Source organism: Lolium perenne, chromosome 3, assembly GCF_019359855.2.
Source record: "Lolium perenne isolate Kyuss_39 chromosome 3, Kyuss_2.0, whole genome shotgun sequence".
Classification (NCBI taxonomy): domain Eukaryota; kingdom Viridiplantae; phylum Streptophyta; class Magnoliopsida; order Poales; family Poaceae; genus Lolium; species Lolium perenne.
Genome location: NC_067246.2, coordinates 339,887,500 through 339,959,588, shown reverse-complemented (window position 1 = coordinate 339,959,588; position 72,089 = coordinate 339,887,500). Strand labels below are relative to the sequence as shown.

The following is a 72,089-nucleotide window of genomic DNA, read 5'->3' as shown; positions in this document are numbered from 1 at the left end:
TAGAGTGATACCGAAGATCAAACCTCGGACAAGTAAAATATCGCGAGACAAAGGGAATTGGTAATATATGTGTATGGTTCATTCGATCACTAAAGTCATCGTTGAATATGTGGGAGCCATTATGGATCTCCAGATCCCGCTATTGGTTATTGGTCGGAGTGAGTACTCAACCATGTCCGCATAGTTCTCGAACCGTAGGGTGACACACTTAAAGTTGGATGTTGAAATGGTAGCACTTGAATTATGGAATGGAGTTCGAATATTTGTTCGGATTCCCGGATGAGATCCCGGACATCACGAGGAGTTCCGGAATGGTCCGGAGAATAGGATTCATATATAGGATGTCATTTTATGTGAAATAAAATGTCGCGGAAGGTTCTATGGAAGGTTCTAGAAGGTTCTAGAAAAGTCCGGAAGAAACCACCAAGGAAGGTGGAGTCCACAAGGGACTCCACCTCCATGGCCGGCCAGCCCTAGATGGGGTGGAGTCCCAAGTGGACTCCACCATAGGGGGCCGGCCACCCCCCACATGGGAGGTGGGAATCCCACCTTTGGGTGGGAGTCCTAGTTGGGCTAGGTTTCCCCCCTCCTATGGAAGGTTTTGGTTTCGGGTCTTATTCGAAGACTTGGACACCAACACTTGGGATCCACCTATATAATGAGGGGCCAAGGGAGGGGGCCGGCCACCCCAAGACCATAAGCTGGCCGCCCCCCCTTGAGTGGCCGGCCACCCCCTCCCAAACCCTAGCTTTGCTCCTCCACTCCATATTGCCCGCGTAGCTTAGCGAAGCTCCGCCGGACTTCTACACCGCCACCGACACCACGCCGTCGTGCTGTCGGATTCAAGAGGAGCTACTACTTCCGCTGCCCGCTGGAACGGGGAGGTGGACGTCGTCTTCATCAACAACCGAACGTGTGACCGAGTACGGAGGTGCTGCCCGTTCGTGGCGCCGGAACCGATCGTGATCAAGATCTTCTACGCGCTTTTGCAAGTGGCAAGTGATCGTCTACCGCAGCAACAAGAGCCTCATCTTGTAGGCTTTGGAATCTCTTCAAGGGTGAGACTCGATACCCCCTCGTTGCTACCGTCTTCTAGATTGCATCTTGGCTTGGATTGCGTGTTCGTCGTAGGAAAATTTTTGTTTTCTATGCAACGTTATCCTACAGATACATCGGCTGGCACAAACATGGTGCTCATCCTTCCAATGGAGGTTAGTGCTCCAGGATTAAACGATGCACTCAAGGTGGACGACAGCGAGCGCATCGACATGACAAAGGATGAGGTTGGGCTGGTCTTATCCACCGGCCTGACCGAGTAGCAAGAACAAACCGATGAGAAACTTGGCGAGGCCGATCCTTTGGATCGGCCCCAAATTATCTACGAAGGAACGTTACGAAACCTTCATTGAGCGCTTCAATCAATATGGAGGCCGATTCCAGCAATCGGCCAAAATTATCTTCACCACATGTTCTGCTTACATACAACGTCGGTCTACTGGGCGGCGGTTTACGTCGGCTGATGGGTCAGGAAAAATCAACATTGGTCCTACCAAAGCCGACGTGCAAATACAGTGCCTTGGCTAAACTACAGAGCCGGTATCTGCCATTCCCTGACAGATTCGGCTCGGGGGGCACCTAAACACGATGAACATCTGAACATGTGCAGGAGAACATGTGTGCAGTAAAATATTGGGGCCGATAGGAAAAAATCGGCCAGTAAAAAAAAATTTCATGAGAGGACAGCCGATGCAAGGGCATCGACTTTAGAACTAAGAAACGAAGCCGATGCGCAGCCATCGACTCTAGTGCAATTATACAAGGTCTACCGGATCTTCACCAAGTCTCTCCACCAGGTCCAGTTCAGCTGTGGGGCCTTCTGCTTCTTCAAGGGAGTAAAACAATGAGAGCTTCCTCAGCTGCCTTGAGCCGATTCGGGTTCCTGAACTTTCTTGTCGAGGATTTTCAACCCTTGGTGCTAGTTCAGCAGTGTTGACAGAAGAGGAAAGGTGATCGGCTCTGGTGCATCCTCACCAACATTCTCGCCTCGAGTAAGGCTCGGGGGGCAGCAGGCCTGGTAGATGCTCTGTTTAGGAGCCGATTGGGGTACCATCGGCTGATCTTTCGTCGCAACCTTCTTCACAAAATGATGAGTGTTTGAAGAAGACCATTAGGTCTGGTTGGAAGAATTCAAAGGCTTTCCTGAAGACTCTACATTATCCACCAGATCTCAAAATCATCAGTTGAAGAATTGAAGGGTGAATTTTAAAGGACCGATGCGTTGCTATCGGCTCATTACGCATTGGCTAAGGGGACAAATCGGCAAGGTCAGTATGAGAGGAAATCGGCTAAATTAAGCTCAAAGGAAATCGGCAAAATCAAATTGGGAGAAGTTCTTCATTGATAAGCGAGATTTCTTACATAAAGAGCTGATTGCTCTCAAAAGGAAGTACTAGGGGATACATTGCCCCATCTACTACTACTGATCCTATACTAAAGGTCCTATCTACGGGCCGTCGCTGCCCTCGTCGTCGCCGTCGTCGCCGCTGTCGGCGCTACTCCCGGCGGGCTCGTCGTCGCTGCTCCAATGGCCGCCGACCGGGCCCTCATTGTCCTCGTCCTCCTCGTCAGCGTCGTCGTCGTCGCTGTCGAAGTCGCTGAGGTTCCCTGGCCAGGGGCAGAACCGTTTCGCCGGCGGCTCGTCGGAGGAGGGGTCGTCCTCTTCCTCCTCCTCCTCTTCCTTCTCCTCCTCCTCCTCCTCGGAAGAGGTGAAGTCGCAGGAGAAGCGATCGTCATCGCTCTCCTCCTCCGTTTCCCCATCGGCGAGGAAGCGGAGGTCGCTTTCCCCGTCGGTCAAGGACTTATCGTCCTCAGACCAGACGGAGAAGTCGTGGCTGGACTCCTCCCCGGCTTCGATGGCGCGGCGGGTGTTCGCCGCGTGGACCTCCTCCTGGTTCGGCTCCGGCGTCGGCTCGCGGGAAGAGGAGGACTGGCTGGAAAGATCCGATGGAGCTGAGGAGGAAGAAGACATGGTGGCGCAGGAGGGCTTTTGGGAGTGCTAATGCGAAGGGGATGCGGAAGTAAACTGTTCGGAGCGGTTAAATAAAAGGGGGTATAGTGGAAATTCAATGACACAGCAGTTTCCGAGGAAGTGGTGCCTAAAAGAAAAAAAACTGCCAGGTCACGCGGAGAAGTTGAGAAGGCAAGGCATCATGATGAAGGATACTGCGACGGTTCTGCCACGACATGACCCAACGAAGGAGAAGCAGAGTGATTTTGGAATTATCAATTCCAAAACCAGGGGGGCATGTGTTATCACCAGAATTTGACCGAGTCAGAGGTGGGCCGCGATCAAGATGGATTTAAAGAAGGTACATGAAAGAAATACGTGAATCGGCCTGTTATGCAAAGTTTGGGCTAGTTTGCCCTTGTATCTGTAACATAGTAGATTACGTGTCGTTTAGTTAGAGTTGGCCTCGTGCACGGTTGGGATTATTCCCACGTTAGAAAGTCCCCTGGACTATAAATATGTATCTAGGGTTTATGAAATAAACAACAACCAACGTTCAACCACAAATCAATCTCGGCGCATCGCCAACTCCTTCGTCTCGAGGGTTTCTACCGGTAAGCATCATGCTGCCTAGATCGCATCTTGCGATCTAGGCAGCACAAGCTTATGCTCGTTGTTCATGCGTTGCTCGTACTGAAGCCTTTTTGATGGCGAGCAACGTAGTTATCTTAGATATGTTAGGGTTAGCATTGTTCTTCGTATTACATGCTATCGTAGTGCAACCCTTGCATATCTAGCCGCCCTTACACCTATCTTAGGTGTAGGGGCGGCACCCCGCTTGATCATTATTTAGTAGATCCGATCCGTTACGGTTGCTCCTTGTTCTGCAAGGATTAGTTTAATATCTGCAATAGTTAGGCCTTACAAAGGGTTGGAGGATCCAGCGGCACGTAGGGTGTCGTTTGCTAGTCCTAGATAGGATGTTCCGGGGATCAACCTCGTGTTGGTTTTTAGGCCTTGTCTAGGATCGGCTTATGATCACCGTGCGTGGCTGCGAGGCCCAATCGTGAGTAGGATGATCCGATTATGCGGTGAAAACCCTAAATCGTCGTAGATCGTTTTAGCTTTATCTTGATCAAGCAGGACCACCATATATTCATGCACCTCGTACGAATCATGGGTGGATCGGCTCCTTGAGCCGATTCACAGGATAACCTGAGAGCCGATCGAGGCTCGTATTTAATGTTTACGTGTATGCCATGCAGGAAACTAAGCGAGGCATCTCCATCACCTTCCTGACCAGGTATAGGTCAGGTGGCACGCCCTTGCACCAGCATCGGACGTGTGTACCAGAGGCTTTGCGGGCCGTCGCTCGGAGGGACCAGGGCCAGCCGCAGCCCTAAGTTGTTCCCGGCTCTACTGTGTTGCCCGTCGCTGCCCGCCGGTGGGTTTTGACCGCAACAGCCTCCGACGCCCACTTCGTTCCAAATCGTCCTACGCAGCCCAGACAAGCCACACCACCGCCTCCCGTGCCCAACCCGTGCCTGCCGCCCTCTCCCTCCACCTTGCCCGCACTCGGTGCACCGTGCACCGTGCGGCGAGGATAAAAAGGGCACAGCCCTCCTCTTCCCAGACCCCTTTGCCACCAGAACCCTCCCTCACTCCACCTACCCCAACCGAGCGGAGAGGCCCTGTCTCCCTCTCCATCGCCCGTGCTCGCCGTCGAGTGCCTCTGCTTGCGGTGAAGGTTGCAGAGGCGACGCGTCACCATTTCCTCCCCTCCCTAGCTCTCTGGACGCGTATCATCCTCCTCATTCTAACATGCCCATTTCTTACCCCTAGGTTGGCCTGGCAACACCGGTAACACGAACAGCAGGGAGGCCCCGTCGCAGTCAACTCCGACGCCGGTGATCCCTGTCGTCGCTATCTGTGGGTGTTGCCGCCGGAGAAACGTTTCTGCGGCACGGTGGCGACCCACTGCACCCTCCTCGGCTGTTTCGGACCCACCTCGAGCGCCCTAGGTGAGCCGCTGCTCCAAAACCCGTAGCTAGGGTTTCGTCGTCCGCCCTCCGTGGCGCATCGGAGAAGAAGGGGACATGCACCGTTGGATTAGATCCAACGGGTGCATGCATGTCCCCACGGGGCCCGTTTAAACCACCACTCCCGCGCACCTTCACCGTTGCCAGGCTGGCCAGCGAGCCAACCTGGGCCGCGTCGCCACTTCCGGCCCACTAACCCCTTTCTCTTTAAACCTGGAAAATCTGCCAGTAAATATAGCTGCAGTTTTTGAAATACCATAAATTCCTCGAGTGCCCAAAATTTGTGATTCAAATTCCTGGATGCTCCTCTATAAAATCCTAACCACATAAAATTGCATGCATGTGATTTAGCCTTGTATGTTTGTGCTGATAAATAAAATCCTAAAATGTTACTGTAAGAGCATTTTAATCAGTATGAGTTCTGTATAGATCCTTTTTGCATGAGGTAAACTTTTTTGTGCTGTAGATGTGAGTACCTTTCTTTTGGCACTGGTCCCACATGCAGGAGCTTTCTTGATTTTGATTGGTTAGCAAATTAAAATTGGTCCAGAGAGCTCTTCAGTGATTTTTAGTTCAAAAAACAAAAATGCTTTTGGAACCAACCCAAGTGATACTGGTAGATATCATGTTGGGGTAATTCTGTGCCAAAGGAAATAATTTTGTGAATGTTAGATTTTGTCTGGGGAATTTACTACTGAAACAGGACACCTTTTCAGTATCTGATTTTTGTAAATTCTTTTACAAATTAGAAAAATGCAAAATCAGTGGGGTTGGATCACATTTAGTATTAGCTATCCAGGGATATGCTTGGATCTGGTTGATTGTGCTCTCATAATGGTAGGCTTAGTTTTTGAATTGCTCTAGTTACTGTATTGTTTAAATTTTCTAAATTATTTAAAAATTTATTTGCATGTGATTCTTGTGCAAGTGTGATCTACATGTTGTTAACTTTCAGTAGGTATGCTGCATGAATTTTTGTGACTCACGGAAAGATTTAGACCATTTAAATGGTTCCTAAGTCATTTCTGGATTTGTAAAAATCACAACTCTTGTTTTAAAAAACCTAAATTAGTGAATCCACTTCTAGTAGCTTGCATTTGTGAACCTTTCCATACTGTGATTTTAGCAAATTTTTGTGTGGACTATTCTTGAATGGTTTGGTGATTTGGTGTGTTGCTTGTTTCTTTTTATTTTGCGACGCTAGATTAGAACGCCGCCGGAAACATAGGAGGAGGTGAATTTAGAGTATTTGAAGAAGAAGGCCAGGGACACTTTGCTGATCAAGGCAAGCCACCTCTTGATGCATATCTCCTCCTAATTATCTTACTCTTGCATTATTAGCACTTTTATAAATTGCATGTTTTATTTATTTATGTGAGTGGTCCTGCCACTCGGTGTTTTATTATTCCACCCTTACGGGTGCAGCCCTCGTTGATACCTACTAAACAAATACCTGTTAGTGATATGGTGCTTAACACCTTATCATCCTTGTCGCCGCTTTTCAAAGAAAAGCCGTACTATAGGTTGGGAGCCCTCTTTATAAAGGTTTGTGAAAATGATTTCAAGAAAAGAAGTGTTTCAAAAACCTTGGTGTGGGGTAGCCCTGCCAAGTGTGAGTTTATGAAAATGAAAAAGGTTTTGGGAAGAAAATTGCTGGAGGCAAGTGGAGAATTTTGTTTTCGAAAAACTTTGGTGACTGAGTACCTGAACCGGACCTAGCCAGTATAACCACATTACCCTTAAGTGGGACGGGGCGTAGCGTAGTAGTTTGTCTCGCCTTAGTTTGGGTCCTGCAAGTGTAGTGGCAGTCCGACCATGGACGCTTCAACCAGGGTTCTTCCCATGAGAAGGGACGCAACCCATTTGCCTGTTCAGGTACGCGGGGTACAACTTATGAGCTCCCATTCAAAGATGCCTAAGTGGTTGGATGGCATTCCGGAGGGTCGGGTGTATCGGGGACTTTGCAACTCCTGGGTAAACGGCATCCCGGACTCTGGTGTTGGGAGGTACAACTCATTCGGCATGTCTTAGGCTAAGGCGAGCAGGCGAAAAACTACGATCGGGTACTTGTCGTGGCATATGTTGTTATGCAGGGATGATGCCCACACGATGAGTATTCGGATCTTGTGGGGAAAGTGTACAACCTCTGCAGGGTGTAAAACTATTCGAATAGCCGTGTCCGTGGTTATGGACGTGGGAATGGAAGCTGCTTGGCATTAAAGGAAAGTTTCATTTTACAAAAGAGTTTTCCAAAAAGGTTTTGGAAATGTACCTGGGAGGTACGGAAAGATACCAGTGGGACTGGTGGAAATGTACCTGGGAGGTACGATGGAAAGTTGAAATTGTTTTGGTCACTCCGATGACCGGAAATGAAAATGGGTCTTCCTTACCTATTAGTCTTCAAATAAACTGGTTTACAAAAGTTTTCAACAAAGATATAGAGATGTCATACTCTCGAGAGGAAACTACCTCTCGCTCCTTGTCGCCCTAGTTAGTGCCTGTTCCTTGCTACTGCCATACTGCATATCCTTTATTTCTCTCTAAGGTGGTTTGTGAGTACATTCAAACGTACTCATTGGCATTGTTGTCCTGGCTATTTACTTGGCCAGACTGTGAATAGGAGTACTACGAAGAAGAGGAGTACGACGCCGAAGACGCAAACTAGGACGCTCTCCCAGTTAGCCGCCTGTAGTGTAAAGGCCTGACTTGGGTTCCACCGCTGTTGAAGTCAAGTTGTTATTCCGCTGCTGTTTGTTTAAACTACGGCCTTGATGGCCTATGATGTAAGACTTCCGTAATTTCTTTAATTCGGTACTGTAATGGATGATGTAATCTGGTATCAGTTCGGTTATGTATTCATGATGGAATGATCTTGGGATCGTGAAATTGTATGCATAACAGGAGTTTCGGACAGGTAAGTCCGGGGCCCCACATCCACCCTCTTATATACGCGGCCCTAAAAACGTGTCGGCGCTTTGATTGCCACACGTTGACCGCGGGGACCAAAGTTCGGCGAACAACCGCAGAGCCGCGGCCCACTCCGCAGCGGTTGCTGAATCAAGGGCTATGAATCAATGGTCGTTTGGTGTGCACGGCCCAGATGCGAGTAGTCACACGGACCACAGCGGCCACGTGACACTATCACCTTAACAACGGCAGGCCACTTGCCCTTTCGGGGTAGCCAACGGATGCGAAGAAGGTACGCGCAAAGCAAGTACCCGGGGCAGCCAACACTCTTACGTTCTGGGGTACCCCTCTGCGTGCACCACTCGAGCGGGGGCTGGGCATGGTGTCTTATCCGGGATCAGCCTCCTCGAGCGTCAAGCCTGGGCTATCGAGCTCTAGTTTCGGGCTTACCCGTCGCAACCACCTCACCAAGGTACTTGATGCTGGATGTCTCGAGCACCACACGCATGGGAACCAAGGGACACAGAGTGCAGAAGGAGCGGATATTGGGCTGTCTCCGCGGAGAAACAAGCAGTGCATCAGTGTTTGGGACAAGGAACGTTAAGCTTACCTCCCCGAGGAATCAACGGGGCCACCATTAGAAGATGCCTCTCATGGAGGACCCGGGACGGTCCTCTCCGGATTCCTCTCGAAACAAATTCCTCCGCGAGGCTGCAGCGCCCCAGAAAGATAAGTTTCCTCTGCCTCCTACACTCGCAAACTTTTTTCGTGGTTCTTATGCGCCCTTGTCCCTTCTAAGCATACTATCAAGGGACTCTGAGGCACACCCTCGCAAGTTATATCGGCTACCTCGCCTAGAAAGTAGCAAGTGATCGGTCCTGACAGACTAATTGCTATGTTACTTTGATCGGAGGATAGTCCCCGAGACAATATGTGGCCGAACACAACGACGTACGGAACCTCCATGAGGGTTGAGAGGTTACGGTAGCAGGAAACACTTCATTCAAAAGCATATTCACATTACAGATAGTGCCTCACGGGCGATGTCTACAGTATACTGCTGCTAACTATGCTCCTATCACCAGAAGGAGTACACCCTTTTTCTCTGTGACAGGCAACAGATCCTCCAGGAGCAAGACAAATCACCCATCGGAGGACCCTCAAAAGGCTCCATGAGCAGGTCTTCACCTGAACAGGAGCGGGCGTGCGATGGCGACGCGGCGGCCGTCGTGGTCACAGCCGCTCACCCAGAAGTTCCCCCCGCCACGGTAGCAAAGGCGCAGCCGGAACCCACGCGAGAGGGTGTTCTCGGTGGCGAAGCGCCTCCAGCCGACGGTGAGGAGGAGGACGTCTGGGTCCTGTCGCTCGACGTTGAACTTCCAGTACCGGCTCCCACCGGTATGGTACAAGGCCGCGCCGTCGGGCATTTTGCCGGCGCTCTCCCTCGCAAAGGAGCCAGGCAGCCTCAGCATGTCGCCCCAGTCGGAGGCATCGAGGACAACGAGGAGGTCGGCCAACCGGACGGCTCGGCCCCCCTCGGGCTTCACGGCGGCCAGACAAGGCGGAGGCGGGTTTGGCTCCGACGACCTCTCTCCGCGCTTCCTCCGAGGCTTTTTGTCGCGGCTGTCCGGTGGACGGCTGCGGGGGCGCTTCGCCGGGGCTCCGCTGCTGCTCGCCCCCGCGGCGGCAGAGGAGGCCGCTCCATGGGCGACGTTGTGCGGCGCTCCTCCGCCGCGCGTCACCACCCGCGGTCTTCGTCTCTTTTTTGTGATGGAGCCCTCCGCCACGCCGGCTGATACGTCCATTTTGCATCACTATTTTATATCATAATTTACTGTTATTCATTGATATATTCCATATTTAGAGATGATACTTATGTTATTTCACCTATTTTGCATGTTTCATGATTATTGGAGAATTACTCACCGGAGTCAGGATTCTGCTGGAAAAAGCATCGTCAGGATACAATATTTCTGAAGATCAACAATTGACGGAAAATATACCGAATCTCTTATTTTTCCAGAAGAAGGAGCCAGCCAAAAGGGGAGGCCGAGGAGGGCCGCCATGGGCCCTCCCCATAGGCCGGCGCGGCCACCAGGCCAGGCGCGCCGCCATGTGGGGAGGGGGCCCACGACCCCCCTCGGCCATCTCCCTTTCGCGTACTTCATCTACCCGAAACACTAAGGTGCAGGGGACGAGGGAGAATAGACACAGCCGCCTCTGCGGGGCGGAAAACACCAGAGAGAAAAGAGCTCTCCGGCAGGCTGAAATCTGCCGGGGAAATTCCCTCCCAGAGGGGGAAATCATCGCCATCGTCACCGTCATCGAGCTGGACTTCATTGGGATCATCATCATCATCATCATCTCCACCACCGACACCGTCATCTCCACCGCTGCACCTCGTCTCCGCTGTAACATCTAGGGTTGAATCTTGATTATTTCATAGGGGAAACTCTCCCGGTGTTGATTACTCCTTGTTATTGATGCTATTGAGTGAAACCGTTGAACCAAGGTTTATGTTCAGATTGTTATTCATCATCATATCACCTCTGATCATGTTCCATATGATGTCTTGTGAGTAGTTCGTTTAGTTCTTGAGGACATGGGTGAAGTCTAAATGTTAGTAGTGAACTATGTTGAGTAATATTTAATGGTTTGATATTTAAGTTGTGGTGTTATTCTTCTAGTGGTGTCATGTGAACGTCGACTACATGATACTTCACCTTTATGGGCCTAGGGGAATGCATCTTGTATTCGTTTGCTAATTGTGGGGTTGCCGGAGTGACAGCAACCTGAACCCCCGTTGGTATATCGATGCATGAGGGATAGCAGGATCTCAGAGTTTAAGGCTGTGGTTAGATTTATCTTAATTACTTTCTTGTATTTGCGGATGCTTGCAAGGGGTTTAATCACAAGTATGTATTAGTCCTAGGAAGGGCGGTGCATTAGCATAGGTTCACCCACACAACACTTGTCAAAACAATGAAGATTAATCAACTATATGAAGCGAAAGCACTAGACTAAATTCCCGTGTGTCCTCAAGAACGTTTGGTCATCATAAGTAAACAAACCGGCTTGTCCTTTGTGCTAAAAAGGATTGGGCCACTTGCTGCAATTATTATTCCCGCATTTTACTTACTTGTATTTTATTTATCTGCTATATCAAAACCCCCTGAAAACTTGTCTGAGAGCATTTACAGGGAATCCTTCATTGAAACTGCTTGTCAACACCTTCTGCTCCTCGTTGGGTTCGACACTCTTATTTATCGAAAGTACTACGATATACCCCCTATACTTGTGGGTCATCAAGACTATTTTCTGGCGCCGTTGCCGGGGAGTGAAGCGCTATTGGTCAGTGGAATTGGTAAGGAAAACTTTTACTGTACGTGCTATTTTTATTTCTGCCTGCTGCCATAATTCATTATGGAGAGATCTTCTCTTGAATTCCTATTTGGAAAATCTACTACTACTGCAAAGGTAGTGGATGAGGCGCCAGGTGAGAAAGAGGTTCCATATAAAATACCTATGAAAATTATTGAACGTGTTGTGGATAACCGCTATGAAGGGGATGGAACTGTCCATCCTGGAGATCATTTACTGTTTTTACATGAATTATGCGGGTTATTCAAGTGTGCAGGTATTTCTATGGATGAAGTTAGGAAGAAACTATTCTCTATGTCGCTGTCTGGTAAAGCGGCGCATTGGTATAAATTGCTGAAGAATGGGAATTCTCTTGATTGGAAGGATATTGTGCCTCTATTTTATTCTAAATTCTATCCTCCAAGTGAAATTCATAAAGACCGAAACCGCATATATAATTTCGGGCCTCATGATGGAGAGAGAATTGCCCAAGCTTGGGGGAGATTGAAATCTTTAATGCTCAAATGCCCCATTCATGAGCTTCCTGGTAATATCATCATTGATAATTTCTATGCAAGACTTTCTTTTCAAGATAAAACCTTGCTGGATACTACTTGTTCTGGATCATTCACACGCAACAAAGAAGACTTTAAATGGGACCTTCTTGATCGGATTCAGGAGAATACTGAAGGATGGGAGAACGACAAAGATAGAGAGTCAGGTATAAATTATGATTATGAATGCATTGAAACTTTTATGGATACTGATAGATTTCGTAATATGAGTGCTACTTATGGTCTTGACTCTCAAGTTGTTGCAAACTTTTATAAAGCTTTTGCCTCTCATTTTGAATTGCCTAGGAAGAATTTTAATAAGTATCATGAACCCTATAAAGATAAAACCGATTCACCTATAGGTAAATGTATTGAAGTTAAAACTGTTGATCACATTCTTCCTGAAGCTTATATTGAGAAAACCCCTTTTCCTGCTAAAATGAAGGAGTATTCTGTTATAACTAGTGTGGTTAACAAAAGTGCAAAGAAACCTATAGAACCCGAGGAACAAATAAATGTTGAACTCTTTGTTGCAATAGTTAAAGACCTTGTGACTGAAAATGTAGAAGATGGTCACATCATTTTCTGTGAAGATGCTTCTAATATTGTTTCACATCCTAGTAAGTCTAGGAAAGCCAGTGTTCCTATGCTCTCTGTTAGAATTGGTGATCATTGTTATTATGGTTTATGCGATATTGGTGCAAGTATTAGTGCCATTCCTTATGAGCTTTACAGGGAAATCATGCATGAAATTGGTTCTTGTGAACTTGAAGATATTGATGTGGTTATTCGGCTAGCTAATAGAGAAACTATCTCTCCTATTGGTATTGTTCGAGATGTGGAAGTTCTATGCGGTAAGATTAAATATCCTGCTGACTTTTTGGTACTTGGTTCTGCTGCTAGTAAGACTTGTCCTATCATTTTTGGTAGACCTTTTCTAAATACTTGTGGAGCTATTATAGATTGCAAGAAAGAGAAAATTGTGACTAAATTTGCTGGTGAATCTTATGAGTTTAATTTCTCTAAATTTGCCAAAGTTCCTTATGAAGCTGAATTGCCCAATAATGATTTTAGAGTTGAACAGCTTGCATCTATTGCTCTTGCTCCTAATAATCCTTTGCAGCAACATTTGGAGGATCATGAGAGTGAAGTCTTTAGGGAAGAAAGGAATGAGCTTGATGAAATTTTCCTTCGTCAACCTATTCTTAAACATGACTTACCGGTTGAAGATCTAGGTACAACACCACCACCAAAGGAAGATCCTGTTTTTGATTTGAAACCGTTGCCTGATAATCTTAAGTATGCATATATTGATGATAAGAAAACATATCCTGTTATTATTAGTGCTAAGCTTTCAGATTTTGAGGAAGAAAGGTTATTGGAAATATTGAAGAAACACCGAGGAGCTATTGGCTACACTCTTGATGACTTGAAGGGGATTTCTCCCTCTATTTGCCAACATGCCATCAACATGGAAGATGATGCAAAGCCTGTTGTTGAACATCAGCGTCGTCTAATTCCTAAGATGAAGGATGTGGTAAGGAATGAGGTATTAAAACTTCTTGAAGCTAGCATTATATATCCTATTGCTGATAGTAGATGGGTTAGTCCCGTGCATTGTGTTCCTAAGAAAGGAGGAATAACTGTTGTACCTAATGATAATGATGAGCTCATCCCTCAAAGAGTAGTTGTAGGGTATAGAATGTGCATTGATTATCGAAAAGTTAATAAAGTTACTAAGAAAGATCATTACCCTTTACCTTTTATTGATCAAATGCTAGAAAGGTTATCTAAAAATACTCATTTCTGTTTTCTTGATGGTTATTCTGGGTTTTCACAAATTGCTCTTAGAACTAAAGATCAAGAGAAAACCACTTTCACTTGTCCCTATGGAACTTATGCTTATAGACGTATGCCTTTTGGTTTATGTAATGCTCCTGCTACTTTTCAAAGATGCATGTCTGCTATTTTTCATGGCTTTTGTGAAAAGATTGTAGAGGTATTCATAGATGATTTTTCTGTCTATGGGAATTCTTTTGATAATTGTTTGCGAAACCTTGATAAAGTTTTGCAGAGATGTGAAGAAACTAACCTTGTTCTTAATTGGGAGAAATGTCACTTTATGGTTAATGAAGGAATTGTATTGGGACATAAAATTTCTAAGAGAGGTATTGAAGTTGATAGAGCTAAAGTTGAAGCAATTGAGAAGATGCCCTATCCGAGGGATGTTAAAGGTATTCGTAGTGTTCTTGGTCATGCTGGTTTTTATAGGAGATTTATTAAAGATTTCTCTAAAATTTCAAAGCCTCTTACTAATCTTCTTCAAAAAGATGTACCTTTTGTTTTTGATGATGATTGTAAGGAATCTTTTGAAACTCTAAAGAAAGCCTTAACAACTGCTCCCGTAGTTGAACCTCCTGATTGGAATTTACCTTTTGAAATTATGTGTGATGCTAGTGATTTTGCTGTAGGTGCTGTTCTTGGATAGCGAGTAGATAAAAAATTGAATGTTATTCATTATGCTAGTAAAACTCTTGACGCTGCTCAAAGAAATTATGCTACAACTGAAAAAGAATTATTAGCTGTGGTTTTTGCTTGCGACAAGTTTAGACCTTATATTGTTGATTCAAAAGTCACAATCCATACTGATCATGCTGCAATTAGGTACCTTATGGAAAAGAAAGATGCTAAGCCAAGGCTTATTAGATGGGTGCTTCTTTTGCAAGAATTTGATTTACATATTATAGATAGGAAAGGTGCTGATAATCCTGTTGCTGATAATTTGTCTAGATTGGAAAATATTGTTTATGATCCTGTTCCTGTTAATGATAGTTTTCCAAATGAACAATTGGCTGTAATAAAGGTGAGCTCGCGAGATAGTCCTTGGTATGCTGATTATGCTAACTTTATTGTTTCGAAGTACTTGCCTCCAACCTTTTCAGCTCAGCAAAGGAGGAAATTCTTTTATGACTTGAGGCATTAGTTTTGGGATGACCCACACTTATATAAAGAAGGAGTGGATGGTATTATGCGAAGATGTGTTCCCGAATATGAACAACAAGAGATATTGAGTAAGTGTCATGGTAGTGTTTATGGAGTACATCATGCCGGAGATAGAACCGCGCAAAAGGTTCTACAGTCAGGTTTTTATTGGCCAACTCTCTTTAAAGATGCAAGAAAGTTTATTTTATCTTGTGATGAATGTCAAAGAGTTGGTAATATCTCTAGACGCAATGAAATGCCTATGAATTATACTCTTGTTATTGAGCCATTTGATTGTTGGGGATTTGACTTCATGGGTCCTTTCCCTTCTTCAGAAGGTAACACTCATATACTTGTTGTTGTTGATTATGTTACTAAATGGGTGGAAGCCATACCCACAAAAAGTGCTGATGGTGAGACCTCTTTAAGAATGCTTTTAGATGTTATTTTTCCTAGATTTGGAGTACCTAGATATCTTATGACTGATGGAGGTTCTCATTTTATTCATGGTGGTTTTAGAAAAACTCTTGCTAAATATGGTATTAATCATAGGATTGCTTCCGCTTATCATCCTCAAACTAGTGGACAAGTAGAATTATCAAATAGAGAAATTAAATCTATCTTGCAAAAGACTGTTAATAAATCTAGGAAAAATTGGGCTAGTAAGTTGAAGGAAGCACTATGGGCTTATAGAACTGCTTATAAAAATCCTATGGGTATGTCTCCTTATAAAATGGTTTATGGAAAAGCCTGTCATTTACCTTTAGAACTAGAGCACAAAGCTTATTGGGCTGTAAGAGAACTTAATAATGATCCTAAACTTGCCGGTAAGAAAAGGTTGCTACAATTGAGTTCTTTAGATGAGTGGAGAAGTGAAGCTTATGAAAATGCTAAACTTTTTAAGGAGAAAGTTAAGAAATGGCATGATAGAAGAATTATCAAAAGAGAATTTAATGTTGGAGATAAAGTCCTATTGTATCGGTCTCGTCTTAGATTTTTTGCAGGGAAATTACTCTCAAAATGGGAAGGACCATATGTCATTGTGGAGGTGTATCGTTCAGGGGCAATAAAAATTGGTTCGCTGAAAGGTGATGCCACACAAGTGGTGAATGGACAAAGACTCAAGCATTATATTTCTGGAGATTCTTATAATGAAGATGTTGATGTTATTCAAGTGATGACTCCGGAAACTTTCGTCAAAGATCAAATTGATAGTTCTGCAGAGTTCGACTTCGAATAGGTAACAGTTCTGGTAATAAAAAGTTCGCGTTTAACTTTCCGAACAATGTTTTTGCTATTTTTAGAAAATATGAAAAATTACGAGATCGAATCGGAGCGGAGGAGACGCACGAGGGCGCGTCCCCACGTGGTGGCGCGGGCCCCACCCTGGCCGCGCCGCCCTATGGGGATGGCTCCTCGGAGTCCCTCTTCCACTCTGGTTCGACCTGGTACTTTCCTTTTGTCGTGAAAATTTTTGCTATATAATCCCCCGGATCCCCCGAGGTCCGTATATCGTTTTCTCGTCGTGTTTTGTTGCGAGCTGTTTTCTGCCAGATATTGTTTTCAGATGTAGAGCCACCATGTCTTCGTCGGGAACTCCGAAGGACAGCTTCTTTGAGAACGTCGTCAACCCGTATATGAACGAGCTGAAGATGCATCCCAAGGAATTGCTGCTCGTAGATGGAGAGTTGTAGATTAAAGATGTCCGGGGCCCTAAAGGAGAAGGAAGCTTGGAGGACAGGATGGAGAAGCTAGAACAAGAGGTCTTCACCTACAAGAAGATGGCTGAACGTGAAGTGGATATCTTCCACAAAATGGTGTCTGAACTTATTGATGAACACAAGAAGGAGACTGCAAAGCTGTGGGACGATATCCTCTCGCTTCACAACACTACCAACAAACTCCAAGCGCAACTTTATGATGTTCAGAATCAAAACTGTGAGTATGAAAACAGGTTTAAACACATAAGCTATGCTGCCAGTTTCAGGATTCCCGAGACCAAGATGTCGTTTGTTGATGGAGAGCCTCTTCCTTGGAAGTCTGATGACGGGAAGAATTCACCACCACCGCCGAAGGAGTAATTCATCATTGGTATTGGCACCCCCTTGGTTTGTTCCAAGCTTGGGGGAGTGCCGCGGTATCACATCATCACTATCTTTTACCTTTTTACTATCAAGTAGTGTCATATCATGAGTAGGGAAGTTATCATATAAGATGGTTGTAGTGTGGAAGTATCTCTCTTTTAGTTGGTTATCTATGTATCCCTTGGTGTGAGTTATCGTTATGGAATATTAATGAGAAGTTTTATCATTTACATTTTGCACACCTTATTTTAGTTTGCAATTTCTGTTATATGATTGATCTTGTTGTTAGTATTGGTATCACTTTGGGAGCATTAAGTAAATCTATTTGGTTTTGGCAAACTTAGCATTGGTCAACAGCAACAATACTTTGAGGTTTAAGTAGAAAAGAGGAAAATACATGTAGATATATTATTTCATTATCTTTCTTTCTTGTTAGCTAATGAGTTTAGTATTCTGAAGTTAAAATTGTTTGTGCTTACAAGGAAGATGCATGATTGTTTCTATCACATGTATATTTGTTTGTTTCCCTCAACTCTTATGCTTGCTTCAAACAACTTTGCTAGCCAAAGCCCTGTACTGAGAAGGAATGCTTCTCGTGCATCCAAAACCTTAAACCAAACCTATGCCACGTGTGTCCACCATAACTACCTACTGTGTGGTATTTCTCTGCCATTCCAAGTAAATACTTCATGTGCTACCTTTAAACAATTCAAAAAGTTAGTATCTCTTATTTGTGTCAATGTTTTATAGCTCATGAGGAAGTATGTGGTGTTTTATCTTTCAAATCTTGTTGGGCAGACTTTCACCAATGGACTAGTGGCACATCTGCTTATCCAATAATTTTGCAAAAAGAGCTGGCAATGGGGTTCCCAGCCCCAATTAATTAACTTTCATTGATAATTCTCTTCACATGTTTTGCCCTGATTCATCAGTAAGCAACTTAATTTGCAAATAGACACTCCTCCATGGTATGTGAATGTTGGAAGGCACCCGAGGATTCGGTTAGCCATGGCTTGTGTAAGCAAAGGTTGGGAGGAGTGTCATCCTTAAATAAAACTAAAGTACATGTGTAAACAAAAGAGAAGAGGGATGATCTACCTTGCTGGTAGAGATAACGTCCTTCATGGGAGCCGCTCTTTGAAAGTCTGTTTGGCAAGGGGGTTAGAGTGCCCACTACCATTCGTTGACAACAACAAACACCTCTCAAAACTCTACTTTTATGCTCTCTATATGATTTCAAAACTTAAAAAGCTCTAGCACATGATTTAATCCCTGCTTCCCTCTGCGAAGGGCCTATCTTTACTTTATGTTGAGTCAGTAAACCTATTTCCATCTATCTTAAGCAAGCAATTGAGTTGTTGTGATCCAACCATTTATATTGTGATCTATTTAATCATGTCTTTTATTCTTCCTTGTTTAGTACAAATTTTATCTGAATGAATATGACTTTGAAGGTTATCAATGATTATGAGGAGATTGTCACGATTGAGCGCGTAAGTTCTGCCATATAAGCTCTAATATAAAGGCTCTACTCGAAAGATAAGTACAATCTATTAATTGTTCTTTGACCAAGAACGAAGTTTGCCATCACCAATTATGATTTCCTATGCACCTTTATTTGTGATTTCCCTCTACTTGTTTCAAGTTGAGTTATATGAGGAAGTTTTTCACTAGAATGTCTTGTGTGAATTAATGTGATGCTTCTTGTCCGTATTTCATTTATCGACTCTTCACTCCATAAACATGTGGTCTTGTTTACTGAGTTCAGTTTTGCTTGGGGACAAGCGAGGTCTAAGCTTGGGGGGAGTTGATACGTCCATTTTGCATCACTATTTTATATCATAATTTACTGTTATTCATTGATATATTCCATATTTAGAGATGATACTTATGTTATTTCACCTATTTTGCATGTTTCATGATTATTGGAGAATTACTCACCGGAGTCAGGATTCTTGTGGAAAAAGCACCGTCAGGATACAATATTTCTGAAGATCAACAATTGACGGAAAATATACCGAAGCTCTTATTTTTCCAGAAGAAGGAGCCAGCCAAAATGGGAGGTTGAGGAGGGCCGCCATGGGCCCTCCCCATAGGCCTGCGCGGCCACCAGGCCAGGCGCGCCGCCACGTGGGGAGGGGGCCCACGAGCCCCCTCGGCCATCTCCCTTTCGCGTACTTCATCTACCCGAAACCCTAAGGTGCAGGGGACGAGGGAGAATAGACACAACCGCCTCTGCGGGGCGGAAAACACCAGAGAGAAAAGAGCTCTCCGACAGGCTGAAATCTGTCGGGAAATTCCCTCCCGGAGGGGGAAATCGTCGCCATCGTCACCGTCATCGAGCTGGACTTCATTGGGATCATCATCATCATCATCTCCACCACCGACACCGTCATCTCCACCGCTGCACCTCGTCTCCGCTGTAACATCTAGGGTTGAATCTTGATTATTTCATAGGGAAACTCTCCCGGTGTTGATTACTCCTTGTTATTGATGCTATTGAGTGAAACCGTTGAACCAAGGTTTATGTTCAGATTGTTATTCATCATCATATCACCTCTGATCATGTTCCATATGATGTCTTGTGAGTAGTTCGTTTAGTTCTTGAGGACATGGGTGACGTCTAAATGTTAGTAGTGAACTATGTTGAGTAATATTTAATGGTTTGATATTTAAGTTGTGGTGTTATTCTTCTAGTGGTGTCATGTGAACGTCGACTACATGATACTTCACCTTTATGGGCCTAGGGGAATGCATCTTGTATTTGTTTGCTAATTGTGGGGTTGCCGGAGTGACAGCAACCTGAACCCCCGTTGGTATATCGATGCATGAGGGATAGCAGGATCTCAGAGTTTAAGGCTGTGGTTAGATTTATCTTAATTACTTTCTTGTATTTGCGGATGCTTGCAAGGGGTTTAATCACAAGTATGTATTAGTCCTAGGAAGGGCGGTGCATTAGCATAGGTTCACCCACACAACACTTATCAAAACAATGAAGATTAATCAACTATATGAAGCAAAAGCACTAGACTAAATTCCCGTGTGTCCTCAAGAACGTTTGGTCATCATAAGTAAACAAACTGGCTTGTCCTTTGTGCTAAAAAGGATTGGGCCACTTGCTGCAATTATTATTCCCGCATTTTACTTACTTGTATTTTATTTATCTGCTATATCAAAACCCCCTGAAAACTTGTCTGTGAGCATTTACAGTGAATCCTTCATCGAAACTGCTTGTCAACACCTTCTGCTCCTCGTTGGGTTCGACACTCTTATTTATCGAAAGTACTACGATATACCCCCTATACTTGTGGGTCATCACCGGCCAGCATCGACAACTTCGACGCCATACGGGATGAAGGCTGGAGAAGATGAAGAATGGAAAACGGAGAAGGCGACGGGCCTTCTCCCCTCCTTATACCCGGACCGATGGGTGCGTCGGCGCTTCGATCACCGCGCATTAGTCACCGGAAGGCGCCACGCGCCCCCAAAATTCTGCGCGCAACCGCAAGGTCGCGTCTTGTCACGCTGTGGTTTTCGAACCAACGGCGGGAGATCTACTGCCGTTTGGAGTGCACGGCTCAGATGCAATCAGCTGCTCTGACCGGCAGACCCACAAGTAGAGACTCGCGCCAGCAACTGTTGGCCACTTACCCCTTCGTGGCCACCAACGAGCACGTGTGGGACAAGTGCCCGGGGGCTACTGTGCACCTCGTGGCTGAGCTCAACAGCTCCGTCCCAAGGAGGAGTGACGCCATTGCCTCTTTGGTGCTAAAGAGGGCTCGTCGAGGACTAAAGCACTAGGACCCGGTCCTTGCCACTTTAGTGCAAGGCCGGGTGGACGGCACAAATGGCCACCAGAGGCGTCATCGACCACCTCAGCATCTTCCATGGACCGGCACTTTAATCGACCATGGACTATGTCCATCCTGTAAAGGGCGAGGGAGTTTCCCGCCCTCAGTTTGGAGATGTGGCAACCCTTCCCCCTCAAGATATTTCGGGGGAAGAGGACCAGCTCCCCTATATAAGGACTAGCCTAGCTAGCGTAGAAGGGGACGATCCTGAGCGATCACAAACCCTAGACATTTGTACGGTCATCTTCTCCATTGTGACCTGCAATACATCCACAAAGCAGGACGTAGGGGTTTTACCTCTCCGAGGGCCCTGAACCTGGGTAACTGTCGTGTCTCTCTCTGCAGTGCCCGCGTCGGTAAGGCAACGACGAGATCTTGGGTCCCCTGTGTTCAAACCTCTCGGGTTCGGTGATACCCGTGTTCCTACGCGGACATGAATCTCCGCCAGTACGCTACTTGCCTATAGCCATTTTCCTACTAGTGCAATGTGAATAAGGTTGTTGTCATGGGCATACCCTTCGGGTACCCATTATTAGTATACCTGGCTCGGCCCAATATGGAGAAGGCCCAAGAAGGCAACTCGAAGAAGTAGTCGACTAGGACTCTTGTAAAACCCTAGGCTGGTTGCATATATAAAGCCAGCCAGGGCACCCGAAGGAGAGGGAGACAACAGATAGACAACATAGCTCCGCTTGTGGCGGCACCTTGTAAACAGATTTATGATCATATAGTAGATTGCTAGCAGCACGTAGGGATCCTCCACCGAGGGGACCCGAAGCTGGATACGTCGTGTGCCTAATCTCGCTCCCGAAATCTCCATCATCGCTCTTTCCCGAAATCCAAGTCTACAATACGTAGGCATTGGCGAGGTGATCCCTCGTCAATTGGTGCCGTCTATGCGAATCGCGGCGATTGGATTTCGTTATCCGGACGGGATCCATCGAGTTCATCATCAACAATGTTCAGATCAGATCGGAGAAAAATCGTCGACAGCCTGTTAGCAATCGACGGGTACGTGGTGGCAGTCTTGATCGCGATCGGCAGCAGCCGCTACATTGACACCCGTCAAAAATTCGCACGGAATTTCAACCGATGAGCAAGGCGACTGGCCGACGCAGTTGCGAAGTTTTTTTTTTTTTGAATGGTCACCGGGGGGGAGCGAATCCCCACCTGAATTTTTTCATTCATAGTTGCCTATGAGGCTTTGCAGCCTCTACAAGATAGGGGTCCAAATGAACCGGAGTTTACAGGGGGTACAGGAGGAGATAAAAGAGAAAACACACACACACACACCAACAAACTACAACAACTAGAAAAAGGAGGTCACCCCGAGAATCCTCGGAGACAATTGATTGATGAGAAAAAACTCATCCCGACCCAAGCACAGCAATCACAAAGGAAGAGTTCGCAGGACATGACAGCGGGGACACAGCCGCGACACTGCATCGTCGACGTAATCGAAGGGCAACGCGCATCCGAGGACACACAGCGCGCCGACACCACTGTGCCGTGGGTGTGGCCGAAAGGTTGCGCGCAGCCGAGACGACGCCACGACGCCTGTGCGCCACGGGCTGAAGTCAGAGGGCATCACACCCTCACCGCACGCGGGGGTCGCCGCCGTAGTCGAAAGGCATAGCACCGCCGAGGGCAACCCCAACCCCGATGGGTTCGATATACCCGAAGGGTGGGCTAGCCGAGAGCACACACGAAGACCACCCGCGCGGTCACACCAAAGAGCTCCGACGAGGATCCGACGCATGAGCCTAGCAACCGGCAAGAAGATACCACCACCCCCACTGCCACGGCTCGCTTCACATCGGAGAGGAGACCGCACCCATGGCCGCCATCTGCAAACCATGGGGCACACCAGTACAGGGGAGCAGTTGCGAAGTTGCGCGGAAAGGAAATCAAATTGGTGTACGCCACCATGACGGACCCGAACAGTCCAAGTTTCAATGTGCTAAACACTGCTTACGTATAAGCTAAGATCTCTTCTCTACTTTTCTTTGATCGCAAGAAAATAGCTAGCTATGCATACGATTAATCTACTTGTCGCAAAGTTCGGCTGAGGTTATTCCTTATGGTGATTACAAATTAATCTATTACACCACTTTTTACTAGTACATATGCACGTGCAATGCACGTCGGCAAAAGAAACGACAATAATACATATTACCTATGTTTATTAAAACAAGGCGTATAAATTTTTCTGAAGTCAGCTAAAGTAGTGTTTGATTAAGTTTACTGAAAAAACTATCAAAAATTACTATACTGTATCAATATAATATGAAAATATACTTGATATATCTAATAAGATTGAATTGACATTGTAGGGTTTCATAGTTTTTCTGGAAGTTTGGCCAAACTCAACATGCTTTTACTTCTGACAAGATTTACACGCATCAGATGAGTAAATGTATGGGAGATACATGAGTTTCAGTATTTCATAGATAATATTAGTACATTCCAGAACATGTTGTACATACAACTTAAAAAAAAAATTCATGGACCATACGTCTGCCCTGGCCAGCCAATAATTGACTTGTGCTCTATCACGGCTTATGAGCAATCAACAAATTCTCATGTGCCAGAAAAAAATACAAGTTGAGATTGGAGGCTTTATGGAGCACAACACTTTACCATTACCTAGTCTTACTAAAGCCCTCTAGCCAGTCAAGAAACTATAATATCATTGCATCACTCGGCATATAATTTTAATGTTGAGATCAGACATATATATCATATTGATATTTAAAGCTTCCTCAAACAATCCATCCATGATAGAGGCTATGACGCTGTGTATTCATCCACATAAAGAGACAACACATTCAGTTACAGAAAGTTTGGGCACTGATGATGTGACGCACATGAAGGAGGACACCATGCAACTGAAAGATTGATAATGACATTGCATAATTGATCATGCCATAGATGTGGCAAGAAGGCTGAAATTGTTCAAATTTGGACTCTTCCTGTAGAAAACACACAGAAATACAGATTATAAGTATTGGATGGTATACTCCATGGAAAATATATTGACTAATATCTAAGTGAATCATGGATTCAAACAGAAAATAGATTAAACCCATGAGATAGGAAGTTTCTGCTTGGCAAGGAACATGTTTACAACTGGACTTAGTAAAAAAAAAAGCGTGGCTGAATCTAAACTAAAGCACAAGCATTCTTCTTATGAACAGGGTAGAAGGCGTTCAGTGGCAAGAGAAAAATGGCATCTTCTGAAGTATGACAAAACCGCAACCTTCACATGGTCTCAAAATCTTAACCGCTAGCAAAAGTTAGCACCTTAGATATCTAAACTGAAGCAAAATTAAGCAGAACAAACATGGTGCTGAAAATGTGCATGCGACAAAGAGTCTTAATTAGTTTTTTTTTTTTGATACCAGAATGTTACGTACAGATAAAGGAGCAGAAAAAACATGGTGTTGTTAACATAATTCGAAAATACTAATTTGAGGTTTTACCTTGGTCATTGTAGCACATCACTCCGCCTATAATACATTTAACATATCAAAACATCTTTATAGACAATATTTTTAGTACTTCTCTCCAGTGGGTCGATATCTTTGTTTGGTTTGGCAAGAATTCTTGTCATTTGCCGTGATATCCCTCTAGACAAAGCAACATACAGTTGACCATGTGAAAATACAGGTTCCGGAAGGTAGATGCCAACATTTGGAATGGTTTGACCCTGGGCTTTATTGATTGTCATCGCAAAGCTAAGATGAATAGGAAATTGTTTTCTTGTGAATTTAAACGGAAGTACATCATCTTCAGAAGGGTACAAAGGGATCCGTGGAAGGAAAACTCGCTTTCCAGAATGTTGTCCTCCAATAATCTCAGCGTCAATAACATTACCTTGAAATGCCTTAACAATAAGCCTCGTGCCATTGCATAACCCATTAGATGGATCTAAATTCCGAAGCAAGATGACCGGACAATTGATCTTCAATCTAAGAACATGAGGAGGAAGACCATTAGGTGTGAGAGAATTGAGGAATTCAGATGGGTAGTGATTGTGTGTATCATCCACTGCTGAGTCAAAACTGTAGTATATTTTTTCTTCTCCAGGAAATTGGTCTATGAGCATTGCATTTAATTCATCAACATATACGTTTTTGGTGGAAAGAATGGCACGGGCACTTATGTAAGATGATGATCCTCCATTCTGATTAAGTGAAGGAAATACATCATTGATCAACTTAAGAATCGAGGCTTTTGAATTTGTGTAACTTATAACTATCTCTTCAGGTAGTTGCACATAGTCTTCTCCAATTGTTTCTTGCGTACCATTTCCGATTCTCAAGAGAAAATCAGAGAACCATGGATCAGATTGTGCTCTCATATTGTGTCGGAGTTTAATTTGCTTCATACCCTCCCAGAGATAGGATTTTTTAAGAGTAGCATTAACAATTTGCGCCCTACTGCCACGTCTGACCACAGGGAGTACTTGCCTGAAATCTCCCCCAAACACTATTACCTTTCCTCCAAATGGCAATCCACATCCTGTAATATCTTGCAGGGTTCTAACAAGTGCCTCGACAGCTTGTCGTTTTGTCATGGCAACTTCATCCCAGATTATTAAAGACGATCTTCGAAGCAATTCTGCTGTTCCGCTTTGCTTACTGAAGTTGCACATACTGTCTTCTTGAACATTTATTGGTATCTTAAATCTCGAATGGGCAGTCCTGCCACCGGGCATGATAGAAGCTGCAATGCCTGATGTTGCTGTTGCAATGGCTATTAGTCCCATGGATCGCACTTTAGCGAGTAAGGCTTTATAAAGGTATGTCTTTCCTGTACCTCCCGGACCATCGACGAAGAAGACCTTACCCTTCTTTTCTAAAACATGGTTCATTATCTCATCAAAGGCAAGTTGTTGTTCGCTATTTAAAGTTCCACACAACCGTAAGTCTTCTCTATCAACCGAAATAGATATCTCATCAGCTAGTTCTCTCTGCTCCAAGCTTTCCAAATCATGTGCATCCAATAGATCAGGAAGATCAAAGATCCTAATGTCCTTCCCCATTGAGTACAGCAAATCTCCAATGTCTCTAAGCACCCTCTGCCTAATTGCTTCATTACTCATGCTCTCCATACGGAAATCATCCGACATGGCTTCAAAGTGCTTGTCCCACAATGCACGAACATGTGTTACCTCGCAGAAGGCCAAAACCGTAGCAAAAAGCCTTCTAAGTGCATAGGGCATTTGAAATGTTGCAGCTTCCGCGAGACAATCAGAAATACTATTGTCAGCTTCAATGAGACCCCTCCTTTCTGCAGCCTCCCTAAATGTGGAATAAACAACACCTTCGACAGTACGTAAATCTCTGAAAGATGTAGCCCCTCTGACATGGTTTAGCAATACTCTCAGGTAATATCGCTCGCCTTCCGCAGGGTGAGCAGCCACAAGTCTACCTATTTGAATCCTTTGCGTACGGCGTCTCCATGTCTTGTGGTTTCTTTGCCATATATAAAATTCAGGAAAGTCCTTATATAAAAAATTTCTAGCATAACTATCAATGGAGTTCATTCTGAAATACTCAGTTAGCATCGTCCTGGAAGATGATTCTGCATCTATCACATTCTTCAAATTGTCAGAATTTTTGTAACGAACAATTTGCATATTTGGCAAGTGAAGTTGTAATTGTAGAACAGGAGGAGACATCTCGCTGAGATTAAAAGAAAAAATCCTCCATATTGCTTCAGGAGGTGATATAAACCTGGCATCTCTGTACTGACGGATTTCATCAATAACTGTATCTCCCGCAGATTCTAGGATAAAAGAAGCACGATCATGGCCTTTATATATATACTTAAATAAATACTTAACAGCCTTAATACTGGAGCAAACTTCAATATTGATATGGCAATTGTATCTCATAAGAAGGTATGGATTGTATGGAACAACCCATCTGTTATCCAAAACTGCTCCCCTTATGCGCACTTGACGACCATCATCCCTGCGTCTATAGATTGGATATGAGTCATCTCCTTGCAACGTGGCCTCCGAAAATGGGCGGGGATAGTGGTATCTACAATTTCCATCCTGCATGCAGGAATTTTTTCTATTGAGAACACCACATGGACCATGTATCATGTGTTTAATAACTAAATCATGCAGCAATGGATACTTAACTTTATCAGGAATTTCGGCGGATATAATCTGGTCATACTGATCAGGGTTGTTTATTTTGTAATTTGACTTCAGAATTATCAAGAAATGTGCATGGGGAAGTCCCCTTTTCTGAAATTCAATCACATACACGTGAGCAGAAACTTCCCCAAAGAATTTCTTCTTAAATATAAGCTTCTTCAGATCCTCTAATTTTGCCTTAAAGACCCGTGCTACCAAGTCTGGTCGATCTTGCGCTGATTGGCCGGGTGCAAGCTCTTTTATTATCTCTTCCCAATTTGGGTTGCATGTCATCGTTAGAAATAAATCTGGTTTCCCAAACCGCTGCACCAAGGCCATAGCATCCAAATACCTTCGACGCATGTCCCTCGGACCCCCAATGAAAGAGGGAGGGAGTACAATGCGCCTTCCAATCATGCATGCACGGGTCTCACCAGCAACAACACTATCAACCAACCCTTGATACAGATCTGCTCGTATGAGAATTTGATTTGATGGTTTTAAGTAGAATGCCAATCTTATTGATTCAATCTTTATGTACATATCAACAATGTATTGTTGAGTGAGTCGTTTTCCAAAAAGTAAGACATTAAATTCTCTGTCTCGAATTTGCAATTTGAAACAATAATATTCCCTTGGTGAAACACAAGAACCGGAGTTGTACTCTTGCCCTATACAACAAAAAATGTTTACATTAAATTATGAAAAAAAACATAGAATGACTACACCCTCAAAATATATAACTATTTACCTTCTTCATCGAGGTCATTTACTTGATGGCTTTTAAGAGTTGCATTTTTTCCAACTTTCGGTATATTCAGGTTCCAACCAACTTCCCCATTCGGGAAGAAAAGTGGGTATGACAGTGGATCGTAGCAACCTTGGTATGCTTTTATGTATTGTGGCTTATCTGATTTACCATATACAATTATACTCCTCTCAAAGTGACCTTGTGGATTATTTCCCTCTACCCAGATTGCTGCTACTTGTGACGTAGTGGGTGCATTATATACTCGTTGATCTAAACAAATGTCTGTGTTAAGCTCAATTCGATATTCATCGAGATTTGAGACTGAACCAAGGCTTTGAAATGCTTGGGCATAAGGATTATTATGTGAAAGTATGTGCGTCAACTTTCTGATTAGAACTCTATCAAGATTAGGGGAGTGTCGGAATCTATGTTGCAAATCCAGATCAGTGTCATAAAAGTATAGTTGTAGATGTTTGGGGCCATCCCCTGTTGGAACCAATTGGTCAATTCCATGATACATTTGACCTTGTGCACGGAAAGTGTAAACTCCAGACCTTTTATTGCAGTATCGCTGGTCTAACATAACACCAAGAGAGGTAAACGAAAAGTGTGAATTGAAGTACCGTATATTATCTTGGAAAAACTTAGCTTCTGGATCTTCACTTGTGTACAATCGACGCAGTTCGTCAGGAACACTTGGAGTTACTATCATGACTCTGCCTCCCATACAACAAAATGTTGGTTTCTCATACTGAAACCTTTTTGCGCCGCAATGGTTGCAATTAGGTACTGCATCCAAGACATGATTACCACTTGGTAAATTCTGATATATGTGATCATATGGATCAGCTTGTGTTTCATGAATTTCACGGCTTGGTTCTTGATAGGACGCATATTCAGAACCTGTCCATTTTCTTGGGAATGTGAGAAAACAGTATGTAATGATCACCCTGTCTGCAAAAAAAAAAAATCTACATATGTATTAACACGTTTACCTCGTCCACAGAATATATAGCTCTCATCATCTTCATCATCGCCTTCAAGCATGTCCTGGGTTTGCCCATATTCAAGTGTCATGTCATCTCCATTTTCACTGATATTACCTGATGAAATGAATCATTTTAATAAAACTGGTGGCCATAATTAACAATAATCATGAGTACAAGTAATTTAGAAAAAACATTGTTATCTGGTGCTGAAATTACCTTGGTTAGCAGGAAAAATATTCACTGGGACGTAGATTGCATCTTCAGATTCAGAAACCATATGGTCATGAACTTCCATATAAGTATGTTGACTAAGCAAGCTGTCAGTTTGTCCAGCTCTATTTTTTCTATTACTGCAACCTGCCCAATCAGTCTTATCGTGTGGATTACTACAACCTGCTAACTGAGACTTTCTTCTTTTCTTATACTCACGATTCCTTTGTAAGTATGCTTCTCTTTGTTCAGGTTTCAAGTGTGAGTACCAGCTAGTGCCACGTTGCCGCTTACGTTGACTGCAATTTTTCAATGCAATATCTGCAGCTTGATATTCAAGAGAAGTAGAAGATGCATATACTCCAGACTGACTAACTGTGCCGCGAGGTCCATTATCTGGGTGGCACATATTTGACTGGATATTTGTTTGCCCAGTTATAAACTTTGCACTACTACCACTTGCATTGTTATCTCGTTTAGCTCGTTTGTACTCACGATTCCTCTGTAAATAAGCTTCTCTTTGAATTGGTGTCATTCCCAAGTATCTATCCCGGTCACGATAACGCTTACGCTGTGCAGGATTCATCGGTACATCTGTTGGTTCACCAACATGATGATTTAGCTCAGTAAAATTAGCCCATGTATAAGTACACATAACAAAGTATATGCAATCTAGAAAATAAATAAAGATTAAGCTATATTCAAGAAGATGATTAGATTAGATAGACATAGAACACTACCATTCCAATGATGTTGAATTATCCACTACTATATGACATCTTCAAAAAAAAAAAGACTTCATACTTGACCTCACATGTGACCACCTACATTCATACATATGATGAGCACATAGAACTGGATGAGATCAGTTTAATCTTTTCTAATGACTTTGTACCTCCAACTGAGCGGACCTCCTATGTAACTATCCGCACTCAAAAGATGAGCGCATATAAATGGATGAAATCAGTTTACATCTTATATTACTGTACATCGCAGGAGAGACCGCAAAGTTATTTATTTAGTGTGATCGGAACAGTAGACCCAGTATTAAAGATTATGCACTTTTTTTTAGGGTAAGGATTGTGTACCTGACACTGATAAATGTGAAGCAAATGAGCTGATATTCAGACCGGAATGTTGACACAGAGTCATGCGGGACGCCGAGGAGTTGCAATAAAGTGTGAACACCATGTTCAGTATTAGACATATACATAAGTCAAGATGTAAGAGCATATAATTTACAAATTAATGCATTTACTGAAAAAATACATCCTCGCATGCAGATTTGGATGTACAAAGTTATAAACACTCGTCAAATTCATATGCATGTAACATCTCATTTCTCACCAGTGAGGGTCATAATACAATTTTCTCATATGAGTATAACTTATGAACAGATCAGAACAGTTTACATAACGATGCCATGTGATATAATAAAGGAAAGAAAATTGATGAGTCTCAAATGGCAGACACGTACTGAACCAACTGACAAAAAAAAGTACAAAAGTTGGACCACTGCATTTATCCATTCGAGTCTGGTATGCAACTTCACAACCACACACTAATCCCATTTCCTCCTATTGGTATATCACTAATCAGCAGTTCCGACAAAAACACAAACACCTGACGTGCATAAACACACATAGCCACCTCAAAGGACAGAAAAAAGCGGAGATTTGCAATGTACAAGAAAAAGAGAAGTTGTTAGCCAGAAGCACTGACTGTGACGTTACTCCAATGTGATAAATGACCAAGAAAATCTGGAACCAACAGAAAAGAAAGACAGCGATGTGCTTACCTGTTGCCTATGCACTTCAGCTCCCTCCCAGAGTAGATCCGCTAGATGCAGGCGAAGCAAAGCAAGAAGATGCAACCGTAGCAGGGTGTAGAGAATAGGTGGAGAGGATGGAGATGCTAGCTTTGGCGCGCTGGCTGTGTATGGTGTCGGGGAGTTCCGCGGGCAAGTTGGATTCAAATTTGGCTGGCGCCATACCGAGTCACGTAGAGCTATCTAGAACGTGCGGGCTGGTTCAGGCACATGTGGAAAGAGGGGCAGCGAATCCGGTAAATATTAGCCGTTGGATCCAGGAGAACAACGTCTGATGGAGGGTGGATAGCAGTGAAAGATAACAAATCAATGGCTGAGATTGAGTTCGGCTTGCTTCGGCGGGAAAGTTGAAACAGTGGTGGTAAATCCAAATTCAAAACTGGTACACTATAGGAGTAGAGATTATTACCACTGACGTATACATGTATAAGGACTACGAAAGTCAAATCAACAATTTCGGCCGCTAGGCTGAATGCGGCCTTATAGTACCAATGGCGGCCATGGAAGCGTTTGACGCCATAGCGTGGACGACGGGGAGCACTTGAGGACTTCGCAACGCTCGCGAATTTGTCATCACAAGACCCGACAACGTATTTCCGCGCTCCAATAAAAACTTCAGATCGGAACAAGCTCCGATTACTTCGCCGCGCGTAGTCGCATGCTCGGGGGCTCGTCCGCCGTAAATCGACAGTGCGCACTTGCCTCTCTCGGGAGCTCGCCCGCCGTGAACTTCGATTGTGTCATCGACTATATCCGTCACATCGACTGAGCCCTCTTCATGGACTACTTCCGGTCAGACGCCGCGCAACTTCATCGACCGCGTGTCCGTTACACAACCTGCTTTCACGTTGACTCCGCCGCATCCGATAAAAAGCTAAGTGTTCCTTTTCCAAAGGTCGATTATTATTTACTTCTGCCACACCCGACACTCGGGGATGCGCCATTACATCATTACCGCAAATACACTCGATTACTCGGTGAATTTATTTTCTTCGGCTTAGTGGATTTATCTTCTTCGGCTCTGAATATATCTTCCCCGGCTTAGTGGATTTATTTTCTTCAACTTAGTGGATTTATCTTCTTCGGCACAGTGGATTTATCTTCTTCGGCTTACTGGATTTGTATTCGTCGGATTCATCTTATAAGGTTATAATCGGTTTCCTCTAATATAATATTACCCGACGTATTTCTGGGTCAGTGGATTTATCATCTATGGTCATTACTGGATTTATTTTCTTCGGGTCAGTGAGTTTATTTTATTCGGATTCATCTATATGGATATTATTGGTTTACTCTTATACAATACTACCCGACGCATTCCCGGGTCAGTGGATTTATCATCTATGGTTATTACTGGATTTATTTTCTTCGGGTCAATGGATTCATCCTCTATGATATCAGCGGATTCATCTTCAATATATGCTTCATATTTAATGGCGTAATCTTCAATATGGATTCATCTCAAATATTTCATGATTGGATTCATCTTCAATGACTTTATCTATCATGGCGTAATCTTCAATGGCTTAATATTCAAATGGCTTCAGCTTCAATGGGGTCGATAATTTCATTGAATTTTCTAGCGGAAGTCAAAAACAGGTTACATATCCATGGAGCCAACACTCGGGGGCTCGACAACGACTTCGCCCCCGAGTAGAGCTACAACATAATATTCCAGGCAACCACTACTTCGGCACAACGTTATCAGCACACTTCACTTTTGTGTGTGAGCAACTTGGTGTTCCACTTCTATTCACAAGGGGTGGTGGGTTTGGCTTTGATCCTCTTATGCACACAAAGTGTTCGATGAAATGCCCGAGAGCATGATATGAAGTGTCCGAGCCACACTTAAGCTTTCTCATTTATTTTTCCTTCTCGATCGCGGTTAGCAACTTGAACCTTTCATGTGTCATTGATAAATATGCATGTGTATAGTTCATAGTTTAATTTCTATTATTTCTAGCTAGTTAGTTTAACAAATGCATGATGGTTAATTATATACTTTATATAATAATAATGCAGATGAATCAGCAATGGATGTACGGTAACCGACTCTCGGACGAGTTCATTACGGGTTTGAATGATTTCCTCGCAGTGGCTAATGCGAACAAGCAGGGGGGTTTTGTTATATGTCCATGTGCCGACTTTAAGAATCAGAAGGGTTACTCTTCCTCAAGAGTCGTTCACGTGCACCTACTTCGGCACGGTTTCATGCCAAGCTATAATTGTTGGACCAAGCATGGAGAAAGAGGGGTTAGAATGGAAGAAAATGAAGAAGGGGATGATGACAACTATCCTGATCATTTCGGTGATACTTTCATGGAGGATGCTGAAGGAGGGGAAGCAGAAGGGGAAGGTGAAGGGGAAGGTGAAGGGGAAGGTGAAGGGGAAGGTGAAGAAGAGGCACGTAATGAGCCCGCTGATGATCTTGGTCGGACCATTGCTGATGCACGGAGAGGCTGCGAAACTGAAAAGGAGAGGGAGAATTTAGATCGCATGTTAGAGGATCACAAAAAGTCGTTGTACCCAGGATACGATAATGGTCTGAAAAAGCTGGGCTGCACACTGGATTTGCTGAAATGGAAGGCACAGGAAGGTCTATCTGACTCGGGATTTGAAAAGTTGCTGAAAATGATAAAGAATATGTTTCCAAAGAATAACGAGTTGCCCGCCAGTACGTACGAAGCAAAGAAGGTTGTCTGCCCTCTAGGTTTAGAGGTTTAGAAGATACATGCATGCATTAACGACTGCATCCTCTACCGCGGTGAATACGAGAATTTGAATGAATGTCCGGTATGCATTGCATTGCGTTATAAGATCAGAGGAGATGACCCTGGTGACGATGTTGAGGGCGAGAAACCCAGGAAGAGGGTTCCCGCCAAGGTGATGTGGTATGCTCCTATAATACCATGGTTGAAACGTCTGTTCAGGAACAAAGAGCATGCCAAGTTGTTAAGATGGTACAAAGAAGACCGTAAGTCGGACGGGGAGTTGAGACACCCCGCTGATGGAACGCAATGGAGAAAGATCGACAGAGAGTTCAAAGATTTTGCAGCTGACGCAAGGAACTTAAGATTTGGTCTAAGTACAGATGGCATGAATCCTTTTGGCGAGCAGAGCTCCAGCCATAGCACCTGGCCCGTGACTCTATGCATCTACAACCTTCCTCCTTGGTTGTGCATGAAGCGGAAGTTCATTATGATGCCAGTGCTCATCCAAGGTCCGAAGCAACCCGGCAACGACATCGATGTGTACCTAAGGCCATTAGTTGATGAACTTTTACAGTTGTGGGGCAGACCTGGTCTACGTGTGTGGGATGAGCACAAAGAAGAGGAATTTGACCTACGAGCGTTGCTTTTCGTAACCATCAATGATTGGCCTGCACTTAGTAACCTTTCGGGACAGACAAATAAGGAATACAATGCATGCACGCACTGCTTACATGAGACTGAAAGTATATATTTGGCTAATTGTAAGAAGAATGTGTACCTAGGGCATCGTCGATTTCTTCCCCGACATCACAACTTAAGAAAGAAAGGCAAGCATTTCAACGGCAAGGCAGATCACCGGCCGAAGCCTACGGAACGTACTGGTGCTGATGTATTTGATATGGTCAAGGATTTGAAAGTCATCTTTGGAAAGGGTCCTGGAGGACAATCAGTTCCGCAGGGAGTTGACGGGCACGCACCCATGTGGAAGAAGAAATCTATATTTTGGGAGCTAGAATATTGGAAAATCCTAGATGTCCGCTCTGCAATCGACGTGATGCATGTTACGACGAATATTTGCGTGAAGCTGCTAAGCTTCTTGGGTGTGTATGGGAAGAAAAATGATACAAAGGAAGCACGGCAGGACCAGCAACATTTGAAAGACCCAGAAGACCGGCATCCGGAACGGTTTCAAGGTCGTGCCAGCTACGCTCTTACCAAAGAAGAGAAGGTCATCTTTTTTGAATGCCTGAGCAGTATGAAGGTCCCGTCTGGCTTCTCGTCGAATATAAAGGGAATAATAAATATGGCGGAGACAAAAGTTCCAAAACCTGAAGTCTCACGACTGCCACGTGATTATGACGCAATTGCTTCCAATTGCTTTGAGGGGGCTCCTACCGAAAAATGTTCGAGTAGCCATTGTGAAGCTATGTGCATTCCTCAATGCAATCTCTCAGAAGGTAATCAATCCAGAAGATCTACCACGGTTACAGAACGATGTGGTCCAGTGTCTTGTCAGTTTCGAGTTGGTGTTCCTGAAGGAGATATGCCCTAGAGGCAATAATAAAGTGGTTATTATTTATATCTTTATGTTTATGATAAATGTTTATATATCATGCTAGAATTGTATTAACCGAAACATTAGTACATGTGTGATATGTAGACAAACAAGAAGTCCCTAGTATGCCTCTTAAACTAGCTTGTTGATTAATGGATGATTAGTTTCATAATCATGAACATTGGATGTTATTAATAACAAGGTTATGTCATTGTGTGAATGATATAATGGACACACCCAATTAAGCGTAGCATAAGATCTCGTCATTAAGTTATTTGCTATAAGCTTTCGATACATAGTTACCTAGTCCTTATGACCATGAGATCATGTAAATCACTTATACCGGAAAGGTACTTTGATTATACCAAACACCACTGCGTAAATGGGTGGCTATAAAGGTGGGATTAAGTATCCGGAAAGTATGAGTTGAGGCATATGGATCAACAGTGGGATTTGTCCATCCCGATGACGGATAGATATACTCTGGGCCCTCTCGGTGGAATGTCGTCTAATATCTTGCAAGCATATGAATGAGTTCATAAGAGACCACATACCACGGTACGAGTAAAGAGTACTTGTCAGGAGACGAGGTTGAACAAGGTATAGAGTGATACCGAAGATCAAACCTCGGACAAGTAAAATATCGCGAGACAAAGGGAATTGGTAATATATGTGTATGGTTCATTCGATCACTAAAGTCATCGTTGAATATGTGGGAGCCATTATGGATCTCCAGATCCCGCTATTGGTTATTGGTCGAAGTGAGTACTCAACCATGTCCGCATAGTTCTCGAACCGTAGGGTGACACACTTAAAGTTGGATGTTGAAATGGTAGCACTTGAATTATGGAATGGAGTTCGAATATTTGTTCGGAGTCCCGGATGAGATCCCGGACATCACGAGGAGTTCCGGAATGGTCCGGAGAATAAGATTCATATATAGGATGTCATTTTATGTGAAATAAAATGTCGCGGAAGGTTCTATGGAAGGTTCTAGAAGGTTCTAGAAAAGTCCGGAAGAAACCACCAAGGAAGGTGGAGTCCACAAGGGACTCCACCTCCATGGCCGGCCAGCCCTAGATGGGGTGGAGTCCCAAGTGGACTCCACCATAGGGGGCCGGCCACCCCCCACATGGGAGGTGGGAATCCCACCTTTGGGTGGGAGTCCTAGTTGGGCTAGGTTTCCCCCCTCCTATGGAAGGTTTTGGTTTCGGGTCTTATTCGAAGACTTGGACACCAACACTTGGGATCCACCTATATAATGAGGGGGCCGGCCACCCCAAGACCATAAGCTGGCCGCCCCCCCTTGAGTGGCCGGCCACCCCCTCCCAAACCCTAGCTTTGCTCCTCCACTCCATATTGCCCGCGTAGCTTAGCGAAGCTCCGCCGGACTTCTACACCGCCACCGACACCACGCCGTCGTGCTGTCGGATTCAAGAGGAGCTACTACTTCCGCTGCCCGCTGGAACGGGGAGGTGGACGTCGTCTTCATCAACAACCGAACGTGTGACCGAGTACGGAGGTGCTGCCCGTTCGTGGCGCCGGAACCGATCGTGATCAAGATCTTCTACGCGCTTTTGCAAGCGGCAAGTGATCATCTACCGCAGCAACAAGAGCCTCATCTTGTAGGCTTTGGAATCTCTTCAAGGGTGAGACTCGATACCCCCTCGTTGCTACCGTCTTCTAGATTGCATCTTGGCTTGGATTGCGTGTTCGTCGTAGGAAAATTTTTGTTTTCTATGCAACGTTATCCTACAGTGGTATCAGAGCCGTGTCTATGCATAGATGGTTGCACGAGTAGAACACAATGGTTTGTGGGCGTTGATGCTCTTGTTATCTTTAGTTTGAGTACTTTGCATCTTTGTGGCATAGTGGGATGAAGCGGCCCGGACTAACTTTACATGACCGCGTTCATGAGACTTGTTCCTCGTTCGACATGCAACTTGTATTGCATAAGAGGCTTTGCGGGTGTCTGTCTCTCCTACTATAGTGAAGATTCAATTTACTCTTCTATTGAAAACATTAGTATCAACGTTGTGGTTCAAGTTCGTAGGTAGATTAGATCTCTCTCGAAAACCCTAAACCACGTAAAATATGCAAACCAAATTAGAGACGTCTAACTTGTTTTTGCAGGGTTTGGTGATGTGATATGGCCATAATGTGATGATGAATATGTATGAGATGATCATTATTGTATTGTGGCAACCGGCAGGAGCCTTATGGTTGTCTTTAAATTTCATGTTGAGTAGTATTTCAAAGTAGTTGTAATAGTTGCTACATGGAGGACAATCATGAAGACGGCGCCATTGACCTTGACGCTACGCCAACGATGATGGAGATCATGCCCGAAGATGATGGAGATCATGTCCGTGTTTTGGAGATGAAGATCAAAGGCGCAAAGACAAAAGGGCCATATCATATCACATATGAACTGCATGTGATGTTAATCCTTTTATGCATCTTATTTTGCTTAGAACGCGACGGTAGCATTATAAGATGATCCCTCACATTAATATCAAGATAATAAAGTGTTCTCCCCTCGTATGCACCGTTGTAACAGTTCGTCGTTTCAAAGCATCTCGTGATGATCGGATGTGATAGATTCAACGATTCACATACAACGGGTGTAAGCCATGTTGCACACGCAGGAATACTTGGGTTTGCTTGACGAGCCTAGCATGTACAGACATGGCCTCGGGACAACGGAAACCGAAAGGTTGAACACGAGTCATATGGATGATATGATCAACATGTTGATGTTCACCATTGAAGCTACATCATCTCACGTGATGATCGGTTTTGGTGTAGTGGATTTGGATCGTGTACCACTTAACAACTATGAGGGATGTTGTATTAAGTGGGAGTTCATTAGTAATTAGATTAAAACATGAACTAATTATCATAAACATAGTCTGAGTAGTATTTTGTATTAATTTTGTAGTATTGGCATCCGTTTACTACTATGCACTAGTCTTGTTATTGAGATAGAAATACTGTTAAAATCTGATAAGAAACTTTACGGATTGGTACCGTATTGTTAAAGAATCAAAAATTGATTAAGTCCTATTGCAAACTTTTAGTAAACCTCACATTGTTGATTCAAAGAGCTATGTTTTCAATTAGTACCTAAAGTTATCTTGTCTTCGTCAAACTTGAAGTTCAAATTTGTTTGAAAAGTAAGGAGCTGAAAATTTAGTTTTCAGAAATAATCAAGGTATGAGATATATGTGATATCTAAGACCTTATTGCAAGATAATAGAATATAATTTGGTGAGACTACATAAACTCATAAGTTTTATGGGAATGTATGAAGGTTGAAGACGCCAGGCGTCACAATCCTCCAACTATTGGGGCACTAACAATATTCGCATATCCATGAAGTGACCATCCTTAAATATGCACCGTTACTAAGACTCGTCGTTTCGAAGCATCACGTGATGATCGGGTGTGATAGATTCTACGTGTGCATAAAACGGGTGCAAGCTAGATTTGCACATGCAAATACCAAGGTTAAAACTTTACGAGCCTAGCATGTACAGACATGGTCTCAGAAAGTCGTCATGATATGATGGATAAAATTATGAGTGAAATTGTTCATCATATTACAAAGTTACTAATAGTGAAATCTGGAACACTTGTCATATGATGATCAACTTCAATGTAAGAACCTCAAGGTTATTGGTATTTGACCAACAAACCTAGAAGTTAACGATGTTGAAGTGTTTTTCTGAATAATGAGGAAAGCTAAAAGAGAAACTGCAAAAGATATTTTGGCAAAAAGAAAAGACTAGAAAGTCTAGCTCAGGTGTATATAAATGATATACATGTTATGGTTGTATTCCTAGTTAAGTCACACTTTGAAATTCTTGGGTATTAGTACTATATTGGTTGGTATGAAGTGTCATACAAAACAACGCAATACAAGAATACAATGGCCTAAGTGACTGACAAGGAATATGATAGGAATGCACGTCTGGAACAAAAATAAAGTGTTTTTGTGTTCATCGTTGGCATTCTATCTAGCCCTTAGAATTTATAATAAAGAACTTAATAATTGTTATTTTGTTCTGGTCAAATAAAAACAATGAGTTGTTTAAATTATGACATTACTCCATGTACGATGGATAAGTTATTATAAATCTTAATGGTGAAACACACATACATAACACTGACGCTAAAATGCCATAAGGCAAATGATTTGAATTCCACTTATTTGTGGAACCGCAATTTAGGTCATGTTAGAAAGGATCGCATGAAGGAACTCCATGCAAATGGATTTTTGGAGTCATTCGATTTGTTGAATCGTTTGGCACTTGCAAAATCTTTTCTAAAAGGTAATGACTGAAATACCGTTCATAGGCCGAAGAGTTGAACGGGCAACTAACTTAGTGAAAACATACATAATGATATATGTGGTTCACTGGGCATAGTTGTGTGCGGAAGATTCTTCTACTTCATGAAAACTTTCAAACAATGAATTGAGTATATATGTGGATATATTCAATAAGGAAAAGTTTGAAATATTTGAATAGGATTCAAATAAATTTCAGCATGAAGTGGAAATCATCGTAATAGAAATCAAATATCTATGATTGGATCATGGTGGAAATATTTGAATTACGAGTTTTAGCGAACATCTAAGAGAGTTATGAAATTGTTCTACAACTTACGTTTCTTGGAGTATCATAGTGATGATGAAGTATCCAAGAGATATATCCAAACTTTGTTGGATCAATGATGAGATAAAATATTGATGCCATTATATTTTTGTGGATTATGCTTTAGAGACTACCGCTTTTACACTGAATAGAGCATCATCATGATCCGTTGAAATGACACCATACAAGTTATGGCATGGGTATAAACCCTAATAGTCAACCAAAATTGGATGAATGTCTTTGTTGGTTATCCCAGAGATTTAATTGTGAATTCTTCCCACGAGACAAAGACAAAAGTGTTTGTCAATGTTTCTTATTTTCGAGAAATTGTTTCGAGCGAAGTATTTGAGTGGGAGGACAATATAATTTGATAAGGTTTATGAACCTGAGCATAATGATCAGAGTAGCGCAGCATCGGAATTGGTTTCGGAAGCGGCCACGACGATCATGGCTCCCATGACTACAAAGTGTTTTAGCCATGGAGATCAAAGTACATATTGAACCTTGTAGGTATGGTTTACTTTGTGATCAAATAAATGATTTGTGGACAAAGGATTGATTTTGAACAATGATAAACCAATTACAAACAAAGAAGTTATGATGGGCCCTGACTCCGTTAAAATGGCTATACGCCTTGAAATCCAAGATAGATGAATACTTTTTGAAAGTAAATGGATCTATGAAATTGATGGACTTGGATGAAATATCCTTGAAGAAGCTCAACTTATTGAAAAGTTGTTTACGACAAAGTTCAAAGAGTTGACTACGATAAGATTAGATCTTCCGTAGCAATGCTTATAGTCTATGTGGATTATTCTAGTAATCACTACATATTTCTTTTATGAGATATGTTAGTAGGATGGCAAAATACACTACTTAACAGAAGTGTATATTAAAGGTGTATACTAGATACAAACCAAGAGTTTTGCTGGTCCGTGAAATACTAGATAGGTATACGAACTTCAATTGGATGAAGTAAGTATCGCGGAGTTTGAATCTTCACTGGATGAAATAGTCAAAGAGTTTTTGATTTCATCAGAGACGATGAAGAGGCTTGCATTTGCAAGAAATTAAGTGGGAGCGCTGAGACATATTTATAATACTTATGTAGAAGACATATAGTTGGTTATAAATAATGTAATTACATACTTGATTAAAAGGTTTCATTGAAAATTAACTTCAATGAAAGGATATGGACTAAAACATATTTAGTGTCCAGATCTATGAAGATAGATTGAAACACATAATAAGTTTAAGTCAAAGTACATAGAATGGATATTGAAATAGTTCAATATAGAAATATTAAGAAAATGTTCTTGTCATGTGAAGGTTTAACAAGACTTGAGTGTATCTGACACTCGATGAGTAAAAATACATGAGTGATTTTAGATCACAAATAAAATGTACAAAATCAGATATCTTGTGCTCTAAAATGTTATGAGCATATACCGAATGATTCATAAGATGATCATAGGACGATGAAGAATATCCTTGAGTACTTTAGAAGAACTAAGGATATACATATATATTTTTGTATGAAGAAATGACAAACAAATCGCTGTAAGGTGTTACACCGATATTTATTTTGTCACATATCAAAATAGAATTTCAATCTCAAATTAGACTAAGTGTTGTTTTAAAGGTAGCACAATGAACTAGAAGTTGTCTATGTTAGATTTAGAAGAGTTCTAAATATTGTGATGGATTCTACAAAACGAAGGCAGAGTATGTCATTTGTTTTGACAAATGACTGAGGATGTTGAGTCAAGAAGTTCTTTGAGAACTTGGTGTAGTTCCGATAGTGTCAAGAACTTTGAAGCTATATTGTATGTGACAATATTAGTGACTTATTTCAGACATGAATTAAGGTTCCACCATAAGATTAAACATATTTAATGCCAACTCATTTGGAAATGAGTGATGCGTTGAGACGCAAATGAATTACAAAATACATACGTTTCGAGCGTGTCGATCCGTTGACTAAAAACCTCTCCCGTGAGCAATACATGATAAAGCACCATAAGGCCAAGGTGTTATATCTTTACAAATGTAAACTAGATTATTGACTCTAGTGCAAGTGGGAGACTGAAGGAGATATGCCCTAGAGGCAATAATAAAGTGGTTATTATTTATATCTTTATGTTTATGATAAATGTTTATATATCATGCTAGAATTGTATTAACCGAAACATTAGTACATGTGTGATATGTAGACAAACAAGAAGTCCCTAGTATGCCTCTTAAACTAGCTTGTTGATTAATGGATGATTAGTTTCATAATCATGAACATTGGATGTTATTAATAACAAGGTTATGTCATTGTGTGAATGATATAATGGACACACCCAATTAAGCGTAGCATAAGATCTCGTCATTAAGTTATTTGCTATAAGCTTTCGATACATAGTTACCTAGTCCTTATGACCATGAGATCATGTAAATCACTTATACCGGAAAGGTACTTTGATTATACCAAACACCACTGCGTAAATGGGTGGCTATAAAGGTGGGATTAAGTATCCTGAAAGTATGAGTTGAGGCATATGGATCAACAAAGTGGGATTTGTCCATCCCGATGACGGATAGATATACTCTGGCCCTCTCGGTGGAATGTCGTCTAATGTCTTGCAAGCATATGAATGAGTTCATAAGAGACCACATACCACGGTACGAGTAAAGAGTACTTGTCAGGAGACGAGGTTGAACAAGGTATAGAGTGATACCGAAGATCAAACCTCGGACAAGTAAAATATCGCGAGACAAAGGGAATTGGTAATATATGTGTATGGTTCATTCGATCACTAAAGTCATCGTTGAATATGTGGGAGCCATTATGGATCTCCAGATCCCGCTATTGGTTATTGGTCGAAGTGAGTACTCAACCATGTCCGCATAGTTCTCGAACCGTAGGGTGACACACTTAAAGTTGGATGTTGAAATGGTAGCACTTGAATTATGGAATGGAGTTCGAATATTTGTTCTGAGTCCCGGATGAGATCCCGGACATCACGAGGAGTTCCTAATGGTCCGGAGAATAAGATTCATATATAGGATGTCATTTTATGTGAAATAAAATGTCGCGGAAGGTTCTATGGAAGGTTCTAGAAGGTTCTAGAAAAGTCCGGAAGAAACCACCAAGGAAGGTGGAGTCCACAAGGGACTCCACCTCCATGGCCGGCCAGCCCTAGATGGGGTGGAGTCCCAAGTGGACTCCACCATAGGGGGCCGGCCACCCCCCACATGGGAGGTGGGAATCCCACCTTTGGGTGGGAGTCCTAGTTGGGCTAGGTTTCCCCCCTCCTATGGAAGGTTTTGGTTTCGGGTCTTATTCGAAGACTTGGACACCAACACTTGGGATCCACCTATATAATGAGGGGGCCGGCCACCCCAAGACCATAAGCTGGCCGCCCCCCCTTGAGTGGCCGGCCACCCCCTCCCAAACCCTAGCTTTGCTCCTCCACTCCATATTGCCCGCGTAGCTTAGCGAAGCTCCGCCGGACTTCTACACCGCCACCGACACCACGCCGTCGTGCTGTCGGATTCAAGAGGAGCTACTACTTCCGCTGCCCGCTGGAACGGGGAGGTGGACGTCGTCTTCATCAACAACCGAACGTGTGACCGAGTACGGAGGTGCTGCCCGTTCGTGGCGCCGGAACCGATCGTGATCAAGATCTTCTACGCGCTTTTGCAAGCGGCAAGTGATCGTCTACCGCAGCAACAAGAGCCTCATCTTGTAGGCTTTGGAATCTCTTCAAGGGTGAGACTCGATACCCCCTCGTTGCTACCGTCTTCTAGATTGCATCTTGGCTTGGATTGCGTGTTCGTCGTAGGAAAATTTTTGTTTTCTATGCAACGTTATCCTACAGTTCCCACCATCCTTCTTCAATATTATGACGCACCTCCTGGTTCACCTAGTCGAAGAGATTTCCATTCTCGGTCCTGTATTTCTACACAATATGTTCCCCTTTGAGAGGTTCATGGGAGTATTAAAGAAATATGTTCGTAACCGTGCTAGGCCAGAAGGAAGCATCGCCAAGGGCTATGGAAATGAGGAGGTAATTGAGATTTGTGTTGACTATGTTCATGACCTTAAGCCGATTGGTCTTCCTCAATCGCGGCACGAGGGGAGACTAAGTGAAAAAGGCACGATCGGAAGGAAATCAATGATATGTATGGATGACCATTCTATGACCGAAGCACACCACACAGTTCTACAAAATTCCAGCTTGGTGGCTCCGTACTTCGAGGAACACAAGAATATTTTACGCTCGAACAACCCGGGGAAGCCTGAATCCTGGATTACAAAGGCCCACATGGAGACTTTCGGCGGTTGGTTGCGAAAACATTTAATGAGTGACAATGATGTTGGAGATCAGCTATACATGTTGGCCAAGTCACCATCTTCGACTATATCGACTTTCCAAGGGTACGAGATAAATGGGAATACATTTTACACGATCGCCCAAGATAAAAAGAGCACCAACCAAAACAGTTGTGTCCGCTTTGATGCAACAACCGAGAATGGGCAAAAGGTCACATATTATGGTTACATAGAGGAGATATGGGAACTTGACTATGGACCCTCCTTTAAGGTCCCTTTGTTCCGGTGCAAATGGTTCAAGCTAACAGGAGGTGGGGTAAAGGTGGACGAGTAATACGGAATGACAATGGTGGATTTCAACAATCTTGGTTACCTTGACGAACCATTCGTCCTAGCCAAAGATGTCGCTCAGGTTTTCTATGTGAAGGACATGAGGAGCAAACCGAGGAAAAGGAAAGATAAGAAAACGAGTACATCATGCGATGATCCAAAGCGCCACATAGTTCTTTCAGGGAAAAGAAACATCGTGGGAGTGGAGGACAAGACAGACATGTCAGAAGATTATAATATGTTTGGTGAAATTCCGCCCTTCAAAGTGAACACTGACCCAAGCATTAGGTTAAATGATGAGGATGCTCCATGGTTACGGCACAATCGTAAGCAAGGGACACAAGGGAAGAAATGATGTGTAATAATTTATTGTACCAAACTTTGTTTAGGAAAATTTGTTCCAAACTTTGTATGGATCATGTGAATTATATTATCTGTGATGTGTTTGGTGTCCATTTTCAAATGATTCGATTGATTCGAGATACCACTGATGATACATGAAATTTGAACTACAGCCAATGATGTGAAGGACATGCCTAGGCCTAGGAGTACATCTTGGAATGTTGGAGTGATATAGTCATACTCCTGCCTAGGCCTATAATATGCATACTCGTAGTCTTCGTAGTCGCCGCCGTTGTATTGGTAGTCGCCACCTTCTAAGTTGCCGCCGTCGTCGTCGCTGTCGTCGTGCGGCGCTCGTGGCTTGAACCTCGACTGGTACTGAGGGTACCGCAGGCGGGGGATATCGCCGGCCGTGATGTAGTCCATGACGCTCTGTAGAGTCCGGCCGCCCCACCATAGCCGACGGCCAGCCTCATGGAAGTTCCCAGGGGGTAGACCGTCCTCCTCATACCTGGCGAGCGCCCTCTCACGCCGATTGATGAAGAAGGCATCCCAAGTCTGCTGGTTGTCGGGATGCCAGCGGGGATTCATCCGCTGCTCCGGCGTGAGGTCGAGGTAGTAGTGGTTCGTGATGGCCGCCCGGCGCGCAGTAGCCTGAGGGACGGGAGGGACTGGCACGCCTCCGGCGCTTAGGCTCCAGCCGGCGGGGACGCGGTTGCCCGGTGGGCAAGGGTAGTTCGAGGCGCAAAGCTCATCCACCTGCTGGTAGGTTAGAGTGGGTACGGTGGAAGCCATGAGAGAGTGATGATAGATTGTAGAGATGTGATAATGCTGGCCAAGCCGGGCTACATATATATAGTGAGAAATGGCGGGAAAAATGGGGGCAGAAAGACAGGAGGCGGGAAGACAGATGCGGGAAGAAATGGCGGGAAGCGGGAAGTGGGAAGACAGGAGGCGGGAAGATAGGAGACGGCAAGACAGAGGCGGGAAGAAATGGCGGGAAGCGGGGGGAGAAATAGAGGGAAGACAGGAGGCGGGGAAAGACAGGGACGGGAAATGAATTATTTTTATTTTTCTGAATATTTTGATATATTATTTGTATTTTTTTGATTTTGAAATGAATAAGTTTTATTTTTCTGAATATTTTGATATATTATTTGTATTTTTCTGATTTAAAATGAATTATTTTTATTTTTCTAAATATTTTGATATATTATTTGTATTTTTCTGAATATTTTGATATAATATTTGTATTTTTCTGATTTTGAAATGAATTATTTTTATTTTTCTGAATATTTTGATATATTATTTGTATTTTTCTGATTTTTGAAATGAATTAATTCTGGAAAAAATGCTGAGACCAACCGCGACTAAAGCCCTCTCCGCGCGGGAACGAAAAGCCCAGCGAAAAAAGGCTTTAGTCGTGGTTGGTCTCACCAACCGCGACTAAAGGTTGCAAAATATAAATAACGCGAGAGGAGCCGCTCTGTTTCATAGAGCAACTCCTCGAAGAAGACGAAGACGAAGACGCAGAGGCGCCGATCGATCGACGCCGTCAGGCTGCCCGACCTGCCTCTCGCCGCCCCTCGGCGCCCTCGATGCCGCCGCCGTACGTCTCCGCGCGCTGCCTCGCCGCCGTACCGCACCGCCTCGCCGCCGTGTCCCAGCGCCCGCGCTGCCGCTCGCCGGCCGTCTTTCCCCGCGCCGCGCTCGCCGCGCCGCGCTCTCCGGCCACGCGGGCACAGAACGTACAGAGATCGAGAGAGAGCGCCCGGCCGGCCGGCCTCTCTCTCTCTGTAACATTTTTTTAAACTGAAATTTTAAATTAAAATTGTAATTTCTAAATTAAAACTAAAATTGTAAATTAAACCCTAAACCCTAAATAAAAACTAAAATTGTAAATTTGTAAATTCAAACTTAATTTGTAAATTCAAACTAATTTTGTAAATTGTAAACTAAATTTGTAAATTAAAACTAAATTGTAAAACTAAATTTGTAAAAATAAGTTCTATATGTTAATTATTAATGTTGTTAATTGTTACAGCGCAGTCGCCGGAGTCGATCTCCCCCGGGCCCTCGCCGCAGCAGTCGCCGGTGCCTCGCCGCCCTCATCGTAGAGCCGCCCGCTCGCAGATCGAGCGCCGCCGCCCTCTCCGTAGCAGTCGCCGGTGCCTCGCCGCCCTCGTCGTAGAGCCGCCCGCTCGCAGATCGAGCGTCGCCGCCCTCTCTCTTTTGCTCGCAGCGGAGCAGGTAATACGTCCTCGTCGCCCTCGTCGCCGCCCTCGCCGCCCTCTCTCTTTTCCTTTACTTATTTAGTTTTTACTACATGTCTTCAGGAGTGACATATGGCAGACAATAGAGACCCTATTTTGGAAAACTATGATCCGGAAGCTGAAGCACATATAAACGCCATCATAAACGGCGATATTCCTTATGTGCCGGAAGAAGATGAAGAAGACGATGTCCCTTCTTATCTAAACCTTGACGGTGAAGGTGAAGGTCAAGGTGATGAAGAAGGCATGGACATTGTTGAAACGTTTGCCGGAGGGCAAACGACAAACGACGATCTCGAATTGCAAGCAACCACCTCCGGCGAGGTATATATATACATTGAGCCTCTGGTGATACAAATTTACTGATTTAAATAAATATGTATTAACGCGACTCTCTTTCTTTTTTTAGCCCTCCGGATCGTGGAGAAAATCGAGTACAAAGCCGCGTGGCAAAACCCAAACGATGAAACAAGGAGAAACATTGACCATTGATGTTGTCGATCAACAAGGCAGGCCGTTGGAACCCAAAAAGCACTATACAAAGTTTATCAACCAATGCAGAGTGGTTGTTAGAGACAACGTCCCGATCATCCTCCAGGAATGGAATGAGCCAAAGAAGGCACGTGTTGGTTTCACTTTTGTCGACAAGAGAATGAAAAAGGATTGTTGGAGAAAACATATGGAACATTTCATTCTACCTCCGGAATTCAACAAACACGATGAAGAGGGTAACGTGCTTCCGGGTGGACATGAGAGGAGGAGGCTAGTCAAAGAGTTCGCTCTTAAGAAGATGGCGGAAGCATTCCGGAACTTCAAGAAAAATTTAGCCCGTGACTATGTCTCGCAGAAGAAGACTCCGGATTTCAAAGGACAGTATGAGAGACAGAAAGATGATTGGCCCGAATTTGTGAAGCAAAAGCAATCAGAGCATTTCAAGGCCATATCGAAAAAAATATAAGGAAAATGCAGCTAAGAAAGAGTACAATCATGTTATGGGGCCAGGAGGATACCGCACTTCGGAGCCTAAGTGGGAGAAGATGGAGAATGACCTGAGGGAGCGAGGAATCCCTCTAGGTACAGAGGGATGGGACCCAAGGGCCAAAAGCTGGTGGTACGGGCATGGGGGATCGCTAGACCCGGAGACAGGGAGGTGTGTTCACTGGAAGAAAGTGTTTACTCCCACCGCCGCCCTTATTCAAGCAATGGCCGAAGCTCAAGCGGGGAAGATCAAGGTCAACAGAGAGTACGACCCGCTGACAATAGCCCTCGGGAATCCTGAACACCCAGGACGTGTACGACGCAAAGGCGCCATTCCGTGAAAAGAAGGGTTTCCCCAGGACAATGACCCATACAGTTACAAAAGCCGTAAGAGAAAGACGGACCGGGATGCAGATCGTATGGGGAGGATGTAAAGGAAACTATTTGAGGTGAAGCAGATGGTGCAGGAACTAGTAAGAGATAGATCGGAAGGGCCGCATGAAGATCGTGCAGCGGATGTCGGAAGCTAGCAGCGGAGAAGCAGCGTGGCTTCCACGGAGGCCCCGGCTGGTGCTAATGCACCCTTGGCCCCAGCTGGTGCTAATGCACCGATGATCGATATTGGTGCACCGGAGCCTCACTACCCCGTGGACGATGTACAGGACAGTATGAAAGAATGTGAGCTGTATCAGCCAATGAGGAACATGTCCTGGAAGGTGGCGATCGGCAGCGCTTTACCTTGTAAACCTGGAGCACTCCACCACGGCAATCCCATTCCAGCTGGCTATGCTCGTGTCACGGTGGATGACGTAGTCGAAGGGTATGAGGACCTGGAGATTGACTATGCTACACCTGAAGGGGCTGTGAGACATGGAGATGTCAAGCGCCAAATCATTCTATGGCAAAACAAGGACATCAAGTTTCCAGGCTCAGCGCCAAGGCCACCGACCCCGAGGAATCACCCAACAAGTCCACCCCCCTCCGGTGGTGGTGGTGCACCTACACCTCCTTCACGTCAGCCGACGCCGCCCCCCAATCCACCTCCGGCGGGTAAGCAGCCGCCGCCCCCCAGTCCACCTCCGGCGGGTACGCCGCCACCCAGTCCACCTCCGGCGAAGAAGCAGAAGCAGGGGGTTACGGAGGACAGCAAGGCAACCCCCTCCTGGCCTATTAACTCGGAGCCTTATGTACCTAAGACCACAAGGGTACCAATGCCATCACTGAAGCCTCTCCTCCCGAGACCTTGGGAAGCTACTGTCGAGGAAAACGATGCGGCCGCGGCTGCTCACCATGAGAAATGAAAGGCGGATGTCAAGGCGAAAAAAGAGCCCGAGCCCTAGCCGGTATATACTGAGAAGCAAAAGAAGTGGGCTAAGGATTTTTTGACGACACCGTCCCAAATCCAGCAGAATCTGCCAGATGACTATGGACGTGAATTTCGTAGGCAAGTAGTATTATTGGAAGAAGCCATGGTGGAGAAGAAAGAAGCAAGTAAAAAATGCGGGAAACAAGTTTCCCAGCTCGGGGAACAGAAAAAACAATCGATCCCCCCGCTCATAGTGGAAGCCGGTCCTTCCGTTACGACGTCCTTCAGAGCCGATATGTATAAGGACATGGAACTATTAGACCCCGCTATCCTAGCAGCTGCTAGAGCACAGGAACTGACTGTAACGGCGGCCAAAGAAAGAGCGGCCGAGTTCGGTATGACTCTTCGTGCATTGTTAGGCCTTGAGGATGCGCCAATAAGTGAGGTAGCATTTACATATGTGCCGAATGGGCCTCTCGTTGAGCCTGCGCAGGAAGCGAGTGACGTGGGCATAACCCTTCGGGTAACCGACATTGCCCTATCCCGTATTGACTAATTGGAGGCCCATGAAGACACTTGGAAGCAAGATGGGCCACCCGGACGGCGCACCAAAGGAATCCTTGGCGGGCAAGGCAAGAAGCAACCGAACAAGGAAAGTTTAGAGATAGATCTATTGTAAACCCAGTCGTACTCGATAAGACTTCTTGAGACCTGGCCTCCTATATAAAGGCTAGGAGAGGGGCTGTCGAGGGGGACACAACCAATTTTAGCGATCTTAGCCAACAGAAGCTTAGAGCTAGGTTACTCTAGCGTTTAGCCAACTCGACGAGATCTTAGCCGAACTATTCGGCACCCCATTGTAACCCATTATCATCATAATCAAGAACAGACAGGCAGGACGTAAGGGTTTTACCTCATCGAGGGCCCCGAACCTGGGTAAATCGCTTTCCCCGCTTGTCTGTGAACCGATGTCTCGTATCAGCTTGCAGGATTCCATCAACCCTAAGCCCCTATCGGAGGGCATTGCCGAGGAGCACCCTCGACAATTGGCGCCATCTGTGGGAACCCTGTCGGCACAAGGCGGGTCGTCGGCAGTACCAGTCACGTCCGCGGTGTTCTTGCTCGAATCACCGACACCAGCAGAGCCAAGAGACTCGATCCGCTGCGGGACCTTCGAGTTCGCGCCGCACCGCGAAACACGTCACCCGATTCATGCGAGATCATCCCGCAATATGGATGCTACCTTCGGCGGTGTCCACTTCATCGTCGATTCTGGAGGCTTTCTTCGCCTCCCTACGGACAGTGCATATGATCCAAAGGTCGCGGCTTCGAAAGACGTTCCTCAAACGGCAGCCCTAAAAGCTCTGCCCAGGAGCACACAAGAGGGCAATCGAGGAAGTTTCGACATCATAACAGGACAGAGAAAAAAACGAAAGGGCTCACACCGCGAGGAGGAAGGCAGAACAGCAGTTCATCGTCGTCAGTTCGAACAGGGATGCCATGATACATCATCAATCAGGGGCCGCACCCGTTCTCCGTACCTTTCGGCTACAGAGCAACTCGAGGCACCATGTTACCTCCACTCCTACGTTGATCCAAAGGACGGTCGGGAGAAGTCCAGTCACTTGTTGAGGAACTGTCGACATTTCCTGGAGATTCGGCAGTTCTGTGATGATCTTAGAGCCGAAGCTATATCAAGAGTTCACACGATGGAGAAGAGGGCAAGGTCCCACGGCCATCCGCCAGAACCTTATTTACCAGAACCGTACGAACCAATGGAAAAAGATGAGTATATACCGGTCGAAGTATTCCCAGAGCCATGCGGCCAGGTCAACATGATCCACAAAACCAGCTTTTCAAAGAGGGAAATCAAGAAGTTCTCGCGAGAAGTAAAATATGCAGAAGTGGCTATGGTTGACATACCCGAATTCATCGACTGGTCAGAGCAAAGCATCTCCTTCGGCAGGACAGACCATCCGAAAGCCGTCCCTAGACCAGGTCACGCAGCACTTGTCCTTGAGGCGCAGATCGGGGGGTACAACATGAGCAAAGTATTCATGGATGGAGGAAGTGGCCTGAACCTATTATTCGCCAACACCATGAGAGCAATGGGTCTAACAGTCGACATGCTAAAAGAATCTGACACAGGGTTCCACGGCATCATACCGACCCGACCCGCTTATTCTCTTGGTAAAACATCATTGGATGTAGTCTTCGGTACGCCCAGCAATTTCAGGAAGGAGAAGATCGAGTTCGAAGTAGTCGACTGGGAGTCTCAATATCACGCCATCCTCGGCAGGCCCGCGTTTGCCAAGTTCATGGCCGTGCCTCACTATGCGTACCTAAAACTGAAGATGCCAGGCAACAACGGGACCCCAATAACCGTTCATGGAAGCTTTGCTCAATCAGACACATGCGATAGGGAGTTCCAGAAGATCACTTCGAAGTTCGTTGCCAAGGAAGAACTCAACGCAATTGACGCCGCCACAGATCATACGCGACCACCAGCCGACAATCGAAACGTAAGATCCGACGAATTCAATGATACCAAGGAAGCCAAGAAGCTGCAGGTGCATCCCACCGACCCGAAGAAAACGGTCAATGTGTCGGCTGACCTTACGGCCGCGTAGGAAGGCGCGCTCATCGAGTTCCTCCGTGAGCGCTGGGAGATATTTGCATGGGAACCATCCGACATGCCAGGTATCCCCAGGGAACTCGCTGAGCACGCCCTTAATGTTGACCCGACAGCTAAACCAGTGCAGCAGTCAATGCGCCGTTTTTCCAAACCCAAGAGAAGAGCAATTGGCGAGGAAGTCAATCGGCTCCGTAAAGCAGGATTCATTCGAGAGCTCAAAGAATCCGAGTGGGTGGCCAACCCTGTCATGGTGCCTAAAAAGGACACCACCGCTCTACGCATGTGTATCGATTACACCAGCCTCAACAAACACTGTCCAAAGGATCACTTCCCGCTGCCCCGCATCGATCAAATAGTCGACTCCACAGCCGGATGTGACCGCCTCTCCTTCCTCGATGCGTACTCCGGGTACAACCAGATCAAGCTGAAGAAAGAAGACCAAGAGCTAACCGCGTTCATCACTCCGCACGGCGTTTTCTGTTACAACGTCATGACCTTCGGGTTGAAAAACGCAGGAGCAACGTATCAACGTTGCATGCAGGCTTGCCTTGGAAAGCAGATCGGAAGGAACATTGAAGTCTACATCGACGATATCGTGGTGAAGACGAAGCACGCCGCTACTCTCGTCGATGATCTGCGGGAAACTTTCGACAACTTAGACAAGTATAAAGTCAAGATGAACCCCAAGAAATGCTTCCTCGGAGTGCCAGGAGGACAAGTACTCGGGTACTTCATCTCTGCCAGGGGAATCGAAGCCAACCCCTCGAAGATCAAAGCCATACTCGATATGGAGCCCCCAAAGAATCTGCACCAAGTGCAGCAGCTGGCAGGACAACTAGCAGCGCTTAGCAGGTTCATCGCTAAGCTAGGGGAAAAAGCTTTGCCCTTCTACAATTTGATGAAAAAATCAGAAAGGTTCGAGTGGACAAAGGAGGCGCAGGAATCTTTCGACAAGCTGAAGGAGATCTTGTCGACATCTCTAGTTCTTGTAACCCCCCGCGAGAGGGAAACGCTGCTCATGTACATAGCTGCAACGGCCCAAGTCTTTAGCAGCGTCCTGGTCGTCGAAAGAGAGGAAACATGGAGAGTTCATAGTGTGCAGAGACCTGTTTACTACCTCAGTGAGGTGCTCACGCCCGCAAGGCAGAGGTATCCCCATCATCAGAAACTGGCATACGCAGTATGGAGGTCAGCCCGCAAGTTACGGCACTACTTCACAGAGCACCCGATCTTCGTCGTGAGCGAAGCACCACTAAAAAGCATAATGACTAATCCAGAGGCCACCGGTCGAGTGTCCCAATGGGCCATCGAGTTAGCACCACACGACATAACCTACGTCAATCGAACAGCAATAAAATCCCAAATCCTCCCAGATTTCGTGGCGGATTGGATCCAATCGCAGACGCCAGCGGCACCCGACATGTCGGGGTCATGGGTAATGTACTTCGATGGGTCAAAGCGGAGTACAGGTGCAGGAGCAGGAGTGGTGCTGATATCACCGCAGGGAGATAAGATGAAATACATACTACGTATGAACTTCTCTTTGCCGACAAACAACGAAGCAGAATACGAAGCGCTACTGCACGGGATGAAGATGGCCAAGGCGTGCGGGGCAACTCGTCTGGAGATCTATGGAGATTCAAACTTAGTGGTGCAGCAGTCGATGAACCTGTGCGACGCAGTCAGCGACAACTTTATTAGAATATGGAAGCTAAATTCGAAGGATGCGAGCTCAAACACATCGGCAGAGCTAGCAATGAGGAAGCCGACACTTTGGCAAACATAGGGTCCATGTGCTCCCCTATCCCAGACGGAGTGTTTTACGAGGTGATCACTCAGCGATCAATAAAGGAAAAGACGTCAACACCACCAAAACCATCGGCTGAGGAATTGGAGTCGAGCTCGTAGCAAGCTACCGAAGAATCTCTAACCCCCCCTGTCGAACAAGTCCTCCTCCTCGAGCCACTATGGACCCAGCCGTTCCTAGCGTATCTAACAAAACAGGAGTTACCAGAGGATCCGGTAGAAGCCAGGCGAATCATAAGGCGGTCGAAAGCCTTCGCCATAGTAAACGGTGAACTTTACAAGCGCAGCATTTCCGGTATTTTCCAAAGATGCATTGCCATTGACGATGGAAAAGCACTGCTGCGAGAGATACATGAAGGAACCTGCGGACATCACGCAGGAAGCAGGGCCCTCGTGGCGAAGGCCTTCAGGGCGGGATTTTACTGGCCAACAGCGGCATCGGATGCTCGGGACCTGGTCATGAAGTGCGACCCCTGCCAACGGTTTTCGCCAAAACCGCATGCCCCGGCGACAGATTTGATGACGATACCGCTAGCATGGCCCTTCGCTCAATGGGGACTCGACCAGGTTGGACCATTGCCAAGGTCATCACCCGGAGGACACACGTACTTACTGGTCGCAGTCGACAAGTTCACCAAGTGGGTCGAGGCAGTACCTGTACGGGATCAAACAGCTAAAACAGCAGTCCAATTCTTCAAAGGAATAACCTGTCGATTTGGTATGCCTCAAAGTATCGTCACAGACAACGGGACCAACTTTGACTCCAAAGAGTTTCGGAAATTTTGCGACGACGGAGGAATCAAACTGAAGTTTGCATCAGTGGCCCATCCACAGACCAATGGCCAGATGGAAAGAATCAACGGCCTCATAGGGGATGGCCTCAAAAAACGCCTTACAGGTGCAGCTGGAGCCTGGGTCGAAGAGTTACCATCCGTACTCTGGAGTTTGCGTACTACACCTAACAAGTCGACGCAGTACACCCCGTTCTTCTTGGTGCATGGAGCCGAAGCGGTCCTGCCAGCCGACGTTCGGTTTGAAGCACCTCGAGTGACAGCATACACGGAATCCACTTCCAATATTGCACTACAGGACGCTGTAGATCTCCTCGACGAAGCACGAGACATTGCCTTAGCAAGAACGACGGTATACCAGCAGGCGTTGAGGAATTATCACAGCCGACGAATACGAAGTCGAAGCTTTAGAGTCGGGGATATGGTACTTCGGCTGAAGCAGGAGAGACCCTTGAAACTTGAATCCCCATGGGAAGGACCATACATCGTCACTGAAGTGATCCCAGGAGGAGCCTATCGACTCAAGAACCCAGCTTCAGGAAAAGATGTTGAAAATCCTTGGAACATCGCACACCTGCGACGGTTTTATACATAGGATACAATTATCCCTAGTTATTTGACAATCTTTAAGGTTGCTTTTGCATTATGAATAAAAATTCTAATCAAGTTCTTTACCTTTCTTTTTTCTTGCCCCAGGCCTTATCATCCGAACATACCATATGGGGCCCTACCATTGGCTCTTACTCCCATTGGGAGCGTTGGCCTAAAAAACACTTACACAAGTGTCATTAATTAAATACTCTCAACGGGAGCTAAGATTAATGATGCGTAAAAGAAAAAACAACCAATCCAAGCCTCGAAAAATACACGAGTGCTGCAGTCGATGGTTACAAAACAAGGCTCAAACCGGTGCACCGCGTGACGAAGCCAAGCGTCTAATTCCTTCAACTAAGTCGATGGGTCTCGCTCTTAAAAACTTACATACAGGCTTCGCAATAACATTGCATAATTCAACGAAGTCGTCGAGAGAGCAGGTTGAGCTGATCACTCAGCCGCCCTTGACAATATCAATCAAACTAACACGGTGTGCAACGCACGCAATAAATTCATACAAGGCAACCTTGTGCATGTACAAAGTTATTACATTCATAATCGGGTTCCCCGGTCCCAGTGGGCCTTCAGCTCCTTCTCAAAGCATGACTCCATCCGGGAAACAATGGTGTAAGCAGGACCTCTAGCAACATCATAATACTGACCTAAATTCCTCTCGGTATTTGCTACGGCTTTCAAGTCTAAAGACGGGTGGCACGCCAGTATCGAAGCAAAGGCAAGCTCGGCACCAGCCAGAAGTTCTTTCCGCACCAACTGTCGAATCCTCTCGGGAGACTTGAATCGAGTGAACAGGCCAGATAAAGTTTCGGGTGCCTGGTCCAGAGGGAACAAGGTGTTCCAAACCATCGTGAGATGAGCATGGTACTTATTGAAGTAGTAATGCGCCTTCTCCACCCGGTACTTAAACTTCGCCATGACAACGGCCTTCGGACGATGCAGCCACAAACCGTGCGTCGGGTGTGCAACGTTGGTCATCGCTTCGACCTCTTCATGGATCTTCCTGTTCTCCTCAGTTGCATCTGAAGCCACGACTGGAAAAGGGGCGAATGTCAATTAAAAGAACATTTAAGCCACGCCAGAAATCAGAAGATGAGCTAAATGCTTACAGCCCAAACTTTCGGTAGCAATATGAAGACCATCGAGAGCATACTGTTCGATAGCAGTTGCTATCTCTCCCTTTTTCTTCACCAAGGCTGCCATCGCGCGAAGAGAAGTAATGTCCTTATTTAGACAAGACACTTGGTCACGTAGGCGGCGAACAAGGCCTGATTCATCGTCACTCGAAGGGTTCGAAAAAAGCTCGGCACGGGAAGAAGATGAAGGAATCTGCAGTACAGCTTCCAGTTAAGACTAGCATCAACATGAAAACTCCCATCGGGAGCGCTTAGCATACTATGTACAGACAAAAGGATGTTCGAATTAGCAACAGAGCCGAATTTTTAATGAACTACGTCAAGCTACGGATGATCTTATTTACAACAAGTCAGATAACAGTTCAAGGGTTCGCTGATGATGAACCAGGGGCAGACTCAGGAACAGGTTTGGCTTGCGCTTCGTCCACCAGCTTCAGAAGATGGTTGGCACAAGTTATTGCTGATCTTTTGAAAGGCTCGAGGTCGACTAGATGATCGTCATCATCAACAGGCAATGCCTTAGACAACTTCTCCAATTCTGATCCCATCCCATGGCCCATAAGCAACTAGAAAGTAAGAACTGCCCCAACCAAGCGGCTACGGCGTTTCAATACCTTCACGGGCTCGGAAGGATCAACAAGGAAAGCATCTGCCATCTCGTCGAGAGTCTTGTCCAGCTTCATCTTCGGGAAGATCATCGAGTATAGCCTCGACAATGCTCCTTTGGTCTTTTGCAGAAGTCCAAGGACTTGGACATTGGACTCAGCGGCAAGCGACAAGGCATCGGCTGTGGAGTCCTCCCGAAGCTGATGACGTCGGGTGACAGTTATGTCGGCAGCCTCTGAAAGAAAGACAGATCAATAATCAACGAAAAAACACCAAAAAAGAAGCGGTGTACCATGGGTTTTACCTAATAAATCCTTGATGGAGTCGCGGAGAACGCCTTCCTTCTTGTCGACTGCAGCCGCCTCCGCACGCCTGGCATCTTGTTCATCCTTCATCTGTCGCTTCAGCTTCTTCACCTCCTCCTTCAGCAAGGCGTTTTCATTTTTGGCATCGGAAGCAAGTCTGTTGGCCTCAAGCACCTGGTCAGCCGAAGATTTGACAGCCTTCCGAAGTTGAGAGTTTTCAGCCTCGAGACGGGTGAATTGCTCGGCGAAATCTGCCACAGCGTCAACTGTAGCGTAAATCAGCTGCAGCCAGAAAAATCAAGAACAGTCAGTTGACAGAAACTCGACAAAACAGGATAAGTTAAATACTTACATGATCGCGACCAGCCGACGGAGCGGAAGCATCGCCAGGAGGAATGACTTTCGACATTGGAATCTTCTCTACACCCGTTCGTGAGGGAGGTGTCGACTTGGCAGGAGAAGGATTCGACTCCTTAGCTGATGCTGCTCTCTCAGAAGCTAACTTGGCCCTCTTCGCGAGAGGAACTTCGTCATCATCATCAGAGCTACTTAAGTGCAGTGCACAGTTAGCATGCAAAAAGATAGGAAATAAATAAAAAAAAGAGTATAGATGCTCACAGGTCCAGATCATCTTCGCCCGCAAAGAAACTTGTTGAACTCTTCTTAACAGGAGGAGGCAAGGCAGTTTCATCGGCATCATTATCTCCTCCGCTAAGACTTGATTCAGCCGTTGTAATGAAATCGTCGTGTATCTGCTTACGACGTCTGCTCCTGAGGAAGGCATCATCTTCGGCAGCTTCCTCCTCTTGGACATCGCTGTCCTCAAGGGCATGCTGGGCATCCTCGGTCCCTTCAGAATCATCATCATCATCCTCTAGTACCACACCGCTCTCAGGTGTGGGAGGATAGCATTGAGCAACGGCGGGAGCCTGTCGAAGAAAGAGAAACTTATGAGACACAGCGGGAGAGGAAGTAATAGCAGCAAGTGGAATAGGGGATTACCTCGGTCGGAAGATGGTCAAAATCACAAGGAGGACGAGCCGATGTCAGGATGATGTTGTCCTTCATGCTAAGGCATGTCAGCCGACGAACCTCGTCCCGAAGCTCGTCTGCCGATAGGTCGGCAGAGCTGATCCTCGAGTTGTCGGTCTTGCCGGTGTATAGCCATAACTGGTGAGGTCGAGACATCAGCGGTTGCACTCGACGTTGTAGGAACACTGAAACTACTTCAGTGCCGCACATCGTCAAGCCTCCCGCGTTCTTCAGGACGATGACCCGCTCAAACAGTCTATCGGCTGTCGCCCTCTCTTCGGGAGAAAGGGCATTTCGACATGACTTTTTTTTCTGAGCCAGCAGGACATCATCGAAATGAGGAAGGTTTGAGCGCCGCCCGGGCACTATGGGGTCCCGCAGATAGAACCACTTGTTGCGCCAGCCCTGGACGGACTCCTTCATTGGATAGTCAAAGTAATTGACCTCCTTCCTAACAACAAAGCCAACGCCACCGACGACGGGGGGGCCATTACTGCCATTGTGGCGCTTCACGTAGAAGATCTTCCTCCAAAGACCCCAGTGAGGGTCAATGCCGAGGAAGGCCTCGCAAAGAGTGATGAAGATAGAGAGGTGGAGGATGGAATTTGGGGTCAGCTGCCAGAGCTGGATCCCGTAAAAGAAAAGGAGGGAGCGAAGGAACTCATGCGCCGGAAGAGAAAGACCGCGGAAAAGAAAGGCAACGAACATAACAGTGAAACCCTTCGGGGGCTTTGGGCGAGAAACCGCACCTGGAAGACGAATATCATCTTCAGATGCGGAGATGAAGCCGAGGGTGCGCAGCCTGTTGATGTCGCGGTTGGAAATGGCGGAGGCGCTCCAGTCATGGCTGACCTTGGCCGTGTCCGAGGTACTGGCGCTCTTCCTCTTGCCCATGGTGTGCGAGACTTGAGACAGAGAAGCAGAGGAAGCAGGAAGGTTTGGGTGAAGAAGATGAGCAGTAAAAGGCGTGGGAGATAAAAACATGGAGTTACTCTATTTATGCTGTGACAATTTGTGCGAGATCGTGGCCGTAACTCCACAGGTGTCGTGGGAGGTGGAGCGAATCTGGTTGTATACGTGGCACTTGAGTGGAGAACGGAACCGGCGGCCCATTATTCCCACGTTGTGCAAAAATCGAGGGGACGCCTCGGTCGCCACGCGTGCATTGGTCAAATCCTACAAACTGCCTGCGCGGGACTAGGGTGGGCCCGTCAGGTCAAGTCTTGTCAATCAAACCACAGCAGCCGCACGTCAACAGTGACGTCATATAGATTGTTGCGAACACTCGAAGGAAAAATGAAAAGTTATCGGATGAAAGATTCGAGTCTAAGCACAGACTGTGAAGCGTCCGCGCTTAGACTCGGGGACTACTCCCATCGGGAGTGCTGACGCGCACCCGATAAAATGAAGACTCGAAGGAAAAAATGCTTGAAGGAAGGGACAATTGATCGACTCAAGTCTGCACCCGGTTACAAGCACCCGTGCCCAGACTCGGGGGCTACTCCCATCGGGAGCGCTGGACGCGCACCCGACAGAACTTTTTTGCACTCCAGGATCATGCCCGGGGACTTGATTCTGTGTAGGGTAACGTTGTTTTGCCATCAGCAGTTAACCAACAAAAGTTGGGCACGTTACTTATCATCCCTTGCATGTGAGAAATATATCGGATGAGTACGGAGACTCGCAGAAAAACTTCGGCAGAGTAAAATGCTCGAGTGGTTCAACTTGAGTCTACGCACGGATTGCGAACATCCGTACCTAGACTCGGGGGCTACTCCCATCGGGAGCGCTGGACGCACACCCGACAGAAGAAGACGATGCAGATTCAAAAAGAAGAACATTGGTGGAGGCATGCTTTAGTCTCTACCCGAACTACCTTCGGCTAGACACTCGGGGACTACTGACGTGGGCATAACCCTTCGGGTAACTGACATTGCCCTATCCCGTATTGACTAATTGGAGGCCCATGAAGACACTTGGAAGCAAGATGGGCCACCCGGACGGCGCACCAGAGGAATCCTTGGCGGGCAAGGCAAGAAGCAACCGAACAAGGAAAGTTTAGAGATAGATCTATTGTAAACCCAGTCGTACTCGATAAGACTTCTTGAGACCTGGCCTCCTATATAAAGGCCAGGAGAGGGGCTGTCGAGGGGGACACAACCAATTTTAGCGATCTTAGCCAACAGAAGCTTAGAGCTAGGTTACTCTAGCGTTTAGCCAACTAGACGAGATCTTAGCCGAACTATTCGGCACCCCATTATAACCCATTATCATCATAATCAAGAACAGACAGGCAGGACGTAAGGGTTTTACCTCATCGAGGGCCCCGAACCTGGGTAAATCGCTTTCCCCGCTTGTCTGTGAACCGATGCCTCGTATCAGCTTGCAGGATTCCATCAACCCTAAGCCCCTATCGGAGGGCATTGCCGAGGAGCACCCTCGACAGCGAGTCTACCAACACACATGCGAAATCTGCTACTCTGGTACAAGGATTTCATAAAAAATAAGGCCGGCAAAGAATATATTTATGCGGAAATTAGAGAGGAGCATCACTTCAAACAGTATTGTGTACAAGTTCATATGAGTGAATTGTTTCAGTTGTTCAATCTGCGCGAGCTCGACAAATCTATCCTGAGTTGCTACGTTCTGCAAGTGATTTATTTCAATAATTAAATCTCTACATCATCTCGTTCATTGCATGCACTATATTGTCCTAACTATATTCTTGTGTACGCTATTATACAGAATGAAGCTTGGGGAATGCAAAAGAAGGAACATCCATGATGTTGGGTTCATTGACCCACATATCATTAATGGATATGTGTTAGAAAAACACCCCCAAGACGTGGAGAGAGACTTGTACAAGTTTCTTACAAAGCAGGAACTCAAAAGTGAAATTCTATTTCCTTACCATTTTGGGTAAGTGTTTCTGTCTTGTGCACATTCTCTTTTGTTTATTCCATGTTATGTCTAATCGATGAGTTGTTATGCATGACTGTGCATGTAACGTGTCCGCAGGTTCCACTGGATTCTGCTAATAATTCAGTTTGACAACTCCAGAGTTCTCGTCATTGACTCTCTGAATATGGAACCAAAGCATTGGATCGGCATAATATTAATGCTGCAAAAAGTAATTATTTTCAATCATTTGCGCACTATATCGGCCTCTTTCGTTCATTTCCTGATATCAAGTAACTAATAACTCCCTTGTTCATTTAATTTCATTGCCCTGTAGGGTTTGAAAACGGTTCAAAGATAAAATAACCGGTGAATTCAAAGATGAGCTAACATTTAGAAGGTTAGCTAATGTGGATACTCAGCCACCGGGGACCAATCTATGTGGATACTATGTTTGTGAGTTCATTCGCAACTTGCGGATGAATGACTTGCGGAAGAAGCTTAATCCAGAAGCTCGCTTCCGACCAATTCAAGAAGAATTAGCAGGATTTTTGATGAGGGAAGTTCTCCATCCTAAAGGAGAACACTATTACGAGGACGAAGAACTTCTACTGCCGTAAATTGTATATGGAAACTTGTTTGAAGTTATATATAGTCACCCGAGATTGAATATTATATATTCCTCTTGAATTCTTCTTGTTTGAAATTTCAAACTTGTTTGAAATTGTATATTCATGTGCATCAACGTGTAACGTGTATATAGTAGCGTAGAATATGTGTACCGAAACTTTTTTGAAATTAAAATAAAATACAAAATAAAATATAAAAGAAATGAAAATACAACAAAATAAAACCAGATTTAGGGGGGTTTAAACCCTAAACCTGCAGAGATCTTTAGTCCCGGTTGGTCTGGCCAACCGCGACTAAAGGTCCTCCGCCCCGACGGACGTCTGCAGCCCAAGTGGATGGGTCTTTATTCGCGGTTCGTAAGCAACAGCGACTAAAGGGGGAGGGAGCTTTAGTCGCGCATAATTAGTCCCGGTTGCACAACCGGGACTAAAGCTCGTTACCAACCGGGACTAAAGTCCCTTTTTTACCAGTGCGCCTTCAAGGAGCAAGGCAGCTTCTCTACCGCCATGGCCCCTACTCTCGACGAAGCAGAGGTTGCGTCTGATGAAGTACAAGCACGTAAGTCTCTAACCTAGTAGGCCCCAGGGCTCATGCCGGCTAAGAACATAGGCGTCAATGAGTCTTATAAATTTTGAGCTTTTTAACTAAGCTAGTTACTTTGTGTTTACTGCAGAAGTAGGATAAGACTCATGATGAGCTGTGGAACTCCATGGACCAGCAGAACTCCAACTGCCGGGTTCGAAAAAAATCTTGGCGGACAAGGACCGCGAGATTGACGAGCTGAAGGCTAAATTCGACTCAGGCGAGTCTGAGGGCGTCCTGCGCAGTGAGAATGAGGAGCTCTTCAAAGAGCTTGAGTGGATCAATACTAAGCACAAGGATGAGCTCAAGGCGATGGAGACTTCCTCCGAGCTTGCCATGAACAAGCAGCTCCAAGAGATAACCTCGCTGAAGACAGCCTTAGAGAAAGCCCAGAAACTCGCCGAGGAGCACGCAGCTGATGCCGAAGCTCGCCGGGAATAGTTGGTGGAGTACGAGAAAGAGCGCAGTGAGCTCTAATCGAAAATCCTCGGTAAGTCCAGTTCTCTTATTTAATTAGCAAAAAATTTGCCAAGTTTTTCTGCCGTCTTTGCTACTTGTTTTTTTGACATATGTTGCCAATTTCTTTGCTTCGTCAGTTCCTTGAGGCCTATCTGACGAGGCTTCATAGATTTGTTGCTGCCTTCGCATCCACCACTTGCGGAAGCTCCTGGCGCAGTACTTCATCACGGTAAGAATTTCCTTGCCGAGTTGGGCATGGTTACTGTTGGCACGGACACCATCAGTTCCTTGGTGGAAAAGCTCCAGCATGCCACCGGCTTGGTGAATTACTGGAGGGAGTCTTCTGCATGAGGTGGTTCTACTCTGGCCTTGGTGCTTCTCCATGGTCATCAGAAGGAGGCCAACCTCTACAGTATCACGGCAGGAATGCCTTGCTAAGCGTGAGGGCGAGCCCATCACAAAGGGCCAGATGGAGGAGGTGGCAGAGCTATTCGGGTGCCATGTTGCATGCATGGTGAATCTGCTCAAGTTCTGCAAGCACGTCGAGCTCCCGCCTAACACTGGTGGAAAAAGGGCCAATAGTCACGGTTCGGAACGTCCATTAATACCGGTTGTGCATTAAACATGCGGGACTAAAGCCCCCCCCCCCCCCCCCCCCCTTACGAACCGCGACTAAAGGCCCGTCCACGTGGGCGTCAGGCGACGGTAGGGGCGGAGGACCTTTAGTCGAGGTTCTCCTGGCCAACCGCGACTAAAGGCCGCCGCAGGTTTAGGGTTTTAGCCCCCCCCCCCCCCTAAACCTGGTTTCTTTTTAATTTGTATTGTTTTATTTCTTTTGTGTTTTATTTAAATTTTGAAGGAGTTTCACATATTCTACGGTACTACATACATGCATATGAATGTACAATTTCAAACAAATTTGAAATTAGAACCAAAGAGAATTCAAGAGGAATATACAATATATATTCAATATCGGATGACCAGCATATACAATTTTGAACAAGTTTCCATACATAATTTACTGCATCAGAAGTTCTACGTCCTCTACATAGTGTTCTCCTTTAGGATCGATGACTTCCCTCACGAACCATCCAGCTAGTTCCTCTTGAAGTGGTCGGAAGCGAGCTTCTGGACTAAGCATCTTCCGGAGGTTATTCCTCTTGACATTGTTCTCACACGGAACCCGCTCAGAGGTGTATCTCCGGATCATCTCACAAACATAGTATCCACATAGATTGGTACCCGGTGGCTGAATATCCCCAGTCCCAGTCATTGACCTTTTAAATTGTAGCTCTTTTTTGAATTCACCGACCTTTTCATCTACGAACCGTCTCCAAACCCTACGAGGCAAAGAAAATTAAATGAACAAGAGAGTTATTAGTTACTTGATATTAGGAAATGAACGAAATAGGCCGATCGATATAGAGCGCAAATGAATGAAAATAATTACTTCTGCATCATTTTTCTCATGTCGGCCCAAAGCTTTGCATCCAGATTCAGAGAGTCGTGGACGAGAACTGTGGAGTCGTAAAATTGAATTACTAGCAGAATCCAGTGGAACCTGCGGACACGATACATGCACAGTCATGCATAACTCATCGATTAGCCACATACCATGCATGGAGTAAACAAAAGAGAATGTGCTCAAGACAGAAACACTCACCCAAAATGGTAAGGAAATAGAATATCACTTTTGAGTTCCTGCTTTAAAATAAACCGCCACAGGTCTTCCTCCACGTCGGCGGGGTGATTTTTTAACACATATCCATTTACGATTTGTGGGTCAATGAACCCAACATCATGGATGCTCCTTATTCTGCATTCCCTAAGCTTCATTCTGCATAATAGCGTACACAACAAGATAGTTAGGACAATATATATATATATATAGTGCAGGCAATGAACGAGATGAGGTAGAAATAAATCACTTACAGAACGTAGCAACTGATGATAGATTTGTCGAGCTCGCGCAGATTGAACAGCTGGAACAATTCACTCCGATGAACTGTTACATAGTAATGTTTGAAGTGATGCTCATGTCTTACTTCCGCATAAATATATTCTTTGCGTTTTTATTTTTTATGTAACCCTTGTACCAAATTAGCAGATTTTTCATTTGTGGAGGTAGATCCTCTTCCTGCGCAGGCTCGACGAGAGGCCCATTCGGCACATATGTAATTACTACCTCACTCACTGGTGCCTCCTCAAGGCCTAACACTGCACGAAGAGTCATACCCATCTGGGCCGCTTGTTCTCTGGCACCCGTTACAGTCAATCCCTGTGCTGCCGCAGCTGCTATGATTGTGGGGTCCATTAGTTCAGCATCCGGACCGGCGGCTTTCACTATGAGCGGGGGGATCGATTGTTTACTTTGTTCCCCGAGCTGGGCAACTCGTTTCCCGCTTATTTTACTTTCTAATTCTTTCTCGGCCTCCTCCAAGGCTTTCTTCTCCTGCTTCTCCGCCAACTCTTTCTTCTCCTTCAACATGAGTGCTTGCCTACGAAGTTCACGTGCATAGTCCTCAGGCAGATTCTTCGCGGCTTGGGACGGTGTGCTCAAAAATGACTTAGCCCACTTCTTTTGCTCATTAGAAAATACTGGCTTGGGCTCGGGCTCTCTTTTCTTCTTGCAGTCCGCCTTCCATTTCTCATAATCAGTAGTCGCGGCCGCGTCGACTTCCTCGGCACTACGTTCCCAAGGCCTTGTGGGGAGAGGCTTCAGTGATGGCTCCGGTACCTTTGTGGTCTTAGGTACATAAGGGTCCGAGTTGATAGTCCAGGACTGCTTCTGCTTCTTCGCCGGAGGTGGATTGGGGGGCGGCGTCTGCTTACCCGCCCGAGGCGGACTGGGGGGCGGCGGCTGCTTACCCGCCGGAGGTGAATTGGGGGGCGGCGTCGGCTGACGTGAAGGAGGTGTAGGTGAAGCACCACCACCACCACCACCGCCACCGCCACCACCACCGTAGGGGGTGGACTTGTTGGCCTTGGCGCCTCGCCTGGAAACTTGATAAACTTCTTTTGCCATAGAATGAACTGGCGCTTGACATCTCCAAGTCTTCTCGCCCCTTCAGGTGTAGCAATGTCAATCTCCAGGTCCTCAAACCCTTGGACTATTTCCTCCACCGTGACACGAGCATAGCCATCTTGAATGGGGTTGTTGTGGTGGAGTGCTCCAGGTAAACATGGTAAAGCACTGCCGATGGCTACCTTCATGGACATGTTCCCCATTGGATAATGCAGATGACATTCTTTCATCTCCTTTACATCGTCCACGGGGTAGCGAGGAGGCTCCGGTGCAGTAATATCGATCGCCGGAGGCTCCGGTGCAGTAATTTCGATCGTCGGTGCATGTGCACCAGCCGGTGGGGCCTCCGTGGAAGCCACGCTGCTTCTCCGCTGCTGGCTTCTGACATCCGGTGGATGATCTTCATGCGTCTGAGCTGCCTCTCTTTCTTGTACTAGTACATCCACGGTTTTCTTCATCTCATTGAATTCCGATGCCAACCGCGCCAGCTCATCTTTTTGCCGATCCGCCTTTCTCTTACGGCTTCTGTAACTGTAGGGGTCATTTTCCTGGGAAAACCCTTCTTCCCACGGAATGACGCCTTTGCCTCGTACACGTCCTCCGTGTTCAGGATTCCCGAGGGCTTTTGTCAGCTGGTCATTCTCTCTGTTGAACTTGATCTTCCCCTCTTGAGCATCCCTCATTGCGTCAATAAGGGCTTGGGTGGGTTTAAACTTTGTGTCTCGGTGGGTACACTCCCCTGTCACCGGGTCTAGCGTTCCCCCATGCCCATACCACCAGCTTTTGGCCCTAGGGTCCCATCCCTCGGTACCTAGAGGGATTCCTCGCGCCCTCAGGTCATCCTCCATCTTCTGCCACTTAGGCTCCGAAAGGCGGTATCCTCCTGGCCCCATAATATGATTGTACTGCTTCTTAGCCGCATTTGCCTTATTTTTATCCGATATGGCCTTGAATTCCTCTGATTTTTTTTGCCTCACAAATTCGGGCCAATCATCTTTCAGCTTCTCATAGTGTCCGGTGAAATCCGGAGTCTTCCCCTTCTCGACATATTGAGCCGCTAAATTTTTCTTGTATGTCCAGAATGCTGTGGCCATCTTCTGAAGAGCGAACTCTTTGACCAGCCTCCTCCTCTTACGTCCCTCCGGATCGTCGTTACCGAATTCATCTTTTTTGCGGTATTCCGGAGGTAGAACGAAATGCTCCATAAGCGTTCTCCAGCATTCCTTTTTCTTTCTCTTGCCTTGTGGCTTGGAACCAACACGTGCCTTCACTGGCTCATGCCATTCCTGGACGGTGATCGGGATGCTGTCTCTAACAACGACTCCGCATTGGTTGATGAACTTGGTGTACGCCTCTTCGGGCTCCAGCGGCTTGCCTTTTGGACTGATAACATCAATGGTATATATTACTCCTTGTTTCAGCGTCTTGGTTTTGCCACGCTTTGTCTTCACCGATTTTTTTGACGATCCGCTGGCCGAGGGCTAAAATAAGAAAGAGAGTCGAGTTAATACACATATTTATTGAAATCGGTAAATTTGTATCACCAGCTGAGGCTCAATGTATATATATACCTCGCCGGAGGTGGTGATTGCTAATTGCTTATCAACATCGCCGGAGGTGTTTGTCGACGGTTCACCTCCATCAACAGTGCCCGTTCCTTCGTCATCACCTCGCTGATGACCTTCATCTTCACCGCCAAGGTTCAGATAAGAAGAGATATCGTCTTCTTCATCTTCTTGGGGCGGCACATAAAGAATGTCGCCGTTTATGATGTCGTACAGATGTGCCTCGGCTTCCGAATTATAGTTATCCCTAATCGGGTCGGCTCTATCGTCCGCCATATGTGTCACTCCTAAAAACATGTAGTAAAAACTAATTAATTGTGTATATGCCAGCATTATCACATCTCTTCTACATATAAAGAGAGAGGGCGACGAGGGAGGCGAGAGGGGGGACGCGTATTAGATGTGTATATGCGGACGATCGACCTCGCCCCGCAGTGACCGCGTGACCGAGAGACCGGTGGTGGTGGCGAAAGGGCGGTGGCGAAAGGGCGGTGGCGGTGACGGTGGCGGTGGCGGTGCCGATCCTTCTCTCTCTCGTAAAAAAACAAAAAAAAACCCCGCGCGTATACGGAGGGGGCGGCGAGGGCCTCTCGCCGCCCCCTCCGTATACACGCGGGGTCGGTGGCGAAAGGGCGGTGGCGAAAGGGCGGTGGCGGTGACGGTGGCTGATGCGTGTGGTTGGCACGTCCGTTGGGAACCCCAAGAGGAAGGTGTGATGCGCACAGCGGCAAGTTTCCCTCAGTAAGAAACCAAGGTTTAATCGGACCAGTAGGAGTCAAGAAGCACGTTGAAGGTTGATGGCGGCGAGATGTAGTGCGGCGCAACACCAGTGATTCCGGCGCCAACGTGGAACCTGCACAACACAACCAAAGTACTTTGCCCCAACGAAACAGTGAGGTTGTCAATCTCACCGGCTTGCTGTAACAAAGAGTTAACCGTATTGTGTGGAAGATGATTGTTTGCGAAAACAAGAGAACAAGTATTGCAGATGGGTGTATTTCAGTAAAGAGAATTGGACCGGGGTCCACAGTTCACTAGAGGTGTCTCTCCCATAAGACGAACAGCATGTTGGGTGAACAAATTACAGTTGGGCAATTGACAAATAAAGAGAGCATGACCATGCACATACATATCATGATGAGTATAGTGAGATTTAATTGGGCATTACGACAAAGTACATAGACCGTCATCCAACTGCATCTATGCCTAAAAAGTCCACCTTCAGGTTATCATCCGAACCCCCTCCAGTATTAAGTTGCTAACAACAGACAATTGCATTAAGTATGGTGCGTAATGTAACTAGTGACTACATCCTTGAACATAGCACTAATGTTTTATCCCTAGTGGCAACAGCACAACACAACCTTAGAACTTTCATCACTTTGTCCCGGTGTCAATGCGAGGCATGAACCCACTATCGAGCATAAGTACTCCCTCTTGGAGTTAATAGCAAAAACTTGGCCAGAGTATCTACTAGTAACGGAGAGCATGCAAGATCATAAACAACACATAGATATAACTTTGATAATCAACATAACAAGTATTCTCTATTCATCGGATCCCAACAAACGCAACATATAGAATTACGATAGATGATCTTGATCATGTTAGGCAGCTCACAAGATCCGACAATGATAGCACAATGGGGAGAAGACAACCATCTAGCTACTGCTATGGACCCATAGTCCAGGGGTAGACTACTCACACATCACACCGGAGGCGACCATGGCGGCGTAGAGTCCTCCGGGAGATGATTCCCCTCTCCGGCAGGGTGCCGGAGGCGATCTCTGGATCCCCGAGATGGGATCGGCGGCGGCGGCGTCTCTGGAAGGTTTTCCGTATCGTGGTTCTCGTCGGGGTTTCGTCACGGAGACTTTTTATAGGCGGAAGGGCAGGTCAAGAGGCGGCACGGGGCCCCACACCACAGGGCCACGCGGCCAAGGGGGCCGCGCGGCCTTGGGGTGGGGCCCCTCCGTGGCCCCTCTTCGTCTCTCCTTCGGACTTCTGGAAGCTTCGTGAGAAAATAGGCCCCTGGGCTTTGATTTCGTCAATTCCGAGAATATTTCCTTACTAGGATTTCTGAAACCAAAAACAGCAGAAAACGAAGCGGCACTTCGGCATCTTGTTAATAGGTTAGTTCCGTGAAAATGCACGAATATGACATAAAGTGTGCATAAAACATGTAGATAACATCAATAATGTGGCATGGAACATAAGAAATTATCGATACGTCGGAGACGTATCAGCATCCCCAAGCTTAGTTCTGCTCGTCCCGAGCGGTGTAAAACGATAACACAGATAATTTCTGGAGTGACATGCCATCATAATCTTGATCATACTATGTGTAAAGCATATGTAGTGAATGCAGCGATCAAAATAATGTATATGACATGAGTAAACAAGTGAATCATATAGCAAAGACTTTTCATGAATAGCACTTCAAGACAAGCATCAATAAGTCTTGCATAAGAGTTAACTCATAAAGCAATAATTCAAAGTAAAGGCATTGAAGCAACACAAAAGAAGATTAAGTTTCAGCGGTTGCTTTCAACTTGTAACATGTATATCTCATGGATATTGTCAACATAGAGTAATATAATAAGTGCAATAAGCAAGTATGTAGGAATCAATACACAGTTCACACAAGTGTTTGCTTCTTGAGGTGGAGAGAAATAGGTGAACTGACTCAACATTGAAAGTAAAAGAATGGTCCTCCATAGAGGAAAAGCATCGATTGCTATATTTGTGCTAGAGCTTTGATTTTGAAAACATGAAACAATTTTGTCAACGGTAGTAATAAAGCATATGCATCATGTAAATTATATCTTATAAGTTGCAAGCCTCATGCATAGTGTACTAATAGTGCCCGCACCTTGTCCTAATTAGCTTGGACTACCGGATCATCACAATGCATTGTTTTTACCAAGTGTCACAAAGGGGTACCTCTATGCCGCCTGTACAAAGGTCTAAGGAGAAAGCTCGCATTGGATTTCTCGCTATTGATTATTCTTCAACTTAGACATCCATACCGGGACAACATAGACAACAGATAATGGACTCCTCTTTTATGCATAAGCATATACCAACAATTAATAATTTTCTCATTTGAGATTTGAGGATTGCTGTCCAAAACTGAAACTTCCACCATGGAGCATGGCTTTAGTTAGCGGCCCAATGTTCTTCTCTAACATATGCATGCTTAACCATATGGTGGTAGATCTCTCTTACTTCAGACAAGACGGACATGCATAGCAACTCACATGAAATTCAACAATGAATAGTTGATGGCGTCCCCAGTGAACATGGTTATCGCACAACAAGCAACTTAATAAGAGATAAAGTGCATAATTACATATTCAATACCACAATAGTTTTTAAGCTATTTGTCCCATGAGCTATATATTGCAAAGGTGAATGATGGAATTTTAAAGGTAGCACTCAAGCAATTTACTTTGGAATGGCGGAAAATACCATGTAGTAGGTAGGTATGGTGGACACAAATGGCATAGTGGTTGGCTCAAGTATTTGGATGCATGAGAAGTATTCCCTCTCGATACAAGGTTAAGGCTAGCAAGGCTTATTTGAAACAAACACAAGGATGAACCGGTGCAGCAAAACTCACATAAAAGACATATTGAAAACATTATAAGACTCTACACCGTCTTCCTTGTTGTTCAAACTCAATACTAGAAATTATCTAGACCTTAGAGAAACCAAATATGCAAACCAAATTTTAGCATGCTCTATGTATTTCTTCATTAATGGGTGCAAAGCATATGATGCAAGAGCTTAATCATGAGCACAACAATTGCCAAGTATCACATTACCCAAGACATTTATAGCAATTACTACATGTATCATTTTCCAATTCCAACCATATAACAATTTAACGAAGGAGAAACTTCGCCATGAATACTATGAGTAGAAACCAAGGACATACTTGTCCATATGCTACAGCGGAGCGTGTCTCTCTCCCATAAAGTGAATGCTAGGATCCATTTTATTCAAACAAAACAAAAAACAAAAACAAACCGACGCTCCAAGAAAAAGCACATAAGATGTGATGGAATAAAAATATAGTTTCAGAAGTGACCTGATAATGTTGTCGATGAAGAAGGGGATGCCTTGGGCATCCCCAAGCTTAGACGCTTGAGTCTTCTTGATATATGCAGGGGTGAACCACCGGGTGCATCCCCAAGCTTAGAGCTTTCACTCTCCTTGATCATGTTGCATCATACTCCTCTCTTGATCCTTGAAAACTTCCTCCACACCAAACTCGAAACAACTCATTAGAGGGTTAGTGCACAATATAAATTGACATATTCAGAGGTGACACAATCATTCTTAACACTTCTGGACATTGCATAATGCTACTGGACATTAATGGATCAAAGAAATTCATCCAACATAGCGAAAGAGGCAATGCGAAATAAAAGGCAGAATCTGTCAAAACAGAACAGTTCGTATTGACGAATTTTAAAATGGCACCAGACTTGCTCAAATGAAAATGCTCAAATTGAATGAAAGTTGCGTACATATCTGAGGATCATGCACGTAAATTGGCTTAATTTTCTGAGCTACCTACAGGGAGGTGGACTCAGATTCGTGACAGCAAAGAAATCTGGAACTGTGCAGTAATCCAAATCTAGTACTTACTTTTCTATCAACGGCTTAACTTGGCACAACAAAACACAAAACTAAGATAAGGAGAGGTTGCTACAGTAGTAAACAACTTCCAAGACACAAAATAAAAACAAAGTACTGTAGGTAAAAACATGGGTTGTCTCCCATAAGCGCTTTTCTTTAACGCCTTTCAGCTA

The 72,089-nt window shown here is 45.2% G+C and overlaps 3 protein-coding genes and 1 long non-coding RNA gene across 4 annotated transcripts; 2 read left to right on the top strand and 2 right to left on the bottom strand.

Moving 5' to 3' along the window:
- Positions 1 to 23,240: 23,240 nt before the first annotated feature.
- Positions 23,241 to 26,667, bottom strand: LOC139837741 (uncharacterized). Its single transcript, XM_071827017.1, has 2 exons — positions 24,267 to 26,667; positions 23,241 to 23,756 (listed from the first exon to the last, which is right to left on the bottom strand). The coding sequence occupies exon 1, from the start codon at positions 26,468 to 26,470 to the stop codon at positions 24,305 to 24,307; it is 2,166 nt and encodes a 721-aa protein (XP_071683118.1). The 5' UTR covers positions 26,471 to 26,667; the 3' UTR covers positions 23,241 to 23,756; positions 24,267 to 24,304.
- Positions 26,668 to 27,681: 1,014 nt separating this feature from the next.
- Positions 27,682 to 30,079, bottom strand: LOC127340501 (uncharacterized). Its single transcript, XM_051366244.2, has 4 exons — positions 29,977 to 30,079; positions 28,895 to 29,482; positions 28,685 to 28,792; positions 27,682 to 28,592 (listed from the first exon to the last, which is right to left on the bottom strand). The coding sequence occupies exons 1-4, from the start codon at positions 30,077 to 30,079 to the stop codon at positions 27,682 to 27,684; spliced, it is 1,710 nt and encodes a 569-aa protein (XP_051222204.2).
- Positions 30,080 to 33,602: 3,523 nt separating this feature from the next.
- Positions 33,603 to 46,083, top strand: LOC139838298 (uncharacterized). The gene is made up of 2 exons (XM_071827707.1): positions 33,603 to 34,612; positions 45,993 to 46,083. The coding sequence occupies exons 1-2, from the start codon at positions 33,603 to 33,605 to the stop codon at positions 46,081 to 46,083; spliced, it is 1,101 nt and encodes a 366-aa protein (XP_071683808.1).
- Positions 46,084 to 62,117: 16,034 nt separating this feature from the next.
- Positions 62,118 to 63,272, top strand: LOC127338960 (uncharacterized). The gene is made up of 3 exons (XR_007874559.2): positions 62,118 to 62,196; positions 62,312 to 62,710; positions 62,817 to 63,272. It is a non-coding gene; the product is annotated as an uncharacterized lncRNA (long non-coding RNA).
- The last annotated feature ends 8,817 nt before the right edge of the window (positions 63,273 to 72,089 follow it).

What these genes read in the sequence shown, in the direction of transcription:
- LOC127340501 (XM_051366244.2), bottom strand. Translation starts at nt 30,079, where the DNA reads ATGGTGTTCACACTTTATTGCAACTCCTCGGCGTCCCGCATGACTCTG. An exon ending in TTCACATTTATCAGTGTCAG is followed by an intron (nt 29,483 to 29,976) that starts GTACACAATCCT and finishes GTGAACCAACAG; the next exon opens with ATGTACCGATGAATCCTGCA. An exon ending in CTATATATTCTGTGGACGAG is followed by an intron (nt 28,593 to 28,684) that starts GTAAACGTGTTA and finishes GAAAATGGACAG; the next exon opens with GTTCTGAATATGCGTCCTAT.
- LOC139837741 (XM_071827017.1), bottom strand. Translation starts at nt 26,470, where the DNA reads ATGTCTCCTCCTGTTCTACAATTACAACTTCACTTGCCAAATATGCAA.
- LOC139838298 (XM_071827707.1), top strand. Translation starts at nt 33,603, where the DNA reads ATGTGGTATGCTCCTATAATACCATGGTTGAAACGTCTGTTCAGGAAC. An exon ending in GAAGACCGGCATCCGGAACG is followed by an intron (nt 34,613 to 45,992) that starts GTTTCAAGGTCG and finishes AAAAATGCTGAG; the next exon opens with ACCAACCGCGACTAAAGCCC.